General features: G+C 42.8%; 2 long non-coding RNA genes across 4 annotated transcripts; one reads left to right on the top strand and one right to left on the bottom strand.

Annotated features, from left to right (window-relative positions):
* The first annotated feature begins 18,768 nt into the window (after positions 1–18,768).
* Positions 18,769–23,516, top strand: LOC118946044. Its single transcript, XR_005041173.1, has 2 exons — positions 18,769–21,769; positions 22,337–23,516. It is a non-coding gene; the product is annotated as an uncharacterized LOC118946044 (long non-coding RNA).
* On the bottom strand, positions 22,065–56,716 carry LOC110504948. 3 transcript variants are annotated; one of them, XR_002470660.2, is made up of 5 exons: positions 56,420–56,716; positions 44,935–45,003; positions 33,315–33,408; positions 25,001–25,122; positions 22,065–22,637 (listed from the first exon to the last, which is right to left on the bottom strand). It is a non-coding gene; the product is annotated as an uncharacterized LOC110504948 (long non-coding RNA). The 3 variants fall into 3 exon arrangements; XR_002470662.2 differs by having other exon boundaries at positions 22,065–22,356; positions 56,420–56,707; XR_002470661.2 differs by having other exon boundaries at positions 22,065–22,351; positions 56,420–56,704.
* Between the last annotated feature and the right edge of the window lie 15,373 nt (positions 56,717–72,089).

Here is a 72,089-nt window from a genome sequence, read left to right on the forward strand (position 1 = left end):
TGGCTGACTGTATCCACACACACAGCTGCTCGATGTAGAGCAGAGGGATTTCAGAGAGGCATTTCGCAAACATCACACATGACAACGTGCGATGGCACCTATCCTGGGGTCTTCTGGGAAAGATCCCTGCTCTAACGTCAACATCCCATTGATCCTCAACACCATTTTAACAACCTCATCACACCCACGCACACCTAAATGGAGCTAAATGGAAAGAGTTATCAGTTAGCGATTAGCTTTGTCACAACGTCCTCTGACGTCTCATATATAGCTGTCATTTAGCCCTCGGAGCAGTCCAAGAGGAATCCTACACTGTACAGTGAGAGGAAGATCTAAATCATCAGGTACATAGCATAAAGCATCCCTCAGTGAAATAATTTATATGCAATGCTCACATTTTTGTTCTGATTAAAAGGCTATGGCACTTGATGAGCTAGAAATAAACTACTAGAATTAGAATTCTGCCTTTAATTGGATAGATGAAAGAAGCAATTAGTTGCACTTGAGTCAAGAATGTGTCCTTTTTTCAAGAAGGCTCTTCCTTCTTTAGTGGGAATGTGGGAATTGTATATTATAGCTATGCTTTGATTTCTTTGTGCATTAGGTTAAAACATGATTGCATTTATTTCTGAGTGTGTCACTGACTTTTGATCTTGGATTTTTCTATCGGAGTCTCTTGTATCTAGATAGTATATGTCTCTCTGTCTATAGCGCCATACAGAGGGTATGCTGGGCTCGTAGAAGACTGGTGCTGAAGAGAGGATCAGCTGTGTGGCCAGACTACAACTAAATGGAAAGAATCATAATAGGTCCTCTCTCTCTGAAACTGAAGAGGAGTCGTATTACACTGTAATACCCATGTCAAACAGAACATGTGGTATGTTACCTGTAAAAAATACAAGGCAATGTTTATATGACCCCCTTTAAAACAGTCCCTTATTCACCACTTACTCCTTTTATACATATCTGTGGGTAACTGGCAAATTGGGAGGGGTGGGGAGTGGGTGGTGTTGATTAGCCATGGGGGCTGTTTGTAGTTCAAATTAGGGAAGTGTTAATGAATTTACCTGCAAAAAGCAGGGAACCATTCACAGACCCGATGCCTGTATTTATGGTACAGGTCTGTGAAAATGCAGGAATCTTGACTTTTATTTCTCCATGTTTTTTACCCCCTACCCCTTTCAGATATACGAAAAAGCTGGTATAAAAATGCAGGCATGGTAAATTAGTGGGATCTTGGTCTGTGCATTAAAGGGATATCATACTGCAACCTATAGCCAATACGTTTTCGTACATTCAGAACGCAATAATATTTCATCTCGATGTCAAAAGGAACTATTTTACCGTCAGCTCTCAAAGGGAAATCAATGCATTTATCCTATAACTTAGGCCTATTCAATGCCACATCAGTTGAGTGTAAGAAGAGTCAGCCATTTTGTATTACCTCCCCCATCTTTTTACTAAAAAGCTGTTCATTTGCACATCAGACGTTATTTCACTTTGTCATTCCTTTGATTGTCCCACTTAAAACAAAACATATCTTTTTGCCCATTTGGCAAAGCACCTGATAAAATGACCTTTTATCTCACCCTTTATAATGACTTTTCCTACCTGTTTGAGGCATCTAAGTAGAGCTTATGCACACTTTATGAATGCTCTATGATGCCTTTATAAGTAGTTATAAATAATGTTTGCAAAAAAATAAATAATAGAAAATGGGAAAATCACATTTACATAAGTATTCAGACCCTTTACTGAGTACTTTGTTGAAGCACCTTTGGCAGCGATTACAGCGTAGAGTCTTCTTGTGTATGACGCTACAAGCTTGGCACACCTGTATTTGGGGAGCTTCTCCCATTCTTCTCTGCAGATCCTCTCAAGCTCACTCAGGTTGGATGGGGAGCATTACTGCACAGCTATTTTCAGGTCTCTCCAGAGATGTTTGATCAAGTTCAAGTCTGGGCTTTGGCTGGGCCACTCAAGGACATTCAGAGACTTGTCCCGAAGCCACTCCTGCGATGTCTTAGCTGTGTGCTTAGGGTCGTTGTCCTGTTGGAAGGCTGAGGTCCTGAGCGCTCTGGAACAGGTTTTCATCAAGGATCTCTCTGTACTTTGCTTTGTTGATCTTTCCCTCGATCCTGACTAGTCTCCCAGTCCCTGCCGCTGGAAAAACATCCCCACAGGATGATGCTGCCACCACCATACTTCACTGTAGGGGTGGTGCCAGGTTTTCTCCAGACGTGAAGCTTGGCATTCAGGCCAAAGAGTTTAATCTTTGTTTCATCAGACCAGAAAGTCTTGTTTCTCATGGTCAGAGTCCTCCTTTAGGTGCATTTTGGCAAACTCCAAGCAAGCTGTCATTTGCCTTTTACTGAGGAGTGGCTTTCGTCTGGCCTTCACTACCATAAAGGCCTGATTGGTGGAGTGCTGCAGAGATGGTTGTCCTTCTGGAAGGTTCTTCCATCTCCGCAGAGGAATTCTGGAGCTCTGTCAGAGTGACCATCGGGTTCATGGTCACCTCCCTGACCAAGGCCCTTCTCCCCCGATTGCTAAGTTTGGCTGGGTGGCCAGCTCTAGGAAGAGTCTTGGTGGTTCCACACTTCTTCCATTTAAGAATGATGGAGGCCACTGTGTTCTTGGGAATCTTCAATGCTGCAGAAATTTTTTGGTACCCTTCCCCAGATCTGTACCTCGACACAATCCTGACTCTGAGCTCTACGGACAATTCCTTCAACTTCATCTCTTGGTTTTTTGCTCTGACATGCACTGTCAACTGTGGAACCTTATATAGACAGATGTGTGCCTTTCCAAATCATGTCCAATCAATTTAATTTACCACAGGTGGGCTCCAATTAAGTTGTAGAAACATATCAAGGATGATCTATGGAAACAGGATGCACCTGGGCTCAATTTCGAGTCTCATAGAAAAGGGTCTGAACATTTATGTAAATATGTATTTGAATACATTTGCTATACTTTCTAAAAAACTAGTTTTCGCTTTGTCATGATGTGGCATTGTGTGTAGACTGATGAGGAAAACAAACAATTGAATCAATTTTAGAATAAGGCTGTAAGGTAACGAAATGTGGAAAAAGTCAAGGGTCTGAATACTTTCCGAATGCACTGTTTAGTGTATAATGTGCTGTTTTACACCACATACCTGTTTAAGAGAACAATGCGTATTCTTCGAGTGTTGTTGAGGAGAGGGGAGACAAACCTCTGCTCCCACATCTCCTGCTGGTGGTAACAGGCATAAACAATTCCCAATGGAATTCCTTGTTGGACTCTGCCCAAAATAATAGTGGATTACAACCTATACAGTCATTGATTACAACAACAATCTCTAAACCATGTTTTATAAGTACAATGTGATTCTTTAACCTTATGGGCAAACAGAACTATAGTGTACGAAAATAAACATTCATACTTAGGTTTCTGTGCATTTTCAAAACTTGTACATCACAAATTATAAAACTACAATAGTCTACGCTATCTCAATTCTAATTCCAAAATTAGATGGCAAGTATCATCTACAGTAGATACAAGAAACAACAAAGTAGTCATAATGTTGCTTAACACTAAATGCAATTAGAAAATAATGAATCCCTATGTGTGAGATGTATATATTGTTTTTAATGTATATGCCATCTGAAAAAAATAGTGAAGAAATCAAAAATATGAAATAACACATATGGAATCATATAGTAACCAAAAAAGTGTTAAAAAAATGTAATTATATTTTATATTTGAGATTCTTTAAAGTAGCCACCCTTTGCCTTGATGACAGCTTTGCACACTCTTGGCATTCTGTCAACCAGCTTCGTGAGGTAGTCACCTGGAATGCATTTCAATTAACAGGTGTGCCATATTAAAAGTACATTTGTGGAAATTCTTTCCTTTTTAATATGTTTGAGCCAATCAGTTGTGTTGTGACGTGCCAAGGTAGGATTGGTATACAGAAGATAGCCCTATTTGGTAAAAGACCAAGTCCATATTATGGCAAGAACAGCTCAAATAAGCAAAGAGAAATGACAGTCCATCAATACTTTAAGACATGAAGGTCAGTTAATCTGGAAAATGTAAAGAATTTTTAAAAGTTTCTTCAAGTGCAGTCGCAAAAACCATCAAGCGCTATGATGAAACTGGCTCTCATGAGGAACGCCACAGGAAAGGAAGACCCAGAGTTACCTCTGCTGGAGAGGATAAGTTCATTAGAGTTATCAGCCTCAGAAATTGCAGCCCAAATAAATGCTTCACACAGTTCAAGTAACAGACACATCTCAACATCAATTGTTCAGAGGAGACTGCATGAATCAGGTCTTCCTGTTCGAATTGCTGCAAAGAAACCACTACTTAATTAAGGACACCAATAATAAGAAGAGACTTGCTTGGGCCATCGAAACATGAGCAATGGAGATTAGACCATTAGAAATATGTCCTTTGGTCTGATGATTCCAAATTTGAGATTTTTGGTTCCCGCCTCTGTGTCTATGTATAACGCAGAGTAGGTGAACGGATGATCTTTGTATTTATGGTTCCCATGTGAAGCATGGAGGAGGAGATGTGAAGGTGCTTTGCTGGTGACATTGTCTCTGATTTAGAATTCCAGGCACACTTAGCCAGCATGTCTACCACAGCATTCTGCAGCGATACGCCATCGATCTGGTTTGCACTTATTGGGACTATCAGTTGTTTTTCAACAGGACAATGACCCAACACACCTCCAGGCTGTGTAAGGGCTATTTAACCAAGAAGGAGAGTGATGGAGTGCTGCATCAGATGACCTGACCTCCACAATCACCCGACCTCCACCCAATTGACATGGTTTGGGAGGAGTTAGACCGCAGAGTGAAGGAAAAGCAGTCAGCAAGTGCTCAGCATATGTGGCAACTCCTTCAAGACTGTTGGAAAATCCTTCCCGGTGAAGCTGGTTGAGAGAATGCCAAGAGTTTGCAAAGTTGTCATTAAGGCAAAGGGTGGCGACTTTGAAGAATCTAAAATATATTTAGATTAGTTTAACGCTTTTTGGTTACTACATGATTCCATGTGTTATTTCATAGTTTTTATATTTTCAATTTTATTCTAAAATGTAGAAAATAGTCAAAATAAAGAAAAAGCCTTGAATGAGTCGGTGTGTCCAAACTTTTGACTCGTACTGTATGTCATGTTCTTTGATATATAAGGCCATATATGGCCAAATATGACTTTTCCGTATGTGAGGACTTTCTGGGAGTGGTCTGAGTGGGGAGGGGAAAACTGAAAACTAGTTCTTATTGCCAGAGAGGTTTGTAACTCTCTTTCTTATTGGTCTTTTAACTTATTTACCTCCTGGTAAATTACCTCCTCCAGGCCAAAACTCCATCCCACCAAAACAAACTGAAATGTCAGGCATTCTTTTCAAACAGCTCTTACAATAAAAGGGAATTATCATAATTTTCACAGTATTATCCCAATCTCATTGCATGGAAACATATATACACTACACAGATAAATCACGTTTTTGACTGCACTGGGCCTTTAACAAAGAGGGACTATCTTTTTCAGCCCATATGTTGACTGTGGTCAGTTCATATTGTATTGTTGCCCTCCACTGTTCCATGAAACTATGACCTTTTTAGTTTAATCAATTTGTTTTTGTTTATATAGACATTTAACCATTGTATTTTACCATGCCAAACATTGAACAAGTTTGAAATTCAGATTTAAGAAATGGCATTCCGAGTGAATCTACGAGAAAATAATACAGAATTCTGTTTTTGAATCCCCCAAAAATGGGGTTTATGCTCGTCATACTGACGCTTCAAGACCTCACCAGTAACTAGCGCTGTTTTTTCAACTAGCGCCTCTCTTTCCAAATCTATCATCAAATCAGTGTTAAACCTACGGGATGAAAGGGGTTGAAACAAACGTTCTACTATATTTTCCACTTTTCGTGTTTCGCATGTCGGTGGAGTTGTGGATTATATCTTTAGAGCTTTTAAAATCGCCCTCAAAGGGCTTTGAGTGTGGTTATACAGCCATCCTACACCTTTTGTATTATTAAGGTCATGATTCTTTATTCTTTGGCGCAGACTATGATGATGTCTGAGCAAGCCACCTTTTTACCCGGGGGTTGGACATGTTTATAGACTTCTAGGGCTTTGTGATAAGTCTTCTATTTATTTAATACAATTGTAGTGCGAACAGAGGAAAAAATAAACAGACTGACTAAACATACGATTCTTCTTTTGGCTTGTGAAAATCCTATGTAAGGACACAAAAGGGGGGCGTTTTCACTGCGGAAAGTAAATTCTTTTGAAGTGGAACTAATCATCTGAGGGATGGTACTCGTTGTCCTAACAACGCAGCTGAATTGGAATGAGCCTCCCCTTTTGTTGAATATATGTTTTCTTTCTTTCATTCAAAACTGATGATGATAGTAGTTTCACGCCCTGTCCACCCACATTGTCTGTCCAAACTTTTTGCAGATAAGTCTTCACTTGGAGACGCCGAACACACGGCGGGTGACTGTGACGTCACCCTCGCTCTTCTGTCTCCACAAGTCTTGACGCTTTATAATACCGTTTACATGTTTTATTTTATTACGGAGTCATACTGAGACCAAGGTCTATTTTACAGATGAGCCCTGCATTACATAAATTACAGAAAATACACACATCAAAATCAAAGTTATAATGAAAAGGGAATCTCAAACCAAATCCTCCTTAATAACACTTTTTTTAGAAGTATGTGAAATGATCAACTCTCTTAGGCTACATTTTAAATATATACTTTTTTCTCCTTGATGATTATGCACTGGTCACTTTCACAGTTTTTATATAGATTTATAGGGCTCTGTACCATAATTATAGGCCTATTTCGTTTAGGCCTATCTCTGTTGATTGTAATTCAACTATTTTTTTGTTCACCAGTTCGCCAGAACAGTTAGACTAAGTAAGCCCTCACCAATTTTACTTCGGTCTATTCTCATTGACGAGATATTCGAGAGATTCTCGAGATGGTATCGATTCTCGAGAGACATTACTGTAATGAAAACTTAAAGCTGCAATATGTAACTTTTTCTGTTACCCACCAAATCCACGTAGAAATGTGTTATAAATCTGTAATTCTCATTGAAAACAAGTCTAAGAAGCGGTAGATCTGTTCTATGTGCGCTATTTCTATACTTCCCGTTCTCAAGTTTCGTTTTTGCATCTTTTACTTTCGGTTTTGTACACCAGCTTCAAACTGCTGAAAGTACAATATTTTTGGTTCTGGAAAATATATTTCACAGCAATTTAGAACGTAAAATGATTATATCCACTATACTTGCTTGTTTTGTCACATAAATTGAAATTAGGCGAACTATTAGAATTTTAGCAACCAGGTTCGGCAGGCGCCTAGGCTAGGCTAATCGAACGAGTCTGCTCACATACTCCCTTAATTAAAATACCCTTGCTTTAGCCAGTATTAGCTAGTTTCCTCAAAATAGTCAGAATAAACCTAAGATAACGAGGAGAGGAGATCTTTGTAGTGCAATTTTACATCTAACAGATGTTTAGTGTACCATGCCGTTCTGTACCATCACTCATTCATATCTTTATGTACATATTCTTTATCCCTTTACACTTGTGTGTATAAGGTAGTAGTTTTGGAATTGTTAGGTTAGATTACTTGTTGGTTATTACTGCATTGTCGGAACTAGAAGCACAAGCATTTCGCTACACTCGCATTAACATCTGCTAACCATGTGTATGTGACAAATACATTTGATTTGATTTGATTTTGATTTAGTGTAGAAAAAATGGTAATCTATCGTTGAATGACAACAAACACTTCATTGAAGAATCAAGGCTGTTGACCAATCACTGATGAAGGGGCGTGGACTTCAGCTACTGACTTCAGTCTTGCCTCAAGAAAAATACAATTGTGCAGAACAGCTGAAAAAGACATTGCCCAAGACAGAACAAAAACATCACAAAATGTCGGCATAATATATGCACAATCTGTTCCGAACTGTTTCGGGTGGGAAGCATGTGGATGCCTTAAAGAAGGGCAGTGTAAACAGAATTGTCTGGTTGAGCCCAACATTCATACAGTAAAAATACAAGCTGCTACAATCAGAAATTTGTTTGACATGTAATGTTACTAGCATAGCTAGCTAGCTGTGTCTTGCAAGCTATATTTAATGCCTGTAGGATCGAGAAAATAACCCCCTTAATTGTCTGCACATGCTTGCGAATTGCTGCATTATTCAGCAGCGTAATGTGGTTTGTTTACATTATTCAAGAGCGTAGCTAGCTAATATGTTTTAGAGGAAAAGTTTCTAGCATCGTTGAATAGTTTGCAAGCTTCTTGGCTAGTCATTGGCAACTATGATACTGATTTATATGGTACATTTGGAGCTGCAGAGAAAGAATGTCACGTTGCCAGCCACAAAAAAAAGGTAAGGCAAAGATGTAATGTAAATTGAAGTTTAATAATAAGTTCATGTAGGCCTACAGACATGTATTATGTCAACTGAAATAAGAATGATGAAAGGATGTAGGCCTATAGGGTGTGGATAGACAAACAGACATTTATTAAACACGGTTTGTTTAGCCTAAAGTTGGTGATCCCAATGAACTATTGTATAAAAGCAAATAATTGTCAAGTGGAATTGGTGATTGATAGGCCTATTGATTGACGACAAAGACACATCTTTGGTATGATAATGGTATTTAGGCCTGACTGTTATAGTTCTATGTCGATGGTCTCCACATACACCCTCAGGGGCTTGTAAAAGGTTACTTTGACCCTCTGACCTCACACTAAGAATTCCATTTTCTCACCGTTACTAAATCTTTTTCCTTACACAGGCTATACCTTTGCTTCACAACGCCTAACCAAGGCATTTTATTGTCACCACGGGGAACTAGGGTTCAGGCAACAGTCATCTAACAAGAGGTCAACTATTAGCCCCAAGGTCGAGAGGAAGGATAACTTTTACTGACTTGTTGAAACTTCAACAGTTTAGGCCTACTTTCCTGTTTAGCCTAATATTGTGACAAGCGAAAAAGACAGTCTGTTGCGGTGGGTTTTCAGAATAATTGTTGTCTCATGATCATTATTTAGTCTATTGAAAACAGTTATAGAACAATTTGTTTATCCCTTCACTTGGGATTCCAATTTAAACATTTCTAATTTACTGTTAATTTCCCCTGGTTTTTGTTGTTGATCTTTAATAATATAGACAAATAGTGCAAGTCTTCCAGAGCGTGATATTTCATATTTACAAAGAGCCACTGATAGTCCTTCCACCTGTGAACCTTTAGGCCTTTACATTGTTGGGTTTAAATGTCTCATATATAGTCTTGCACAATTAATAAACAAACAATAGCATGTTCATTTACCTATATTTAATCTTACTTAGCTATACCCATGTTGGATCGTCATTTTCGCATGATTATGCTTTTTCTCGTTTTAGTCTGGTGCTGTGACAACAGATTATGTTCATTCATGCAGTAAACTATTCTCTTATTCCCTTATTGTAACTGAGCAAGTGTGTATTTAAAACACAATATTACTCATTTTAGACTGGGACATTTTTGAGACAAACACAACAATGTTTGGTTAAATTTAATTCATATCCTGGTTTCAGACGTTATATTTTTTTACACCCAGCACACAAATATAACAACTGAAATTGTGCTGTCGTCATCAAGAAATTGAATGCACTCAATTGTCTGAGAGTGCACAATCCAAATCTCTTACGCAATGTACGGTACCATTTCGTTTTATCCTGCTGTTGTTCATGTATTTATGGCAGGACATTCCTAGTCCAAAGGCTAATACCTATTTTAAGGCAGGGGCTTTGCAGAAACCGGCTGTCGTGTGATTAGACTGCTGATGTACGATTTGAAAACAGCTCTGGTACAGTAGCCTACGCTCTCTGAGTGATGTCACACATGGATGGGTCCACAGAAATAGAACAATAATAGAAATAACATTATTTAATTTCTATGGGTGGGTCCCTGGGTGCAGCATCTGGAGAACCCAGTAACATCTCTCTCTCTCTCCATTGAGGGCTGGGACTAAAGTAAATGCTTTGAAGTTGATAGTCGGCATGCAAAGTAAACAACGTGAGGGTAGAATCTGATTTGCTGCGCTCTGTACTGTCGTCTGGTGAAACTTTAGCAGCTGCGCTATTATTGGATCACCAAATCGAGCGACAGTGTCTATAGAGCGGCATTTAGTCATTAAAGACGCACCGGATGGGAATGCACCTCTGAATACACCCCCGAATACACCCCCACCCCCATTAAACTACATTTACTCACAAAGCAAATAATTGGCGAAGTGTAGCCTTCCTGGGTATAGTTACGATGCTGCAGGTGTTTTAAAATGTGAATGGACATATGGGTCAGGGATGACCCTTCACCCTACAGAAGGTATTTTTCACGCTAATAGCTAGCCTACTTAACGACTTTCAGGACTGGTCGCGTGATGTTTGTCAGGAATTTCCAGCTATCCTTTGGCGTGCAACTATTTCTGTCATCTATGCCCGCCATGCGGTATCTCGTTGTCAGTCACCACCGCAGACTGGGAGCCGGGAGAGGACGCCAGTGCTGTGCCAGTTGGCTCAAGTTTGTGAAAACAACAGGCGGACGCAGCACGATTCTAATCTTAATCGTTCCAGACATGAAGGTCACTCTCGTGGCGATCGCAGTTTTATTTGTTCCATTAGGTATAATGTAGATTCCACAGGTTTTATATCAATTTAGCTCATTCGTCTTTAACCACAACTTAATTACACACTTACCAGATCGAAAAGGTTTCGTTCTTGGACCCGAGGCCACCGTAATTACATTGACCTTTTATTGTTTATTATGCTGGGTGAGTAGATACGCACGGCTCCTAATAGGCCTACTAAATTAAGACCTTTGAGTAGTGTTAGAAAGCCAAGAGGGGTCAAATCAGTTTAAATGGGACATGCCACTGCAACACTAGTCTTACCTTATTTGATTGCGCATTACGCACAAGTTACCCATTAGGCACAAGGTATACCTTTCCTAATTGGAAGAATTGAAAGGAAGGAGACTACTTGATCCTTCAGACATGGCTACAGGCAAAGTAAGATCATGCATGTTGGTTAAGTGGCTCCAAACGATGTTATGTAACTGAAGATGAGGAGAGGATTTAAGAGGCGTGGCTTACTTGGACTATTTATTCATCATTGATCTGGTCAACATACAGACTGAACACACTCTCTCATTAAACAAACAGGCACATTACTTACCTACCAAAACAATAAATAACCATCCATGGAAAGTCAACTGGAACATAGAAAATATGAGTACTCTCCTATACTTTCAAACCACTGCAAAGGCCATCACATCTATTGGTATGATTCAGGTACCTACACTCTTAGGAAAAAGGGTTCCAAATGTGTTCTTTGGCTGTCGCCATAAGATAACCCTTTTGGGTTCCAGGTAGTTTCTATATGGAACCCAAAGGGGATCTACCTGGAACCAAAAAGGGTTCTTCAAATTATTATCCTATAGGGACAGCCGAATAACCCTTTTAAGGTTCTAGATAGCACCTTTTCATTCTAAGAGTGTATGACACTATTGTAAATATCAAGGTGCCCCTTAATATTTCTGGCTCAGCAGATTTGGACATTAGTTGAGTGTCGGCCTAATAATAGCTAATGAGCACCCAGTGACATGTGTAGGTACCCAGACTATCATGGGGCCCATTAAACAATAACAATATTAGAATTAGCATTGTGGCTAAGGTTAACTTCAGCCCTATAAATATCAAACAGGATGTGGGCCTGATTGGTACACTGTTTGCGGGCGAGGAGATGTGTGTGTGTGTGTGTGAGAGAGAGAGAGAGAGAGCAAGCATTGGACTAACCAAACCAATATACAAAATGGTTGTGTATTTTTAAATCCATTATGTTACTGCTCCATAACATTATCAAAATATGTAACATAATGTGTGACGCTCACATGCCGTACTGTTTGTACTACAGAAAATAGCAGTGGTGTACCCTTCCACGTGTTAGAGACATGCAACCCGGTCACTATTAAACTACCTTGCTTTGCCAACAACAAAAATCTAGCAAATCCTCAATTTAGTCCATGACCAACACACAGACATCTTTATTTGTTGGTCTTTTTTTCATTGTCCTCTGTAGATTGCAAGCCTAGGCCTGGAATACACGGCAGTCTACAACATTTATATTGGAAATGTTTTTGATCTTGTGCCCCACTGCAAACACATTCAGCTGTCTGCAGGTCTCCTAGCAACAGCAAACAAAGGCAGGGCCCATTTCAAGTTTCCCGCGGAGAGGCCAGTCCAGCGGAGCCTTTGATTTTAACTGGGAAAATAGCTGAGTGGGCACTACTGGCATTTGTCTTTCATTTACTCCAACCCCCCACCCCCCCAACCCCTCCCCGCCAAAAAAAAGCTTTCTGGAACAGCCAAATCTTCATCTGTCTGTCCCCTGCATCCAACCAACCCCCCCACCCCCCTGATAATCGACCATGGCGAAGCAGCTCATTGAAACATTACAGTGTTTTGTTGAAGTTCTTTTTGTTTTGGTGCATAGTTACTGTTTCAGTAGCTAGAAAAGAGCTAGTGGAGGACTAGTCATTTGTGGTTTCTCTGTATTCGCTCCATTGTTTTCACCTCCTCTTTAAAGTCGACCCAATAGAGAATTTAGAGGCCGTATCTCAGGATTGTGACATCAAATTGTTTTTGAATCACATAATGTGTGTGTTTTCCTCCCCTACACAAGCACGTAAAGCTTTTTGTGTTTCAATGGAGCTGTTGCTGTTTTCTCTGCTATGAAATTCAGAATGCCTGCAGCTCACCAGATGAACAGTGGAGCTGCCGAGTGTTTTCAGGGTCGTGGGACAGCCCTCAGAGGCAGCCTATTTGGAATTCAACTACATCCATAAAGTGGGCCGGACATCGAAAACATTTTTTGAAGTTGGGGGGGGGGGGGGGGGGGGGGGGGGGTAGATGGATGGGGGTAATAACGTTGGGCTATGTAATGTTATCTTACTCCAATGTTGCTTGCTTTCATCCAAAACGGCTCAGGAGATGAATCAAATGAAAGTGTTCCTCATTGTTTTGGTTTAATTTACTGTAATTGATGTTTCCATCTAGTTGCAGAGGCCTGCTAGAGCAATTGGTTGTGTTTGTAGGAGGACACGCAGCCCAGTGGGGTGTATTGACTCAGGCTGTTGACTAATACTGCGTTATTGCCAATTTTTAGGCTAACACTGCCCCCATTGTTTGTTGGTGACCAAACAGTACCCAGGCTCTACACTGAGACTATGCACAGCTCACCATGTACTGTATTTACATAGCATTTGGCAACTCAACAGAATATTAAATACTGTATTTAGAGTAATTTCAGCGCCCATGTGGTACGTTTATGTGTAGACTAAAGCGTTTTCATGAAGTGTGCATGTCGTAAACATCATATAACACGTACATTACTAAACATTAGCATTTAAATGGAGTGCTCTGTAGTACCATTCTAAAGGCGTGTAGTGCCAGACCTCCATATTCACTGTACCTCATCATATGTTTAGACGGAAGCAGAGACACACGTTAGACCATCTCAATATGTGCCACTCCTCCGAGCATGGAATGTACAGTTACAGTACACTTGAAATGAGTCCATGTATGTTTGTGCCATATAGAATATATTCTATGTCACAATATATACATCACAGTATATGACATTTTTGGAATGAGCAAAAACACGGTGCAGAAGGAGTGTGGGTGTGGTTCCATTTGTCACTGCTCTCTTTAGGGGTTCAGAACTAGGTTTGAAAATGTCTGTCTTGATGTCACACGTTTTATTTTCGTATTGCAGAAATCTGTTCAGGGACCCCAACATTTTTCCAACCGTCAAGGGTGTCATTTTGTCTAAAAAAAAACAAAGTGCAACTGAATTGCCACCCCCAGTCCTTCTGTACGTTAAATTGGTTTGCTGATTCCAAGAGACAAGGTTGTATGTTGTATGTTGTGGTGCACCAGCCGCTCTGTCCCGTCTCAAAACATGACCAGTCGCCCTAAACACACCCCAAGGCTGGCCCATCCCGTCACACAAACAAACAGGCATACACACACACCTTTTGTTGTTCTGTCCTCATGGGGACCTAAAATTGATTTCCATTCAAAATCCTATTTTCCCTTTACCCTAAACTTAACCACTAACCCCTTACTCTAATTCTAACCCTAACCCTAACCTTAACCACTAACCCCCTACTCTAATTCTAACCCTAACCCTAAACTTAACCACTAACCCCTTACTCTAATTCTAACCCTAACCCTAAACTTAACCACTAACCCCTTACTCTAATTCTAACCCTAACCCTAAACTTAACCACTAACCCCTTACTCTAATTCTAACCCTAACCCTAAACTTAACCACTAACCCCTTACTCTAATTCTAACCCTAACCCTAAACTTAACCACTAACCCCTTACTCTAATTCTAACCCTAACCCTAAACTTAACCACTAACCCCTTACTCTAATTCTAACCCTAACCCTAAACTTAACCACTAACCCCTTACTCTAATTCTAACCCTAACCCTAACCTTAACCACTAACCCCTTACTCTAATTCTAACCCTAACCCTAAACTTAACCACTAACCCCTTACTCTAATTCTAACCCTAAACTTAACCACTAACCCCTTACTCTAATTCTAACCCTAACCCTAACCTTAACCACTAACCCCTTACTCTAATTCTAACCCTAACCCTAACCTTAACCACTAACCCCTTACTCTAATTCTAACCCTAACCCTAAACTTAACCACTAACCCCTTACTCTAATTCTAACCCTAACCCTAAACTTAACCACTAACCCCTTACTCTAATTCTAACCCTAACCCTAAACTTAACCACTAACCCCTTACTCTAATTCTAACCCTAACCCTAACCTTAACCACTAACCCCTTACTCTAATTCTAACCCTAGCCCTAAACTTAACCACTAACCCCTTACTCTAATTCTAACCCTAACCCTAAACTTAACTACGAACCCCTTACTCTAATTCTAACCCTAACCCTAAACTTAACCACTAACCCCTTACTCTAATTGTAACCCTAACCCTAAACTTAACCACTAACCCCTTACTCTAATTCTAACCCTAACCCTAAACTTAACCACTAACCCCTTACTCTAATTGTAACCCTAACCCTAAACTTAACCACTAACCCCTTACTCTAATTCTAACCCTAACCCTAAATTTAACCACTAACCCCTTACTCTAATTCTAACCCTAACCCTAAACTTAACCACTAACCCCTTACTCTAATTCTAACCCTAACCCTAAACTTAACCACTAACCCCTTACTCTAATTCTAACCCTAACCCTAACCTTAACCACTAACCCCTTACTCTAATTCTAACCCTAACCCTAAACTTAACCACTAACCCCTTACTCTAATTCTAACCTTAACCCTAAACTTAACCACTAACCCCTTACTCTAATTCTAACCCTAACCCTAAACTTAACCACTAACCCCTTACTCTAATTCTAACCTTAACCTTAAACTTAACCACTAACCCCTTACTCTAATTCTAACCCTAACCCTAACCTTAACCACTAACCCCTTACTCTAATTCTAACCCTAACCCTAAACTTAACCACTAACCCCTTACTCTAATTCTAACCCTAACCCTAACCTTAACCACTAACCCCTTACTCTAATTCTAACCCTAACCCTAACCTTAACCACTAACCCCTTACTCTAATTCTAACCCTAACCTTAACCACTAATCCCTTACTCTAATTCTAACCTTAACCTTAACCACTAACCCCTTACTCTAATTGTAACCTTAACCCTAACCTTAACCACTAACCCCTTACTCTAATTCTAGCCCTAACCTTAACCACTAACCCCTTACTCTAATTCTAACCCTAACCCTAACCTTAACCACTAACCCCTTACTCTAATTGTAACCCTAACCTTAACCACTAACCCCTTACTCTAATTGTAACCCTAAACCTAAACCTAACCCTTAAGCTAAAATAGCCGTTGTCCTCATAGGGACTTGGGAAATGTCCCCAAGAGGGAGAATTTTCCTTGTTTTACTATCCTTGTGAGGACTTTTGAGGATTTTAGGTCCCCACAGGAATCAAAGAACCCCCCCTCCCACACACACACACACCACACAATCTGTCTCCTCCTCTAAAGTGTCCTTCCCTCACCACCTCTTTGACATTGCAATGTGACAGACAACCTCGTCCCACCGCCATTCGTCTTCAGGGTGACTTCTGAAAAGCTAAAGCTAACAGACTCTGGCAGTATTGTCCCGAGTGATTGAGATGTTAACTTTTAGTGCTGTCTCCCTACAGTGCTGTTTCCCCCCCCACCTCCCCCTCCTGCTCCCCAGTCCCTCTGTCTCTCTTCCTCAGCAGCATTCTCTCTCTCCTCCATCTGACTGCGCCGTGAGAGAGCCAAGCCATTAGACACTCCCAAAGCTGATAATGAAGGCACAGAGGTGGTCCATAGCAGCGTGATGCGTTGGAGGAGAGGAGAGCAGGAGCAGAGGAGGAAGGTAGATTAGGATAATTGCCTGGCGTCGGGGGCAGAGAGAGAGAGAGAAAGATGTCTTACTACCATCCGTCTTCATTTTTTAAAGGAGTATTAGTGCAATATTGGCAAATGCAGGATTCAGGATTCATGGTTTATGAGGCGGAAAAAGAGAAATTGCAACATCAAATGAGAAATGTTTCTTTCCAGTGAATGTGCTCGGTAATCTGATAATAGGTGCAAAATGAATAAAATCTCTGCCAAATCTTGTTGTTGTTGTTGTTTATACTGAGTATTAATCATGTGGTATGCATGTACAATTGAAGTTGGATGTTTACATACACCTTAGCCAAATACCTTTAAACTCAGTTTTTAACAATTCCTGACATTTAATCCAAGTAAAAATTCCCTGTTTTAGGTAGTTAGGATCACCACTTTATTTTAAGAATGTGAAATGATAGTAGAGAGAATTATTTCTTTCAGCTTTTATTTCTTTCATCACATTCCCAATTGGTCAGAAGTGTACATACACTCAATTAGTATTTATTAGCATTGCCTTGAAATTGTTTAACTTGGGTCAAATGTTTCGGGTAGCCTTCCACAAGCTTCCCACAATAATTTGGCTGAATTTGGCCCATTCCTTCTGACAGAGCTGGTGTAACTGAGTCAGGTTTGTAGGCCTCCTTGCTCGCACACGCTTTTTCAGTTCTGCCCACAAATCTTCTATGGGATTGAGGTCAGTGCTTGTGATGGCCACTCCAATTCCTTGACTTTGTTGTCCTTAAAGCCATTTTGCCACAACTTTGGAAGTATGCTTGGGGTCATTGTCCATTTGGAAGACCCATTTGCGACCAAGCTTTAACTTCCTGACTGATGTCTTGAGATGTTGCTTCAATATATCCAAAAAATGTCCTTTCTCATGACACCATCTATTTTGTGAAGTGCACCAGTCCCTCCTGCAGCAAAGCACCCCCAAAACATGATGCTGCCACCCCCTTGCTTCACGATTGGGATGGTGTTCTTTGGCTTGCAAGCATCCCTATTTTTTCTCCAAACATAACGATGGTCATTATGGCCAAACAGTTGTATTTTTGTTTCATCGGACCAGAGGACTTTTCTCCACAAAGTACGATCTTTGTCCCCACGTGCAGTTGCAAACCGTATAGTCTGGCTTTTTTATGGCGGTTTTTGGAGCAGTGGCTTCTTCCTTTCTGAGCGACCTTTCAGGTTATGTCGATATAGGACTCGTTTTACTGTGGATATAGATACTTTTGTACCCGTTTCCTCCAGCATCTTCACAAGGTCCTTTGCTGTTGTTCTGGGATTTATTTGCACTTTTCGCACCAAAGTACATTCATCTCTAGGAGACAGAACGTGTCTCCTTCCTGAGCGGTATGACAGCTGCGTGGTCCCATGGTGTTTATACTTGCATACTATTGTTTGTACAGATGAACGTGGTACCTTCAGGCATTTGGAAATTGCTCCCAAGGATGAACCAGACTTGTGGAGGTCTACCATTTTTTTTCTGATGTCTTGGCTGATTTCTTTTGATTTTTCCATGATGTCAAGCAAAGAGGCACAGCGTTTGAAGGTAGGCCTTGAAATACATCCACAGGTACACCTCCAATTGACTCAAATTATGTCAATTAGCCTATCAGAAGCTTCTAAAGCCATGATATTATCTTGGAATTTTCCAAGCTCTTTAAAGGCACAGTCAACTTAGTGTATGTAAACTTCTGACCCACTGTAATCGTGATATTGTGAATTATAAGTGAAATATTCTGTCTGTAAACAATTGTTGGAAAAATGACTTGTGTCATGCACAAAGTAGATGTCCTAACCGACTTGCCAAAGCTATAGCTTGTTAACAAGAAATGTGTGGAGTGGTTGAAAAACTTTTTTAAAATCTTTTTTTGTTGAATTTTACCCCTTTTTCTCCCCAATTTTGTGGTATCCAATTGTTTTAGTAGCTACTATCTTGTCTCATCGCTACAACTCCCGTACGGGCTCGGGAGAGACGAAGGTTGAAAGTCATGCGTCCTCCGATACACAACGCAACCAAGCCGCACTGCTTCTTTACACAGCGCGCATCCAACCCGGAAGCCAGCCGCACCAATGTGTCGGAGGAAACACCGTGCACCTGGCAACCTTGGTTGGGCGCACTGCGCCCGGCCACAGGAGTCGCTGGTGCGCGATGAGACAAGGACATCCCTACCTGCCAAACCCTCGCTAACCCGGACGACGCTAGGCCAAAAAACACGTTTTAATGACTCCAACCTAAGTGTATGTAAACTTCCGACTTCAACTATAGGTCTATGCATCACCAGCTACACCAGCATATCTGTTGTTTATACAGCCGTGGCCCAGGTCTCCTGCACCAGTAAGAGCTAAATATCTGGGTCTCTCCTGCACCAGTAAGAGCTAAATATCTGGGTCTCTCCTGCACCAGTTAGCACTAAATATCTGGGTCTCTCCTGCACCAGTAAGTGCTACATTTCCGGGTCTCTCCTTCACTAGTAAGCTCTACAGATCCAGGTCTGTCTTACACCAGTAAGCACTAAATATCATATGTCTCTCTTACATGGGCAAGCGCTAAATATCTGGGTCTCTCCTACACCAGTAAGTGCTAAATATCCGGGTCTCTCCTGCAGCAGTAAGTGCTAAATATCTGGGTCTCTTTTACACCAGTGCACACTAAATATCCTCAATCACAAAGGCTTTGAAGAGCCTATGAGGTTGGTTTTAAATGATGGTCTGCACCTACGCCACCCTTTCGCTCTCCACTCGCACAAATCCATTTGCCGTGCACACAATACATTTCAAATCAAAGCAGCGTCACCATAACATGCCTTAGGAGACATTAAGCTATACTATGTTACTTTAATGTATGATAGCATGGCCCCCGTATGCTTTTGATGTGCTGACTGTTTTAATACTTTATTCATAATAATACACTGGCTGCTTCTACTGTTCCGTTCCTCCTTCCATCCCTCCACCCCTCCCTGGGTCTTGTCACTGGGTTGGACTGTCGGTGTGCTTGTGATTAAAGACAATGATATGGACCCGGAGATGAAGAGTGCCAGGATAACCTATCAGAGAGCACTGGGTGTAAAGGTACTACTCTCCTATTGGCTGCTGTTGGAATCAGACACATCTTCATTTTTCTTCCATCCAGCCTGCTTTCACATCCAAGCCCCAGGGAAGTGTCAGAATTGTAGTCCATGTCTTTTGTGTGTGTGTGTATGTGCACGTTCATTTCCCTGTGTGCGTGAGTGTGTGCACGTGTGTGTGTGTGTGCACGTGTGTGTGTGTGGGCACTTTAGTGTGTGTGTGTGAGTGGAGTGTGCAGGTGTGTATGTGTGCGGTAAACATCTTATAGACAGTGCTTAGATACTGAGAACACTAACCCTCCTCCAAGCCTGGCCCAGACACAGACACAGTGTTGGGAATGTTGGGCAGATTTCAAGGTAATGTCTTCTTCCAGCTACTTCAGCAGGACATCATCTCATTATGAATGAAAGAGACTAGCTACATCACAGTAAGCTTTATGCATGGATTTATAATGGTGCTCACATTTGTAACAATGATTTCTCACTGGCTTGCTCTAACTCTTATTTATTCCAGTCATGCATTTTATACAACACTCGAGTGAAATTCAGATTTAACACCACACCAAAATAATACACTCAATGATCACACTTTAAAAAACGTGTTTGTTTTTTCCTCTTATTCATGTAGCGGCTGATGTTGTTATTACACCCCTGACAATGGTGAGGAATTCTGCTCTGTCTGTGTCTCCTGTTTTAATCTGGTTGGGTACCTAACACGGCTGTCAGTCACCACCACTCAACATTCATTTTTCAGTGTGTTACCTTGCATTACTTTCTGTTATATTCAGCAATCACCCCATTTAAATTAGAAACGTTTCCAATCAAAGAATCCATGCATCGACACTAGTTAAAAATACATATTTTAGGGCCTCCCGAGTGGCGCAGTGGTCTAAGGCACTGCATCGCAGTGCTAGCTGTGCCACTAGAGATTCTGGGTTCGAGTTCAGGCAATGTTGTGACTGGGAGACCCATGGGGCACACAATTGGCCCCGCGTCGTCCAGGTTATCAGGAGGGTTTGGCCGGAGGGGATATCCTTGTCCCATCGTGCACTAGCAACTCCTATGCGCAGTGCACGTTGTCACAGTCACCAGGTGTATGGTGTTTCCTCCAACACATTGGTGAGGCTGGCTTCCGGGTTAAGTGGGCATTGTGTCAAAGAAGCAGTGCGGCTTGGTTGGGTTGTGTTTTGGAGGATGCATGGCTCTCGACCTTCACCTCTCCCGAGTCCGTACTGGAGTTGCAGCGATGAGACAAGACTGTAACTACCAATTAGATAACATGAAAAATTGTGGAGAAATGGGGTAAAAATATAAATATATATATATGTATATATTTACCCTATTGCTGCCAATGTAAGGTCTCGATTCAATCCGTTTCGCCGAAGTTCAGCGTTATATCGCACTTACAATGTGAAGGTAATTTCCAATTGAGCTGACATATGCAAAGTTTACTGTGAATGCAGTCTCCACAAGCGCGGGAACATTGCATTTAAACTTAAATCACGCTATAGCTCTCAACTTCGGCGATAAGGCTTGAATCAAGCCCTTAGTCCATCATCCGGTCAACAATGTCATAGTCAGTTAACACTGGGGCTCGGGCTAGCGGCGTGACTGGGACCAGTGTGGCCAGCTCATTCCAAGCTCCACAAGGGGCACCTGGCTCCCCTCCCTCCCTTGGCTGGATCAATGACTAGGGCCATCCCAGCCCAGAGACCAGGGGTCAGCATCAAAAGCCCCCTGCCCACATCCCTGCCACCTGGTGCTCTCTTTCGGACGAGGGGGTACACTTCCACCCCTCCACCCTCTCTGAACAGGCCAGTCTGTGTGGACATGGAGCCCGAACAGGGCCGTCGTGTGATCTCCCGTGCCCCCCTCCCCAGCCACCCCCCACAGGGAGAGGGTGAGGGGTCAACCCCATCAGACCACCACACGACTCACAGAGCCATTTGATGAGGGGATCTGTTTATGATTCCATTATGCCAGTTGAATCCTGATCCTGAGCGCTCCTCAACGTGGCAGTGATTGAGTGGTTGTTTGGAATGTGTTTGTGTCATCTGTGGTCAAAACCTTCATGTTGGAAAATGTTTGTTTTCAGGGATTGGTGGATGTGAAGTGGACCTGGTCATTGAAGGTTGGTAGCTGGCTGTTTTCCTCACTTCATTACTGGTTCAAATGAACACATCAACAACATACTGTTATTTATGATACCGTTTATTGGGTCGTCACTAAACGGAAGGGCAGATATGACACCATATTAACAGTTGTGATAATGAATCTGACATGTTTCTGCCATAACAAAATGCATGAGTTGGAATCACAACAGACTTTTGTTTTCACTAACTCATGCAGGATAATGTACGGTGTGCCACTACCACACAGTTCTACCCAGGTACACCACAAGAAAATATTCAGCCATTCTTGAAGGACAATGGAAGTTAAATACGTATGGGTCATTGTTATTAAAAGAAACACATTTTTGACATTGATGCCTTCATCACAGTGTTAGACTTTACTGACTGACTTTACTGACTCTTGGAAGTGTTTTATGGTCATTAAACTTTGATACAACACGAAGACTCAGTTTCTCTGTCACAGATACTGTATATCGTACAGGATGTCAGTACATCAACTCCATGAATACATATTCATTTGTTTATTGAGCTCTTCTTCCATTTCTTCCCTCCATTCTTTCCTCCAGTGCGTTAGCAGATCCCTAGTCTTGTGAACAAGGGATGAAAAGGAGAGAAAAAAAGGTCTGATGAGTTTGGCAAAGGGAGGACGGAGGGGGAGACAGATGGCATGAAGTCTGCATGGCTCTGGCCTGGCGCTGAAATCCTCCTCTCTCACATTCCAACAAATCCTAGCAGGAGGCTGGGGAGTCTGCCACGCCACTCTGTGGGTCCACAGGGTTCTCTCTGCATCTCTCTCCTCGCTCCCCTGCACCCCCCGTAAGTCCCTGACCAAGGGTGTCAGCCCCCCCCAACACCATATAACCACACCTATAAATATATTAAAAGGCTACTTCAGGATTTTGCCAGAGGCCCTTTATCTACTTGCCCAGAGTCAGAAGAATTAGTGGATACCATTTTTATGTCTCTGTGTCCAGTATGAAGGACTTTCAAGGTAGTTTCGTGAGCCAATGTTACCTAGCGTTAGCGCAATGACTGGAAGTCTATGGTTATCTGCTAGCATAAAGTATCCCTTTAAGATGTGTACAGTATGATGGGATTTGTGAGTTTACTGGCCTGCTAGATAAGAGACACAGGAGGGTGGGAGATGGAGACTGAGGCGCTGATTGTTAGTATGGAATTGGGCAGAATCGGGCCAGGTGTGTGGGATAGAATTGGGAGTGGACCTATCCCTCCACTTGTGTCAGATCTCATTGAGTAAACATAGGACCAAAGACTGTAATCCATTTATATGTGAGGAAGAAAACAAAGGAGCTTTTCAATTAGTCTTGTCATCCCCAGCTCCCGATAAGGAGGAAACGCTAGCAAGTTGAGCCTGTCATAGGCCAGACATGCCCCGCTCAGATTGCCTCGTATCCTCCTCAGTCGGTCCGTCAGCGGGCCTAAGTGTAACTGCATAGTAATCACACACAGACAGTATGCCCTACCGCTGGCCCCGCAGTGACCGCATGACATCTTTATGCATTTCCAATTTTAGGAATGTGCATTGAGGAGCACCATATAAAAGCACATCAGCAATATGATAATCATGTTTATAATGTCATTTTCGGACTGTACTCTGTGCACTTTCAAGCTTTCTCTCTCTCTCTCTCTCTCTCTCTCTCTCTCTCTCTCTGCACTTTTCCTTCTGCTTGTCCTAATGAGTGGCTCTTATGAGAATAGAGCATACTTTGAAAAGGTCACAGGAGGTTTGAGGATCACATTGCTGTTAATGATAATGAAAATAAAAAGAGCAAACCGTGCCAAATCTATCTCTGAGCTTTTGTCCCTCTCCATATGGAATGTGATTTACCTGCAGTTGGTCATATGAATTGCTTTGCATCATTGTAAGGAAGTGTGTATCTCATTACGATACAAAGGCTGTTATTCATTTGTTGTTCTATGCTAATGTGGGATGTGCCTCAGAGGCTACTATGATGAAAGGTACAGTAGTGAACCATCTGGCTCGTACAGAGGACCGTAAAGTGTTTTTTATTCGGCTGTACTCATAGGGGAATCCTTTCATGGACCCTTTTTGGTTCCAGATAGAACCGCTTTGGGGTTCCATGTACAATACCAGTCAAAAGTTTGGACACACCTACTCATTCAAGGGTTTTTCTTTATTTAATGCTTTTCCAACAGTCTTGAAGGAGTTCCCACATATGCTGAGCACTTGTTGGCTGCTATACCTTCACTCTGAGGTCCAACTCATCCCAAACCACAGAGGGTTCTACATGGAACCCAAAAGGGTTATACCTGGAACCAAAAAGGGTTATCCTATGAGGAAAACTGAAGAGAGTTTCAACGCAAAATTTCACTGCAGAATTGGCCATAAACTTGTCGTAAACATTTGGTTTTTCATAAGATTCTTAATTGCCGTATAGCCTACTGATAAAGCTGATTCACATTCAACCACAAAGCCATAATAGCCATTATTATAGATGAATCTGACATTCACAAGTGGATCTGCACTGACTTTCGCTCCCTACAGCATAGAGACAGAGACAGAGGGGTTGGCCGTCCTTCCTCAGTGGCAGGGCAGAGTGACATTACCATCCCCAGGCCCGCTGGCACAGATATCGCCCACAGGATGGGAGAGTGGCAGGGTCGATGGCCCCATGTTGGCTCCTGGCTCCGTCCAATTCTGTCGCCTTTGTCCCCCTTGCCCCCTCCACCCCCTCTCTCAGAAAGAAAAGGCAAGATGGTTTCCGCCAGTCTCTCAGTGCATTGATCAGAGGCCAGACCTCCATTAGCTAAAGGTCAGTTAAGGCCAGCGGATGGGGTCCTGGACGGGTCCTGTGTGCGTGTCCTTTGGGGGGACCCAGACCCACTCTCAGGCCCAGCCAGGGAACATGTCCTTGTCACCGGGTTCACAGTGCTCTGTGCCGTCCCTGCAGCTCCCCATGGCCATGGTAGTGGGAGGATGTCCCCCCTCCGCTCCCTGGGCTTGGTCGATGCATCCAGCAGGCTGCCCCTTTCTACATCTACCTCCATTCTGTTTGATCTCAGCCACATTATACTACACCATTGTCCCTCTCCAAAAATCAAAGACTCATTCGTTCTAATTTTCTCCCTCCAATAGAATGCCACAGTAAATGAGGTGCCTAGCTCCTACTACAGAGGATCACAGCGGCACAATTACATCAAATTGCCAGTCCAGACCCGTGGTTTCACATCACTGAATGGCAGTTTACCTTATAAGCCTGTGAATGAATGGGGGATAATTGTGGTGATAAACAGTGTGGAGGCTGAATCTGCCGTCGGGTGGGATCCATTTCCTGTGTTGTCAGGGGCACCAGTGATGGAGAGGGCTGAGCTACACACACAGAGAAAGGCAGATGAGATTATTTGCATACACACACACACACACACGCACACACACACACACACACACACACACACACACACACACACACACACACACACACACACACACACACACACACACACACACACACACACACACACACACACACACACACACACGCACACACACACACACACACACACAGATGATGATTGTCTATAGCTTCTGTCAGGTTGTGGGTTTTTTTCTCCAGCCATGGAGACCTCATCCTGGGAAATCGAGCAATTTCTGATTGAAAACAGTGGCGGTAATTAGAGCACTCACTATTTGTAACCACTTGGCATTACATTAGTATGCAAAGCTGGCAGTCAGCTAATCTGGGGGAAAACGTTTGTTTCCTTAATTGCCCTCTTAGGACAAAAGGAAAGGGAGGGGGGAGAGAATATAGTAGAATGTTAACTTGCTCCTGCTAGAAGGGAGCCTGGTGTGTTCAAGGGACGTGGCTCCCTCAACACAGGGGTCACACACACATAAACACATGGACACACATGCTTATAGATTGATAACCAGTGGTTTGGAATATGAACTATACAATGTGACAATGGGGTCATCTTCCTATCTTGCTCTTTGTATGAAGGCATATGAATCCACCTGGTCTGTGTCAGGCCAGTTGTTCCTGTCTATCCTATCTGCCTCCTCACCTTGGCTTCACTGACATTAGGACGACACTACCTCACATTGCCGAAAGGTTACCCCGTCTTCTCACGCTCATCATCTTCACCGGTCTTTCTCATTCTACCTATTCAGTGTTAGCTCTTTGTAAACAGGCTAAGAATATTACCCCTCTCTATTCTACTAATATTACCCCTCTCTACTCTACTAATATTACCCCTCTCTACTCTACTAATATTACCCCTCTCTACTCTACTAATATTACCCCTCTATACTTTACTAATATTACCCCTCTCTACTCTACTAAAATTACCCCTCTCTACTCTACTAATATTACCCCTCTCTACTCTACTAATATTACCCCTCTATACTTTACTAATATTACCCCTCTCTACTCTACTAATATTACCCCTCTCTACTCTACTAATATTACCCCTCTCTACTCTACCATTATTACCCCTTTCCACTCTACTAATATTACCCCTCTCTACTCTACTAATATTACCCCTCGCTACTCTACTAATAGTACCCCTCTCTACTTTACTAATATTACCCCTCTCTACTCTACTAATATTACCCCTCTCTACTCTACTAATATTACCCCTCTCTACTCTACTAATATTACCCCTCTCTACTCTACTAATATTACCCCTCGCTACTCTACTAATATTACCCCTCGCTACTCTACTAATATTACCCCTCTCTACTCTACTAATATTACCCCTCTCTACTCTACTAATATTACCCCTCTCTACTCTACTAATATTACCCCTCTCTACTCTACTAATATTACCCCTCTCTACTCTACTAATATTACCCCTCTCTACTCTACTAATATTACCCCTCTCTACTCTACTAATATTACCCCTCTCTACTCTACTAATAGTACCCCTCTCTACTTTACTAATATTACCCCTCTCTACTCTACTAATATTACCCCTCTCTACTCTACTAATATTACCCCTCTCTACTCAACTAATATTACCCCTCTCTACTCTACTAATATTACCCCTCTCTACTCTACTAATATTACCCCTCTCTACTCTACTAATATTACCCCTCTCTACTCTACTAATATTACCCCTCTCTACTCTACTAATATTACCCCTCTCTACTCTACTAATATTACCCCTCTCTACTCTACTAATATTACCCCTCTCTACTCTACTAATATTACCCCTCTCTATTCTACTAATATTACCCCTCTCTACTCTACTAATATTACCCCTCTCTACTCTACTAATATTACCCCTCTCTACTCTACTAATATTACCCCTCTCTACTCTACTAATATTACCCCTCTATACTTTACTAATATTACCCCTCTCTACTTTACTCATATTACCCCTCTCTACTCTACTAATATTACCCCTCTCTACTCTACAAATATTACCCCTCTCTACTAATATTACCCCTCTCTACTCTACTAATATTACCCCTCTCTACTCTACTAATATTACCCCTCTATACTTTACTAATATTACCCCTCTATACTTTACTAATATTACCCCTCTCTACTCTACTAATATTAGCCCTCTATACTTTACTAATATTACCCCTCTCTACTCTACTAATATTACCCCTCTCTACTTTACTCATATTACCCCTCTCTAATCTACTAATATTACCCCTCTCTACTCTACTAATATTACCCCTCTCTACTTTACTAATATTACCCCTCTATACTTTACTAATATTACCACTCTCTACTCTACTAATATTAACCCTCTCTACTCTACTCATATTACCCCTCTCTACCTTACTAATATTACCCCTCTCTACTCTACTAATATTACCCCTCTCTACTCTACTAATATTACCCCTCTCTACTCTACTAATATTACCCCTCTCTACTTTACTCATATTACCCCTATCTACTCTAATAATATTACCCCTCTCTACTCTACTAATATTACCCCTCTTTACTCTACTAATATTACCCTTCTCTACTCTACTAATATTACCCCTCTATACTTTACTAATATTACCCCTCTCTACTCTACTAATATTACCCCTCTCTACTCTACTAATATTACCCCTCTATACTTTACTAATATTACCCCTCTCTACTCTACTAATATTACCCCTCTCTACTCTACTAATATTACCCCTCTCTACTCTACTAATATTGCCCCTCTGTTCTCTACTAATATTACCCCTCTTTACTCTACTAATATTACCCTTCTCTACTCTACTAATATTACCCCTCTATACTTTACTAATATTACCCCTCTCTACTCTACTAATATTACCCCTCTTTACTCTACTAATATTACCCTTCTCTACTCTACTAATATTACCCCTCTATACTTTACTAATATTACCCCTCTCTACTCTACTAATATTACCCCTCTCTACTCTACTAATATTACCCCTCTATACTTTACTAATATTACCCCTCTCTACTCTACTAATATTACCCCTCTCTACTCTACTAATATTACCCCTCTCTACTCTACTAATATTGCCCCTCTGTTCTCTACTAATATTACCCCTCTCTACTTTACTAATATTACCCCTCTCTACTCTACTAATATTACCCCTCTCTACTCTACCAATATTACCCCTCTCTACTCTACTAATATTACCCCTCTCTACTCTACCATTATTACCCCTCTCTACTCTACTAATATTACCCCTCTCTACTCTACTAATATTACCCCTCTCTACTCTACTAATATTGCCCCTCTCTTCTCTACTAATATTACCCCTCTCTACTTTACTAATATTGCCCCTCTCAATGTCTTTAATAGGTTATTATAGTCCCACTTTAATGACTTCCTCCCTGCAGGCACCTTTGGCTTTAAATTGGTCCTGTGTTAATGGATCTAAATATGTATAGAATTACTGTGTAAGAAGTTTGTAAGTTCAAGCAGTTATGAACTACTTGACACTTTAAATATAACATTTTTGCACGTAGGGATTTTGCAATGGTAAGTACTATGCTGAAGCCTACAATCCCCTGTCTGATACAATGTCATTTTATTTTATTCCTCCCCTGTAGGATGACGCAAGTGTTGCTGTCAGAGGAGTCCTGCTCTACAATCCCTACTTTATATAAGATGTGTCTCTACTCTCATCCCAATCATAATGCTATCGTCGCGGCCTCCCGGGTGGCACAGTGGTCTAAGCTGTGCCACCAGAGATTCTGGGTTTGAGTCCAGGCTCTGTCGCTGCCGGGAGGCCCATGGGGAGGCCCATGGGGCACAATTGGCCTAGCGTCGTCCCTGTTAGGGAGGGTTTGGCCGGCAGGGATGTCCTTGTCCCATTGTGCACTAGCGACTCATGTGGCAGGCCTGGGCGCAGTGAACGCTGATCAGGTCGCCAGGTGTATGGTGTTTCCTCCGACACATTGGTGCGGCTGGCTTCCGGGTTGGATGGGCAGTGCGGCTTGGTTGGGTTGTGTTTTGGAGGACGCGTGGCTCTCGACCTTCGCCTCTCCCTAGTCCGTACGGGAGTTGCAGCGATGAGACAAGACTGTAACTACTACCAATTGTGGAGAAAAGGGGGTATTTAAAAAAAAAATGCTATGGTCTGCTCACTTTCCCTTCTGCTCCAACCTTTCTCTACTACAACCAGGGTCCTCCTTCTGCCCAGATTACCTTTAGAGTCTCTCTCTCTCACCTTTATAAGGTACATCCACCTGTACACTGTATTCTTGTTACATTCCACAGACTATAAAACCAAAAATGTCACTCAAACAGAAGGAGGAACTAACAAAGAGTCACTGACAACAACCAAAACGAAACAGGTGGGGTTTTAGGAGTGGTTCTGAAAGACACTCATGCGGGTGTCCACTGAAAGTTGACTGGCAACAAGAACTGGGACCTAAAAAACACCCACCATGAGCACCCACTAAGAGGCAAACAAAAGAGAAACCCACACCAAACTTAAAGACAGGAAGCAAACTAAAAAGTGGAGCAAAACAAAAACAGGGAAGAACAGATAAAATATTGTCTTTCTAGAAATCAAACAGGGAGAGCCAACTAAAGGTGTTGACCCTCCACAACTCTCAAGACAACTGGAGGATTGGGCCAGCCGCTCTTAAATATCACCTGTGCCAGCACAGATGGAAACCCCATTCCAACTAACGAGATGGACCAACCAGCACAGGTGGAACACATACTGACTAACGAGGTGCCACCAATTGGTGAACCCTATGTGCTAAAGTACTATTCGAGCTACAGTCCAATCTCAAAACATCAATGGAGGAAAAAAAACTGTAACAATTATCAACAGGGAAGTACACTGTATGCTCTACCATCTCCTCTGTAACAATCTCTCTCACCCATTGGTTGACCTGACATTGGTATTGGTATTCTAAACGATATCATAGCCACCATCGATAAAAGACAATACTGTGCAGCCATATTCATCGACCTGGCCAAGGCTTTCGACTCTGTCAATCATCACATTCTTATCGGCAGAGTCAACAGCCTTGGTTTCTCAAATAACTGCCTCGCCTGGTTCGCCAACTAATTCTCAGATAGAGTTCAGCAGTCTCTATGGAGGGTGCCACAGGGTTCAATTCTCGGGCATACTCTTTTCTCTGTATACATCAATGAAGTTGCTCTTGCTGCTGGTGATTCTCGGATACACCTCTACGCAGACGACACCATTCTGTATACTTCTGGCCCTTCTTTGGACACTGTGTTAACAAACCTCCAGACGAGATTCAATGCCATACAACAGTCCTTCCGTGGCCTACAACTGCTCTTCAATGCAAGCAAAACTAAGTGCATGCTCTTCAACCGATCGCTGCCCATACCCACCCTTCTAGCATCACTACTCTGGACGGTTCTGACTTAGAATATGTGGACAACTACAAATACCTAGGTGTCTGGTTAGACTGTAAACTCTCCTTCCAGACTCACACTAAGCATCTCCGATCCAAAATTAAATCTAGAATCAGCTTCCTATTTCACAACAAAGCATCCTTCACTAATGCTGCCAAACATACCCTCGTAAAACTGACTATCCTGCAGATCCTTGACTTTGGTGATGTCATTTACAAAATAGCCTCCAACACTCTACTCAGCAAATTGGATGTAGTCTATCACAGTGTCATCCGTTTTGTCACCAAAGCCCCATATACTACCCACCACTATGTTCTCGTTGGCTGGCACTCGCTTCATATTCGTCGCCAAACCCACTGGCTCCAGGTCATCTATAAGTCTCTGCTAGGTAAAGCCCCGCCTTATCTCAGCTCACTGGTCACCATAGCAGCACCCACCCATAGCACGTGTTCCAACAGGTATACAGTGCCTTGCGAAAGTATTCGGCCCCCTTGAACTTTGCGACCTTTTGCCACATTTCAGGCTTCAAACATAAGGATATAAAACTGTATTTTTTTGTGAAGAATCAACAACAAGTGGGACACAATCATGAAGTGGAACGACATTTATTGGATATTTCAAACTTTTTTAACAAATCAAAAACTGAAAAATTGGGCGTGCAAAAATATTCAGCCCCCTTAAGTTAATACTTTGTAGCGCCACCTTTTGCTGCGATTACAGCTGTAAGTCGCTTGGGGTATGTCTATCAGTTTTGCACATCGAGAGACTGAAATGTTTTCCCATTCCTCCTTGCAAAACAGCTTGAGCTCAGTGAGGTTGGATGGAGAGCATTTGTGAACAGCAGTTTTCAGTTCTTTCCACAGATTCTCGATTGGATTCAGGTCTGGACTTTGACTTGGCCATTCTAACACCTGGATATGTTTATTTTTGAACCATTCCATTGTGGATTTTGCTTTATGTTTTGGATCATTGTCTTGTTGGAAGACAAATCTCCGTCCCTGTCTCAGGTCTTTTGCAGACTCCATCAGGTTTTCTTCCAGAATGGTCCTGTATTTGGCTCCATCCATCTTCCCATCAATTTTAACCATCTTCCCTGTCCCTGCTGAAGAAAAGCAGGCCCAAACCATGATGCTGCCACCACCATGTTTGACAGTGGGGATGGTGTGTTCAGGGTGATGAGCTGTGTTGATTTTACGCCAAACATAACGTTTTGCATTGTTGCCAAAAAGTTCAATTTTGGTTTCATCTGACCAGAGCACCTTCTTCCACATGTTTGGTGTGTCTCCCAGGTGGCTTGTGGCAAACTTTAAACGACACTTTTTATGGATATCTTTAAGAAATTGCTTTCTTGCCACTCTTCCATAAAGGCCAAATTTGTGCAATATACGACTGATTGTTGTCCTATGGACAGAGTCTCCCACCTCAGCTGTAGATCTCTGCAGTTCATCCAGAGTGATCATGGGCCTCTTGGCTGCATCTCTGATCAGTCTTCTCCTTGTATGAGCTGAAAGTTTAGAGGGACGGCCAGGTCTTGGTAGATTTGCAGTGGTCTGATACTCCTTCCATTTCAATATTATCGCCTGCACAGTGCTCCTTGGGATGTTTAAAGCTTGGGAAATCTTTTTGTATCCAAATCCGGCTTTAAACTTCTTCACAACAGTATCTCGGACCTGCCTGGTGTGTTCCTTGTTCTTTATGATGCTCTCTGCGCTTTTAACGGACCTCTGAGACTATCACAGTGCAGGTGCATTTATACGGAGACTTGATTACACACAGGTGGATTGTATTTATCATCATTAGTCATTTAGGTCAACATTGGATCATTCAGAGATCCTCACTGAACTTCTGGAGAGAGTTTGCTGCACTGAAAGTAAAGGGGCTGAATAATTTTGCACGCCCAATTTTTCAGTTTTTGATTTGTTAAAAAAGTTTGAAATATCCAATAAATGTCGTTCCACTTCATGATTGTGTCCCACTTGTTGTTGATTCTTCACAAAAAAATACAGTTTTATATCTTTATGTTTGAAGCCTGAAATGTGGCAAAAGGTCGCAAAGTTCAAGGGGGCCGAATACTTTCGCAAGGCACTGTATTTCACTGGTCATCACCAAAGCCATTCCTCCTTTGGCCGACTTTCCTTCCAGGTCTCTGCTGCCAATGACCGGAACAAATTGCAAAAATCACTGAAGCTGGAGACTCATATCTCCCTCACTAACTTTACGCATCAGCTGTCAGAGCAGCTTACCGATCATTGCACCTGCACATAGCCCATCTGTAAATAGCCCATCCAACTACCTCATCCCCATTATTTATTTTTTTGCTCCTTTACACCCCAGTATCTCTACTTGCACATTCATCTTCTGCACATCCATCACTCCAGTGTTTAATTGCTAAGTTGTAATTATTTCGCCACTATGGCCTATTTATTGCCTTATCTCCCTTATCTTACTACGTTTGCACATACTGTATATAGACTTTTCTATTGTGTTATTGACTGTACGTTTCTTTATCCCATCTGTGTTGTTGTATGTGTTGCACTGCTTTTCTCTATCTTGGCCAGGTCGCAGTTGTAAATGAGAACTTGTTCTCAACTAGCCTACCTGGTTAAATAAAAAATAAAAAATACAAATGGATTGATTTTCTCTTCTATTTTATTATGCACTTTTCTTTTGCCCAGTACCACCATGACATATGATGTGAATTTGACAAGAAAAATGTTGACAATCTTTATATACCTTTAATATGGATGGAGAATGACTTTCTGTGGTTGCAGGGCTGGAGAATCCACAGCCTGGCAAACTTCATGGTCAGATGTTCCGTTGGCTCGTCCTGCACACAAAGTCAAATACAGCCCAATTAACACCGTCTGCAGCCTGGACTAGACAAAACAAAGACAGGATCATACAAGTACATCAGGTCACACTTTCAAAAGGAAAAAGTATTGATAGATGTTGCTCTTGGTGCATCTTTTCTGGGTTTTGTGGTGTATTTACATTTTCAAATATGGTAAATTGATCTTGGCAGTGAGTTGTATGAGTGAACCCCCAATGATGAACATGAGTCCATCCAGGATCCATTTTAGACGATTCATTACGATTCACTGCACCATACATCACGGCAAAACACGTGTCTTGTTATTCAAATAGCAGCTAAAATATACCATTGTCCTTAATTTGAGCAGTTTTGATGGTTTTATGACTGCAGCTGATTTAAATACATTGTTTTCAAGTTCAAGCTATGCCTGCATGGGGTCTGCTGACTGGAAGACTAACAGACACAGAGACTAAATAAAGGAATTACTCATAATAGGCTACTTTGTAAAATATGACGATATGCATCAACATAATTTAATTAATTGAAAATATTTCATGAATATCAACACTGTGTTATGTTGGTCACCATATCAATGCATTCTGGTTTACGATTATACTATAGATCAATTTATAGATCAATATATTTTTACAAATCAGACCATAACAAAACACACATTTAATCATAAAGGAGGGGTACCACATTATTACAGTTGGATTGACAGGTAAGAGAGAGGTTTACAAAGAAGTACCTTTTTTTAGCAACAGGCCTACATTTTAACATTATATGGCCTTCAAATTGCGACAGTCATGATCGGATTCGTTTTGCGCATTGGATTCCTGCATCGAACAACATGGCTGATAAATGACTTGGAAAATGAGCACAAAAAATGATTATTTTTGTAAAATCAATTCAAATTCGTTAAATATAAAGAACCATGGGCTGTCTTCTTTGCGCAGATCAACTTTTGCACACCTGAAGTCAAGTTCTCAATACATCACAGGTGCGCAGGAGAGGGAAAAAACTGATTTAATGTGTAATTCGTTCCCATAGCCCGCAAAACAAACACCACATGCAATGTTTCTGTCAACTTTCGTCAAGGCAAGACTTTCTTCTGTAAAACTATTCCATTAACTTACAGCAAATTGTTTTCTACCTTTTCTATATTTTAATTTACCTATTCACGCTTCGATAACAATTTCAACCCACTATCCAAATTCAGACGATTTCACAATGAGACCTTTAGGATATTGCCTTTTGGCTTTCAAATAGCCTTATTTCGATAAAAGTTACATTTTTTTACAGGGTCGTTTGTATTTTGACTTGACAAAAGGGGTGAACCACGAGTTTGACAAAAGATTGAATGACAGACAATCGTTTACCCCTTTACTTTTTACATCAATGAGGAGGGAAGTTGGATGCGACAGGTGACGAGCTGTTGAGTTTATCCCTGTTTAAATCACTTGGTCTGCTATTTGTTTACATTGGTAATAACTATACAATGCCGAACAACCTATTTAGAATAGAATATTCAACACATTAGAATACATATCTCATTCAAGTAAACATTCTAGCTTATTTTGCCATCATATCATCTTGCTAGCCTATCCACACAAAATCGTGTCACGGTATTCTAAGTTGGTTTCAAATCATCCACATAAAAGGATAAGAAATGAACTAATGAGTCATTTATTAGACATACTTTCACTAATTGTGATATCCTATCACAAATTAATTTATCAGAGCCTTGCTGCGTTTCAATCATTTTCTGTCACAATCTTTTCAGACCACTATAGAAGCAACTAGGCAACCGAAACACATGTTTCGGGAAAGTATAAAAAATTGTGATGATAAGAATGTGAAGTTAAATAAGACTTCAGAAACATTCGGATTTGAGGATAAAAAGTGGTTAATTTCCCTCCAGATTTGGTCATTTAATACAAGGCGTGTGACAACCTGTGTACATTCATAGCAAACAAAAATGATGTTTTAGGTAAGGTTAGTGTCAGGTGCGAGAAAATGTACAACTAAAAAGGAAACTTTACTCTGTACAAGATCCCAATTTGAGAACACACTTCTGACACATTTACATCATTTATCCAGTCCCTAGTTTAATATTTGACTTGTTTTATTTATGAGGGGTAATTTCATGTCGTCTTTTCAAAAATAATAAATATTACGCTTTTAACTCAATTTAGGCGCACATATTTTAGAAATGGTCTATAACGAAATAGAATAATCGGGACTCTGAAATTTGTATCGTTCACTTTTAGTGAGCCATCAATCAAACAAATACATGTTCGTCTTTAGGTTTAGGCTATGGCATAAACAAAATAAATAAGTTATTAGGTTTTAAAATCTTTTAAAACGTTTAATATCTGACTGTAGACTATTATTCAATAAAATGTCAACTAAAATAGGAAAACCCACATTTACAGTTGAGTCATTTAGCTGAAGCTCTTAACCAGAGTGACTTACAGGAGCAATTAGGGTTAAGTGCTTTGCTCAAGGGCACATCGATAGACTTTTCACCTAGTCGGCGCGCGCACACACACACACACACACACACACACACACACACACACACACACACACACACACACACACACAATCAGAGTCACCTGAGAAAACATTCACACTCATAACCCTCGAACCAATTTCGGGAAACAATTTGCCATCTCTTATGCATTAGATCCTACTAGCCTATGTATTATTCGACCCCCCTTCTATTCAGTATTGACATTGTTATTGCATTGGACACTAATAATAATTGTTCAACTGTTGTTTCCCTGCTCAATATAATTATACACACGGCTCCTATGCTGTAATACCCTAAATAATATTATTGTGAACAATTCAACTAATTGAAATTGAAATGATAGAAAATAAGGTAAAGTCCTTTCCGGGGTCAAACCAGGAAATTACCTTGACATAAGGTCATTTCAATTTCTCGGTACAAAACAAAATGTATGCAGTGTTTCATACCGTTCTACTTTGACGAAGTTTCAAAGGTGAAATCAGAAGTCACGTTTGTATCCACATCACAATCATATTTTTCCAAACACCGAAAACAACTGATATTCAACAATGACAGGTAGGCCTACTTTCCGACGACCTATTTCCGGTTGAAATGTTAGTTATTTAAATAGTGAATGGATGTAACACTTCCTTAACTTTGTCAGTGAGAGTTAAGGCCAAATGTCTTTGGAGGAGGATTGAATCAGTCAGTCCCTGTGTGTACACTGAGGTCCAGTGTTCTGGCAACAAAGGGGGGGGCTAATCCACGTAATTTACACAATGCATAGGGCCGTGTTTACACGGGATAGAGGAGGGCCTCATCTTTTTTTTTCACCGGACATAAATGCCGAAGAGTTGAAAAGGGACCTTTTCTGGGCGATATGTGGAGAACATTTCAGGAGCTTTGAATCAATCCCATTGTCACTTTATTTAGGTATATTCTAAAGTGTCCTAAACAGTTTCACCCCCGAGGGACGAGCCATGTCCACCAAAGCACACCTGTGAATGCAGTCAGCAAGCTAGGCTAGGCTATGGCCTATTTTACGGTGTCAATTAATAATTTAAGAGAATAACACAATTTTCCAACTTCGAGATAAATAGACACACTATTTCGTAACATGCTACTATGAATAAGAGATGTTTTGCATATTTTAATTGTGAATAAAATAGGCTATAAATTGTGTGCAGTGCAATCATCAAAACATCAATCTCTGATTTCTGAAGTGTGTGACAAATGTTGGCTACTGTAAATTAGCAGCATATTCCAATTTGTCACAGAAAACTTTTGTGGGATAAATTGTCGTATCTAATTAAAATCACACAAACGTAACAATCTGAAATATTTTAGGTTTCGTTTAGTCTACAAGTTGCGTTCAGTAGGGGTTTAGCCTAGGCCAAGGCCAACATTATTTCCGCAGCCCTTACTGGCCTTTGTAGTGGGTCAGCAATTATTTCAATCTGGAATTTGGTATGATAAACCATAACCGCAAAGCTTTTTTGTTTTGTTTTCATAGTTCAGCTTTTAATATTCTTGAATTAAGAAAAGGCTGTCCGTCTTAGAAATCATTACACTATATGAAATTAGCCATCGGACTATTGGCTAGTAAACATTATGGGTCTGCAAAATTGCCAATATAGGAAATCCAATAACAAAATAAAATAATAAATGGGAGTTAGTCCTTAAATAGCGAATTATAACAAATGTTGAATTGGATGGAAAACAATGGGTCATACGAGGTACATTTGTTCATGTTCTAACAAAACAATATTTAGCTATCTCAAAATATGGCGTTATTTTATTAGGCCTATAATGTCTCAACAGGTTGAAAAAGCACAATGTCTGCTCCAATCAAATGCAGAACTTTATGACACCTGCAAGACGTCACTGTATGATTATCTAAATGTAAACACAATTCACCTCAAATGTCTTTCTTCCATAGCCCACTGATGGCAGACATTACAGTATACTCTTAAAAAGGTTCTGGATAGAACCAAAAAGCTTCTATTGGTTGCTTCATGTGGCACCCCTATAGGTTCTATATAGAACCGTTTTGTAGGGTTATTCCATCAGAACCCCGGGGGTTCTTCTTCAATGAACCAACAATGGCTGAGGTTCTATATGGGATCCCTTGGGGTTCTATATGGAAAAAAATGTATGTTCTATTTAGAACCTTAAGGGGTGCCACAGATGAAGCAAGCTTTTTGCTTCTATCCAGAATCTTTTTTTATAAGAGGATATAACATGGCCAATCGAAACTGTGACCTTTAACTGAATTTGTTCCTTGAACAGTGTAAATATTGATAGTTGCATATAACCCGCCATGTGAGGGTAGACCCCAATTGGAGCACTTCTGGTATATGGCTCTGTCTTTCTCTAAGTTTCGCCTATAACGTATATAGGCTACACATGTGATATCATATCCGTTTTTGTATGACTCACAATTTGGGTTACAAAGGTACAACCGCTTGCTGTTACATGATATTAAAGAATGTCGTTTCTACAAACGGATTCATTGCTTAATTATTTAACATAAATATCTCCCTCCCCCTAAAAGGCAACAACAATTGAACTGTTATTTAGCCTAAATGAAAACGTGACAATGTTACATAGCCTGAACTGGCGAAGGACTGACATTGGAAGGAATGTGAAATAATAGCAAACTATTTAACCAAAGCAAAAACCCGGCCCTTTCCAGTTTGAAATAATAGCACACCAAACAAATATTTCACCTTCAATCACGTATGGACAAAACTGTCCGCAATCCTTTATTTAGCCTACAATCAATCATTCGTTTAATTATTTTTTATAAATAAGAGAAATTCCCTAGTTTGACTCACAGCCATTTTTAAATACACTTCACTCCATTTCAGATGTCTGTCTTTGGGGTTCCCTTAATTACGTATTTCACGAAGGGTGGATGATTATTTTGGCACTGTCAGGTAAATTCATACGGTACATTGGAGAATTCTTCTTTAATCGCCGCTAATCCCGAGTGTCACGTGGCGCTCAGGTTGCATCTCAGGTGAACCGGCGCGAGGGACGTGTTCCCGCCTTTACAGGCATAAAACACGATTACCAGATCATTATTAATCAAGCCTTTTCTCAATGAAATTGTACATTCCAGTTAAGATGCACGTTGTCTAATGAGTGGAGGAGTAAATGGCAAATTGTGACGTTCGTGTAAATGAAATAGTTCAACTACTAGCCCATATTTCTTTCAATTTCAATGAATAAATCAACAGTATTATGGATTTTTTTTCTCTCTTCATGGATTCTCTAATTATATCCTTGTGATATGGGAACAGATGAGCTTGATTCACTTTCAGAGTTTGGAATAGCATGACCTCTGTTATTTTGAGTTTGACATCTTTGTTTTTATTAGAATATGGCACGTTTGGTGCATAACAGTTAGTGATTACATCATTAACTATTCATTTATGACACATTTGAGATTTGCTTGGAAAAATAATTATGTTCGTGTTAATGTTGCTCTCTGAGTTTGGATGTGGTGGATGTTACCACAGAGCATTGATTAAACAGAATGTTAAGCTTAGACTGTAGCCTAATGATAAACAACCGTTTCTTCAGTAGTTGCAACAGAATATTGCAATGTGCTTGGCACCCCCTGAATTTACTTTCTAAGCATCCTTCATTTGTAGTTGGTAGGAAATGAAAGAGTCAATCCCTGCTCTGGCAGTTCCTGTGTCACTCTCTGCATGAGAGGCCGGGAGAGAACTGTTGAAGCAGATAGCATGCTCAAACCGGATCTCTGGAGACCCTGACATCAAAGAGGACTAAACCTCACATGGAGAGCACTTTAAGCCAGGCACGACTGTGACAACAGAACAACCCAATATGTGAATGTCACTTTTGTCAAAACCGAACACTGACACAAAAGACTAGAACTATTTCATAGCAGAAGGTTGAGGAACAAAAACACAGAGATCTATACTCACAGTCCTACTTCCTTGGGACCTCGGAGATTGATTAAGTTGCTAGAGGAGATGGGTAACTGACAAGTATTTGTCAAAATCATGTTGGTGAGAGTGGCTAGTGTTGAGTTTGTTTCTACTCCAGAAGCATCCACATTGACAAGGCATAGACATAGTTTGAAAGTGTAACGTCTTCTACAGACCCATCAACTGACAAGGACACAGCTTGATCTTGAAACTGATAAATTCTCAAGCCAACGGCAAGATTTTGCTCTGATAGCAACACTTTATTTTTTAAAAACTCTAAATTGTCAAGTTGTTCTTTGCATAGCAAGTCCCCTTTCCCATCTGAATCCTGATGGGTTGAGAGGGGCAACTAAACCTACGATAAAACATAGTGTTCTATCTAATCCTGGGTTTAAACTCTGAAGTTAGTCTTGACCTTTCCCAATCTTCAGTTGGGAGCAGTCAAGGAAGTGGCTCTAAACTCAACCCGGGTTTCTCTAGTCCTAATATGCCGTTTCAACAGGTCTAATACTTGAGCTTGTATTCTGACACTATTTCCAAGATGAAATCTGATACCCAAAGCCCTTTCCTCTTCAAAGTAGTCTCCTGTTGTGCTTTGTGACCACAATAGTATCAGTCTCGTATGTTCAAAGCCCCATCCCTGTGTTAGCTTTCAGTTGCTGTCTACACATCTCTCTTGAAAATACATTTGAGACTTTGAAGGCTGGCCTGAAAACACTAGTGAAAATTACAAGAAATGTACAAACTTTCAATGAATATCACAGTTGATTAACATTCCAGCTGTGTAGGCTACACATCAAAACCAACGTTTAGATTCAAAGTTAGAGTAAAACAGTCCAAAAAAAAAACTCATGTCAATTGATTTGGGGGGTGATCTTTGCAAGTTCCCTCAGTATAGTAGTATTGATTAAATACTTTTGAACTATTAATAATTTAAAGCTATAAACCAGAGCGCTTTAAGGCCACAGTAACCAGCATGCACTATAATCTCTGCGTGAGAAGAATTATCCATTGAAACGCAGATGTTTTATTGAGCAAAGTGATGGATATACCATCAGATGTTAGGCTTTTACATTTTTAAAAAATTTGCATCAACATAATCACGTGATTCATCTTATTACATAACGACACAACGGATTAATATGAAGTATAAGGCTATTTGGTGTCTGGATAAATGAAAAGCCCACCAAATTCCTGGCAGAGAGATCTGACCTAGACAAAAGCAAGTGGAAAAGCTGCAGATCAACGGATACCAAGTGATTGGGAACGTTCGACTGACAATGATCAGAAGAAAAGAGCGGCGATCTCAATAAACTTGTCATTCAGCCTTTCAAGGTTCAATCATATCTGAGGTGTTTTGCATAACTATGAGGTCCACATTTCTAATCCTCAAAGGGTCTCGGTGCTACTTGGCTTTGCACTGTAGTCATTCAAGGTCACAACCCGGCAGGAAATATGGGCTGCCATAGCAACACAAAGATGGCTTCTGAAGGCTTAGCATAATTCTTCCCTAATAGAAAAATAACAGCGCCAAATCCCGTCCTTAGTGAACTGGCTTATTTGATGGAGGCAGACTCCCACCTGTGAAGCACATAGTCACCACACTAATGTGCTAGACCACTAGGAGATGAAAAAAGGTCCATCTTTGAAAAGGGGGTGGGGAATGTGGGTTCTCGGACCAAGCCAAATTCTTTCTCTTCTCTTCTGATGAAAACAACCCACAGTATGTCTCAAACTAGCTTGAGCTCTTTGAGAGCAGAAAATATGAGCTGCCAAATGAATTGTAGTCTCTAAATAATACTCATCTTTGAAGAGCTTATGAGTCTCTCTTTCTGTGAAAACCAGTGGAGAGAAAAAAACTCTGCTCACATTGGCAGCAAACCTCAAGAGATGTTTTATTTTCATTTGTAGAACGATTGAACACAGCCCACATCACATGAAACTACATTAAAAGATGAGCAATGTTTGAAAACTTTTCTCACAAATATATTTATGATATTCTGAGAGTTTTAGTTGTATTCTCTAGAAGGAGGATGCACGTGGTCATGGACTACCATGGGTCCCTATAGATTCTTATGTCTTCACTCAGAATCCCGGCGAGCTCATTAAACACACTGAAACAAACAGAATAGACTATAACCTTAAGAAAGCAGGAGACCGACCGACCAGAGCAAGTAATGCGCCTTTGCACTCTAGTTACGATGAAAGAGAGCTGTGGTGTGCTTAAGGGATGTTTTTGTATGCATGCTTGTGCACCTGTGTCACAGTGTGTGTGTGTGGTAGGGAGGAGAGGAAGAGTGTACTGTGGAATAGACCGTCAGGTCATGTAGTTGTGTGATCTCTATCTGCCTTGTAATCCCCCCCCCCCCCCAACACCCCTCTTTGTTGCCCAATACCCAGGAGTTGGACTCTTGTCACTGTGTGAATCACATCAAGATGATGGGAGCTTGGGAGAGGATAAATTACCGCCACACTTTAGAGTGCGAGGCGTGTATCAGCCACCACAGCAGTGCAGACTGCTTTTAGGATCACCCATGAGTAACAGAGCTCCAGCAATGTTGCAGCCATAGTGATCGAGCCAAAAAATAGAAGGCTTTATGAAATCGTTACTGTCAAGAATGGGGTATGATCATCAAATCCTAGCAGCTGAACATGATTTCCTACAAGGGTCCTATAGTATGGTGCTGTTTTCTGTCTGTGTAATACAGATGCTTACAGATAGGGGATGTCGTAGTTGGATACGTGACTCATTCTGCTAGTGCTTGGCTTCCTGAGTCAGCCATTTTTAGCCTCAAAGGATTTCTGTTTGTTCACTGTAATCTCCAGATGGAGCCCTTCTTTTCACTGTCTCTGGCGTAGTCACTCTACTATCTCACTGTCTGTCTGTCTGTGGCGTATGCCTGCTGCTTGTCTTATTACGGGGTGTTTTAAGGATATTTCAGCCTGCCAGGACAAAGAAACCCGCCACCTCATTCCCCGGCTATGGATAATCTTCTTTCATTGTGAGGGATGCTTTTCTATTTGACGGTGCTCAATAGTATCTCAGGTCGACATAGTGACACCACAGAATCAGAGGGAGATAATCATTATATTGTAATGTGCTTTCAGCCTCCTCGCGAGAAATAGCCGGAATGCTTCTGGGCTTGCTGTTGCCTAATGCTTCTATCAATAACAGAATCACTGAATGCTCAAGCACTTTCAAATTGTGATATCTTCATTGCAGACGAAGAGAGTTATCAAATGTTTCTATCCTTTTCTTAATCTAACATCAGCATTTCTGGTTGCAATGAGCCTATGGGTGGCTTGTTAGTAGTCTTTGTTAAGCAAAGGAGCATGCAGCCTTCATTGCTTTTCTATCGATACATCTTTGAGCTGTTGGGCACATATGCAAAATGTACACGTTCATAATCATTTTTTCTAAATCTATCTTTTATAATTTGTGTTATGGATTCTTTATGCATCATGGGCACACAGTGCATTACCATTAAAAACTATGTAGATGCTCTTTTCTCTGCTACCAGGGTTTCCACCATTGTTGCCCATAGATCCCTCTTTATGAACCCCTGTCTGCATTCTTGACGCTCACCCCTTATTGTGGGTTGATTTGGCTTGGTGTCTTCACGTTGAATGGGCGATGACAGTCACAACGGCCATATATACGGAGTCCCCCTGGTCTGTACAGTAGGTGTTCAATGACCGTCCGACAGCAGTGTAATTAAATCAGCACTGTATGCACGATTGACCAACGAGAGGCCAGACTCCCCCGCTGTTCCCTGAAGGGAATCCCAACGAATCTCTCCCAAAACCTCCTTTTTCAGAGTCTTACACCGGGCACCTTTCCACTTCAAAGCACTGCACCTCTTAAGGACTCACGTCTCCTGGAAAGAATGGCCTCGGCTGAGATACAGACACCGCTGGTCCAATTTGCCTTGCCTGCACATCCCTCCCCCTGGGACCGGGTCATATCCGAGACTGAAGCGGCTATCTGATGAGATCACACGGAGAGGGTGCAGGAACGTAAAGGCGAGGAGTTACTGCATATCCTACCAGGAGCCTCCAATGGGTTCTATTAAAACGCGTTCAATATGCAGGTCAGGGCTTTGAAAGTACTGGGCACCCTCTAACCCCGGCAAACTCAAAGGGTATTGGTGCATGCTCAATGATGGGAATCTGGACCCCATTAATATAATGAGTCCAGGGTATTAGTATTCCAAAGCCAACTGTGAAGTCTCTCTCTTTTAAAAAAAAATCTCTGGTAGAGTTTTTAAGGAGTGATCTGCCAACTTGGGAGTGACAAAGGAGAGCAGGGAGAGAGAGGTGCTTGCTTCTAATCTGAGATCAATTTCCAGCTGTCAGTTCTCAAAGGGCAATTTCCAACAGTTAGGAACTCTGTCAGAGCGTAAAACACAGACAAGCAACGCAGAGTGGAACATTTACTGTCATCAGAAGAAAGCTCTCCCTGCTTTTTACCTTTTCTTCAGACCTGTTAATGTTTCTAAAGAGTGATAAAAAGAGCAACTAGAAGAATATAGTGAGTGATGGGAGACATATTTGCATAATTTTACCCTGGCTCTGGTTACTGAGCTAGAGTTGTGAGCGTCCACTATTTTGTTTCTCGCTAAACAAAACAAAGCGGGATTATGTTAGGGAGCAACTCGTCTCAGCAACATCGTGTAGCTAAGCAGTCCGCCTTTTGACAGAGTAAAATCTAAGTGAGAGCGGGTTGGACAGCTAAGTCCAGCATGGCTGGTAGGCTGACGTGTGTCTGACAGTCACCTGTAAGACATTAGGGAGACAGTGGAGTGGTGGAGTGTGCCGGGGTCCTTCAACCAGGAAGCAGCAGCTGCTGGAGCTAATTAAAGGCATAGTAACATAGCCCTGCTCAGACCCACTTCAAACACTCCTCTGCATGCAAGCCTGGAGAACCATCTCTGGGGTGTCGGGGCCTGTCAGGGCACCTCTGTGACCTGCTGCAGCTGCATGCTGAGCCCCGGGTCTGACCTGAGGACCGGGGGGTGAGCCCGTGAGGGACAGGGGCACTGTGGGGTGCACCTGGGCCAGACTTACCTGTGCCTGGGTGTCTGCACGGCGGAGCGTGGTATGTGGCTGTGTGGGCGTCGGTAAGGGGACTCCAACCTGCACAACAAAGAGAGAGAGGGGGCTTAGGTGAAAGGTCAGGAGGAGAAGGGAGGCTTAGGAAGAACAGACATCAGGCACATTAACTAAACATGATCAGACGGACACATGCGCTGGAACAGAGGCAGAAACAGATGCCCTTTAGATGTTCTGAAGAAACGTAAACCTAAACATGTCGTCTTTGTAAGGATTTCGCTTAATGTAAGCCTTGCCTTAATTAATAAGATGGACTTCAATCTACAATGACAACGTTCAGCCTTTATCGGCTGACGCAAGATCATTTTATAAGGATGCCGGTTGCCCAAATCAAAGATGGCAGTACAGTATTCCTATCCTTCCAGTCAGAACTACTGACAAATGTTGCCTTGAAAAGTAAGTTGGGATTGAACACAGAAATCTGAAGCTCTGACCGACCCATTGAGGTAAAGTAACCTATAATATTTTTGGAGGCATGTGCTCAATCTGAATCTGTCTATCCATCACTCAATACTGTAGGTTATTATCGAGGGAAACGCATGGAATCGAAGCCGTCGTGCATCACTCACACGTTATGTTGCAGTGAAGATACGGACCAAAGGCAGAATCATTTGGACACCTCACGCAACCTCTTGACTTCAACTCCCAGAGATGTCAAATCAAGTTGTTATTTTAATCCCCGATTCAGTGTTTCCTTGCAGCACATGTCCTTTCTTTTTTGTTGTCTCTTGCTACGTATGTGCATAATGAGCTTTAAGAGTCATACTGTTACACCTATTACACTCCTATTACACTAGAACCATATTTTGGAATAGCAGTGGCTTGATTGTGTTTGCATCAGATTATTATCAGTTATTTATCAGTTATTTAACTGATTATCAGTTATTTAACATTTTCCAGTTGAGAACCGTTATAACAAACCGATACTTTAGTCAAAACGAAATCTTTATGAGAAGCTATAACAATGAATACACTTTCTCTGTCCTTGCTTTTTTATTATACGTGAACATTTCCATATGGCCTAAACTTTGTGGTGTAAGAAGATGTGACTGCCGGATGGAGGTGAAGGTTGACATTGGTTTGTAATAGAAAACTAGGCTAGGCGTAGCGTGGCAGAATGGCGTGGGCGGCATCTCTCAGCTTTCTCTCTAGCCTCTGTGAAGTGGACGCCTCTGGGTCCTGTACAAGGCCAGGGTGACCCCCCTGCGTGTCCTACGGGCAGGTGTCTGCATCATGGAGACACGATGTCTCTCCCCGGGGTTTCCCACAAGCCACTGCACAGCCACACGTGGGCCACCGGAAACAGGCCTCCGCCTTCACCAGCCGCACGGCAACCAAATCAAACCCCCACAGGCAGAGACACGCAGGCAGGACTGTCCATCTATCCACATGTCATTCAGATGCAAGACTGACATTCACCAAGATGACTCTATCTTGGGAGGGGATCACACAACATGGCTCCTACTGTAGGTACACACACAGACCGTTCCTTTTCACCAGAGTAGAAAAGAAAATGACAACTAGGATAATTCAATCCAACCTATGTGGTGTGGTGGATGTTCTTGTGTGCCTGCCACATGCTAGAAGGCCTAAACCAAGGTAGAAAACACTGGGTTTCAGGCCCTAATAGTTTTCTGCCACCCTGGGCAGCCAGGTTTCTCTTGGGTAAAATAGAGTGAAGGAAACTTTCCGCTTCACGTCTTCATGGCTTCATGCTCTGAGCGCCTGGCTGTGTGGGATCGTGTGCTGTACTCTTTCAGCTGGCTGTCGTGTGGTCTCAATCTCTTTACACAATTCACTGCCAGCCTCCTCTCCTTTCTACCAGGCCTCCGCACACCGTGTAATCAGCAGATGTCTTTCTAGAGGAGCCCACTGCCATGTGCTGCACACCTGCCTTGCCAATTTCATTTAGGTGACCCCCCCCACCCTTTCTCACCCATTTCAGGCCCAGCAGCGATGTTGATTTGGTTCTTAATGTGCCCTGAAGTCACAAAATACTTCTTCCCTCAGCACTGTCGAGCCACAGTATCAAAGGATATAGCTAGTCCTGAGTGAGCCTAGGTGACCACGATGCTATCATCCACTACTGCTTCGATGAACAATACCTCATTCAAGAGTGTCCTTTAACCTTGAAAAGACAAACCAATAAGAATGGAGTTCTTTTTTTCATTACTCATGCTTGTGGTGCTGTGATCTATCTCAGTTCACAATCGATGCCGCAACACAGCTAAATGAAAAGAGAGGTTATCTGACGTTAACAGGACAACACAGATAATTTCTGCTTAGGTAATTGACACACTTTTACCAAAACAAGGACACTGAGTTATATAAAACACATCAAATGCAGTTCTGATATTTTAAAGGTAAAAAAATCTACCCCGGTATTTTTCGAAATGATAAATTAATAAACGCAGACCAATTAAAATATATATAATTATGTCCGATGTGTCTTCATTATCCTCTGCCAAAATAATTTGATGACACCAATTTCAAATGAACTCATTTAGTTGCCTCGTCAAACAAGGCGAAGTCACAACCGGAGACTGCGGAAAGACGTACATTGACAGTTTATTACACAGTAAACTCACGTTGTTATTTTCCTTTTAAATTATATGTACACACTATGCGAATCATATACTCTGCTCATGTAATGAAGGATGGTTCTGAAGGATGGTTCTGCTCATGTTTTGCTTGTCTCTGTGAGGTCTGGCTTTGACCACCTGGGCACCACCTGGGCACCATCAGGGCATCAACAGGGCATGTGTTCTGTCTGCCACCGTCATCTGTATAACTGGGTGAAAGTGGGAAAGTGACAGGCCTGCTGGTGTTGGGTAGTATGAAATGAGCTGTCAAATGATCAATATTCAAAGTCTGTTTGCTAAACTGGGCCATACAATTTAAGGAAAAGGGATGCCTCGAAGGACACAGTAATCGGGAAAATATTGAAAGTGAAGTTATCATTATGAATCGGAATGCTGTTATTCACATGGTTATTCAGTGTCTAATTATACTGAACAAAAATATAAACACAACATGTAAAGTGTTGGTCTCATGTTTCATGAGCTGAAATAAAATATCTCTCAAAATGTTCTATGAGCACAAAAAGCTTATTTCTCTCCAATTTTGTGCATAAATGTATTTACATCCCTGTTAGTGAGCATTTCTCCACATCCCTGTTAGTGAGCATTTCTCTTTTGCCAAGATAATCCATCCACCCGACAGGTGTGGCATATCGAGAAGCTGATTAAACAGCATGATCATTACACAGGTACACCTTGTGCTGGGGACAATAAAAGGCCACTCTAAAATGTGCAGTTTTGTCACACAAAACAATGCCACAGATGTCTCAAGTTTTGAGGCATTGTGCAATTTGCATGCTGACTGCAGGAATGTCCACCATAGCTGTCGCCAGAGAATTATATTCTCATTTCTCTATCATAAGCCGCCTCCAACACTGTTTTAGAGAATTTGGCAGTATGTCCAACCGTCCTCACACCTTCAGACCACGTGTGACCATGCCAGCTCAGGATCTCCACACCCGGCTTCTTCACATGCGGGATCGTCTGAGACCAGCCACTCGGACAGCTGACAAAACTGAGGAGTGATTCTGTCTGTAATAAAGCCCTTTTGTCAGGAATAACTCATTCTGATTGGCTGACTTCCAAGTGGGTGTGATTCTTTTACATTTACGTAGACAGTCTCATCCAGAGTGACTCACAGTAGTGAGTGCATGCATTTTGATTTGTTTGTTTGTACTATTTGTTTGTACTGGTCCCCCGTGGGAATCGAACCCACAACCTCGGCGTTACAAGAGGCCATGCTCCAACTGAACCACATGGGACCTGTAACTCAGTAAAATCCTTGAAATGTATATTTTTTGACACCAATTATAATATTTCTGCAGCACCTAACCTTTTTGACAATCTTGTTAACTTGAAAAGATATATTTTTTCAATTCATAGTAATGATCAAAAGCGAGGTGAGTGTGTCTGTGGTTGTGTGAACATGTTCAGGAAGTAAACGTCTCTGGCCCTGTCGACAGATTGAGTTTTAATAACGTTATGTGTGTTCACAATTGTGACTCACGCTCTCGCTCCACATGCGGATTAAGGAAAAATTGGTCACTCCACTTTGCCTCAAGTTATTATATCCCCCTAAGCCTAACCTCAGCTTCACTTAGCCAAACAAGCTTCAAAACCTCGTGTGTTTCTACCGTCAAACCCTCGGGCACTGAATACCCAGAGTTCTTAGTACAAATATAGAGGGAAAAAAAAAACGTTACAATTGAAATGACCTGAAACAGCATACCAGATTCTGCTCAGGAGACTCTGCACAGATAGTTCCTCGTGGAAATATCAAAACAAACATAAAATACATAAACGCAATCCAAGGATTACAATGACGTTAGGGAAGCAGCCTAAACATTTGCATTGCAAACTGGATATCTGGTTGGTTGCAGCAATCTAAATTCATTCTACTGAAAAGAGATGTAACTAGTCATGCCTGGTGTGTTTTAACTAGCACAACAACACCTTGGTTATCACATGTTGCTTCGTCTTGTGTTGCACAACCTGAATAGCTGAGTGCTTCCTGTCTAGGCTTACATAGCTTCCAAACACACGCCCAGACTTTCATCCAACATTCTGGCTATGACTGGGATGGTGGGTGAAGGTCGAAGCGGATGTTGCGCCAGCTTGTGGGTAAGAGGGGTGCATGGGGTATCTCTTTAATATAGATGCTCCAGGCTCTCAAAAGCTCATCCAATAGTACTGCTGCATTAACTTGCACAACCATATCTAACCATCCCCCCACACATCCACACCCATCAGCCATGTTTGTTTTTGCTCGTGTTGCGTTATCAAAAGGCTAACTGCTTTACAGCGCCTCCTGCTGCTCCTCGGGAGGAGACTTTCCCGCCTGGAAATAGGAATCCAGCCATCAGATTAAAAGGTAATCACAATAGTCTGTCCCGGCATGTTTCACATTTGAATTATTTGAGGTTTTCTTACTGAGCAAAATAGGCTGTGGTATGGTGTTCCCATTATGTCGCCAAGGCCGTCTTTTGAAAGTACAGTTGACATGGTTGGTCAGTGTCAGCCAAAATAGCATTTTTTAAAATTTCCTACCCCTTTTATTTCCTACTCAGCAGTGAAATGAGTGCAAGGTACGAGTTAGAATGCACACACTTCCATTATCCAAGACTGATCAGGGCTGACATTTTAGTAAGTGAGCATGATTTTACATGATTTCAGGGCAGAATAGAGCACTCTGCAATCATTAATTAGTTATGAGAGGAGTATAGTTGTGATAGTGGGCCGACTGAATGCCTGACCAGAATAGGGTCCTTCAGAGCGCTGAGTTTGTGTTCCTCGTTCTCCGGGTCAGGCTGTGTCTGCCCCGAGCTGTCTGTCAACGTGAACCCCAGAGCTGGGTCTGAGAAGGGGCACAGGGGAGGGGGTAGGGGGACTACTGGGGCAACCGCTGCCGGGCGGTGCCCATGCCAGCCGTGCGTAAAGACTAATAAAGACGGCACACTGGCAGGACCCCGTCACCCCGGCAACGAGATGTCACCATAAACAAGCTGCAGGCCGTTGGCAGGCCACTTCCTGGTTATATAATGACAACCTGTTTTTTTTCGAATGGAAGATTACAGGCCCCTGCTCGGGGACATGGGCAAATTAAAATGGCAGTCGAAAATCGTGACGTTATATAACCCTTCTTTTGTCATCCTATAACGAAGATTGGCAATACCATGCACTCCCTGTGTCTTCCCTCTACACTTGGTCTGACGTCACCTGCCGTCATCACTACTCCCCGCTTCACACAATCGATGGCGCTATTAACCCTGTAGCACAGGTGTTAAGACGGTTTACATTGATCCAAACAGTTCCATGTTCGTTGAAACAAAACCCTTACAGTACTCCAAGGTTATTGAATAGCCTGGCTTTGTCAGCTGTACCTGTACCTGCCTCGTCCCATTCTCCGCTGAGGTGTGGAAGTGGAACCATGTAAACAGGTCACCAGTCACGTGTGGCCCTGACAAATATACAGAATGACATGAAACAGACACTAAGACAAATCCTAAAGTATAGTGACGGCTACTGTCGGGCCACATGCTAATGGTGTTAAAATGGCCGAACAAGGAACACACAGGCGCCTTTTTCAACTATACGTTTACTGTGGTAGAAAAACACACAAACAACAGAATGGGAAGACGCCAGTGCGTGCTGTGCGTTATCAAAATGATAACTACTAATACGTCAAGCCACTCCCACAACGCCTATGCTCAGTTAATTAGCAGAATGTAAAATATTTGTGTTTGAATCAGGCCATATTAACTGTATTGTACAAGACAGTCCGACAGAGGTGTCCTTCTGTTCCCGCCACCATTTTAGCTTCATGTGTCTCCTTCTGTGTTACATTGAGGCGCACTATGACACAGAGAAAATGACCTCAGTAAGTATGCACTTAATACAGTTATTAATATGTCGATTGGTTAAAACAGGCAAAAGACTGTCGATCATCTTTTTTCGCTGGGTATATCAAATGTTAAACCCATTTTGCACTAGCGCACATTTAAAACCAAATTGAACACGTAGTAACTGCAGAATACCTCATTGAAACATGTTTTCATTTCATTTTCTTGCCGCTCCTGCTAATTCATCAGAGATGTTGGGTTTTGAAGCACACCTTGAATTATTTTTGACTGGCAATCACGTTGTATAGCATAAGAAATATTCTGAAAACGATTGCTTTGAGTTTGATTTGTGAAACATACCATATTTGATTACTATCTGCGACCACATTGTTGCGTTTTGTGTTTATACATGACTTGGATTTTTACAGAGCACCAAAAATAAACATTTGTAAATATGTTGTTTCTGGTTTGTATCACGACATGATTTCCATTGATTGTTGTATTGATGTTTTATCATTGATATACTAATTGTCTAAATAGGTATATTTTATTTTTGATGATTAAATGCATTTAGTCTCTATTTGATTCACCCCATTGTGGAATGTTATCAGATCACTGTACAATCAAGAGGTATTTATTTTCACTAATTGAATCCCACACAAATAACAAACATTCTCACGCAAATAATTACCAAGGGGCTTTAAATATATATGCACTGAACTTAATATATCTTACTAAAGAAAAATCTCTAGCTAAGAAAAATAATTTCCTTGTCTCAACTCAAATTATTATAAAATAAAAAAGCATATCGTCTTCATGTGGGTCGAAGTCTCTGCTGAAAACGATGAACTGTATACAGAGCACGTACATATGATACCACCTCTTCACAGTTAGTTCAGTAAGAATACACTCAGGACAATTCAGAACTAATTGAGATCATTAGTTTATAATTATCAAGTTCACCAAAACGCATCAAACTAATATTGAAGCCGCATAACAGAATTAAACGGATCACTGCGTCCCCCACAAATATTTTTTACATTCATTTATAGTTCATTGTACTTTAAACTTTTTTTTCTATTAAGATGAATTTAATCACTTACATGAATACTAACACAATGGGTATGTATGATACACATGCATACACCAGTTTGGAGTAAATGTATATATATATTGATTTATGTGAAATCCATTTAATAATACTATCCTTGAAATTAACAATGTTACGTAAGTTTAGATAACTTCTGAAGAATGTGTATAAACATGGTGTACACCTGGACACTTCCCCAGCAGACACAATAGCTTCAATCGTCACTATCGTGGCTGCTGCTTAGGGTTGAAAAGAGAAAAACACGCAGTCGTTGCTCGCCACTCTAACAATCTGTAAAAGGTCCCCAGTATGAATTGAATTAGTGTGAGCAATGAGCCTGCGTTTAAACTAATTATTGCACAAAATGCTAGAAGCTGAAGAAACAGAACAGAAAGATCCCTAACCAACACACAGATAAACTCCTGTGACCTTGCTGTCAAAGAGAGCCCTAATGAGTTTTCATGAGACAACCAACACACAGACAGACACACTTTGCAACTTCTTTGCTTCTAGGCAACTCATTAGCCTTTGGTTAAGGTACACGCAAATATGTTTTTTAAAGGATTGAATGAAACAAAATGGTCCCTAATGAACATGTTTTGGGATAGTAAAGCTGGCTCCACTGTAGAATAGGACCTTTAATACCTATGTATTTGCATGGCAGTTAGGCAGGTGCAGTGAAACACTTGCCTATTGTACATGGTTGAAAAGTAAGCCTACAGTAAAGATATCCTATGAAATAGGCCTATTACTACGAGCATTGGCCGCTATTAGAAAACGTTTGTTATTCTGAACATGCATAGATTCTGGTTGTTGAGCGCTTTCCCCATGTCGCACAACACATGCAGATGCAAAGGCCAACGCTGCCTGGCATTGTTTGAAAGTTTTATAGCCCATGTCAGACAATTTGTTTCTGAAAGACTGAAACTACCATAGAAGCAATTATTGCAGACTTTGCGTTTGTTTGTCAGCGTTTTGTATGGGCATCTGTGAGTTTTCTTTGAATTCTTTCCATTGTTTTCAGTTTGTAAATGTTGAAGCGAGGTATCAAAAGAATGAGAAATTCATTAGCAGTTTCAAGTTGGGATCTAATTGGGAGAAGTTTCTTTTATTTCCAGTGAGGCGCGTTATTTCTTCAAGGGAATGGTTACGAATGGATGACTCTTGAGTCATCATCGAATAATATTTCATGATATGTGAGAATCAACTAAGACAGAGACTTGATCAAAACTGTCAGCCAAGTCAGATGTTTCTCTCTGTGAGATTGGACATGTGAAACATCCCAGAGTTTTGTGAAATGAAAGCACACCATCTGTCTTTCATATGTTCATCTGTAGAGGGGACATAAACCTCTGTCATCAGGGTCCCCCCCCCCTATCACAACCCCTCCAAATAACAATGACACATCTTCATTTCTTTTTCAATCTTTTGTCATTCTCTGTTTCAACTTTTAATAGTGCTCACCCTTAAGTTCAACCAGACACTTAACGTACTAAACAATACAAAAGGGTTTTTGTGCTATTCCAATGATACCGGAACAATATTGTATATTGCATATTGGAATATAATATTATATAATACAATATAATATTGTCAGGAAAATTAGGTGTTGTATGTGTTTAGTCTTATACTCAAACATGGTGATACACACAACATTAATATCCTATGTCTTAAGGTAAAACCTAGCGCTTAGCATCCAGTTTTTGGCGGCTAGGAGGATGAATGTTGCCTTCTCTTTCAGTATTATTTAATACACTTCATAGCCTACTGTACCGTGTGCACACCATAGAGGAAACCACAAATCCTCACTATTGTGAGTTTCCCTCTCCTTAGTAGCTATAGCCTCTCGGAATCTAAAAGGAGTTGGTTTGAAGCTGGTGGGAGAGAAAGTTTGCTAACTTATTCTTTTCATTCTCAATTGCGAAAGAAAAACGTCTCTCACATGATTTCCCAAAGTTAACCCATCTCGCGGGGAGAAAAAAAGGGTAAAGCATTTGGAAAGCTTTTCTTGTTTCATACTATGAAAGCTTTCAAGTGCAAAGGCTCAAATAGACTTTCATATGAAGCTGTCATATTTTACAAATAAATAGGATTTAATAAAAGGAGAGACTTTTTTGGCAGAGTGGTATGGAACCTCCATATTCCTGTTGCCCAAGTAAAGATGCTACGCTACATATTCTTGCTAGCATACATTGGCAACTGACTTAGAGACATCAGTATTCATATTAGTATTTGCTGAAGATGTATTCCAGTCAACCTCTATAGCAGGCTTTTTCGCCTTCCACATTTATCGTGAAATGTTGAAATTATGATTCATTTTAAGACGTAAGTGTGACTATAAGAATATTGTTTGAGATCGCAATCAACTGAAATGGGATGCCGGAAATGTTCAGTCTGCCCTTAACAACATAAGTATCACTGTCGCAAAGAGATACTCTAATGGAGATTGTTGCTTGTGAAGAAGGTTGTTTACGTCAGCAAATCGTTTTAGTGAGGACTAACTGAGCAAGTTACCTAAACTGTGGGTGGGGAATATGTGAAAAAAACAAACACACTTTACGGGCTCAGCTTTTGGTAAAACAATTGTGGAAAACATAAGATCCAAATATCTACAATTGAATACCTTCTCAGACTTGCAGTCCCTAACAGTCTACTATTACACAGAGAATGGGAAAACACCATTCAGTACATTTCCGCTACATCTTCTTCCTGCTCTTTTAGCTGCTTACCACCATGGCAGCCATTTTGTAGAAAATGAAACTGTATACGTTCGGCTGTATATGGTCCGCCCTCTCTCCCTTTAAATAATGATCATGTATGTATTTGCTATTACAAATATAGTTGAAGTATTTCTAGCATAGCATTTTTTTTAGGCTTTCCTCCCAATGTAAGGTATGAGGAGTGGGTAGCGTATGTGCACAATGGCGTACGTGCCTCCCTGCAACATTTCCATTTCCTGCTTAGAATGTTCCAGACGGTATTGAGTAATAGTCTGCCTCATGTCACACACGGGATGATCTCGTCCGGAGTCTGACTCTACCACCCACTTCCCCCACCGCCCCACCCCGACAACATACACACCAAACCACGGGATGTATAGACCAAGTTGTCCAGAAGTGACCTTGGGTTTGTTTACTTCAATGGAGATCAACTGAGCTGTGAAAGACTGGACCGAAGCTCTTCCCTAGCAGCTCATTTTCCAGTAGTGACTACGGTAGTTCCTCTGTCAGGGTTTCTAGGTAAGTAGGACAGTTGGTGGTGAAGTACCCAAATAGTTTTTCCTCAGTCAGCTACTCCAAACAGAGATACTGTAGCTATGGACAGATGTGTTTGAATTAACATAATTTTTTGGTAAATTAAAAGCTCTCAGCCCTTTGAAAATGCGTAATTTACATATACATTATCAATTAGTTATAGGTCTTCCAATTAGCTCCTCTTTTTCAACATACCCAGAATATTTAGTTGGAAATCAATACATTTTTAATACACTTTTTTCCCCCATGGTAACAGTTGGACCGAGGTATCATAAGATCATATCTGTTATCTATTTCGTGTCTATTTTGTAAAGTCAACTCTGAAATAGAATTCTGCCTCTGGATAAAGTAGGTAAATAAACAGAATACATTCATGATTAAATATGTCTGCCTTGATAATGAACATGCTAGCTGTCAATGTATTGCGCAATCAGGACACGCCACCAATGCTACAAGCAGGACAGCCAACCGGTAGCTGACGTCTTCACACCCATCTAGCCATCTGAACCATCCAATGAAGCCGGGTTGTCACTAAGTAATATGGATGTTGCGGCCCTACCTCTGTCCATAGCAGCCTAGCCCAGTCCAGTCCTATGGCCCTAGTCAGAATACAACAAGTCCTCATAGGTCCACTGTCCCCCGACCTGCATAAACACACACCCAGAAATAGTCCCTCACCTTGGTGCTGCTGCCATCCACACTGCGGCTATCGGCGCCAGACCGGGCCGTTGTCGGTAATGTCCAGAGTGTCCGAGGTGTGTGAGACCAGGATAAGGTGGGTGTGCCAGACTAGAGGCCCAGTACTGGGTATTAGGTGCTTAGAGAGAGTCCACCATTGCTCCCCTGACCACCTCCCTAACCACTAAGAAAGCCCAAATCCCTTTCAGGTCGAGAGTCTGACGCCCGACTGCCCCATAAATCTGAGCAGGCACCGGCAGGGAACGCCATGGGAGTGACGGCCGGGGCGGCTCTCTGGTGAGGTTTTTGGGGAAGGATTATGGATTGAGACGTACAGCTGGGAGGCTGAGGTTACACTTTTCATTCCCACTTCGAGGGGGTCTCGGCTGCCTGGAATCCAGTCAGATTTGTGGAGACTTCTTTTTTCTCCCCGAAAAATGCTCTAAATTCCACATTGGACAAGTCTAAGTTTATCTGATGATAATTGTTTCTGATATAGAACACTTTGGAATATAATTTGGCCAAATGTGATTGGAAGTACCAGCAACTTTTTCCCCACATTTTTTTTTTTTACTGAAGTATGAGAAGAAAGAATGGGTACTGTGAAAGTCCTTATTCACCAAAAGACCAGAGTCAAGAGAGAGCAGTATGCCCCCTTCTGGCTCTTTTCTTCTCTCTTTTCTTCTCTCTTTTCTTCTCTTTTCCCCGGCGTCTGGAGATGTGAGGAAATGTCTTTTGATCAGCTCTGACAGAGCCTGGGCCGCGTGAAGAGAAGCTAGCAGGACTATGCCAATCCATGCAAGGGGGAAAAAAATGTCCCTAATAAGAGAGTAATAAGCTAACGAGTGCTGGGTATCCGTCTGATAAACACTCTGGGCTACTGTTTGTGCCAGCACACTTTGTGCCCTTTGACATGTTTCCCCACTCTGACAGACTTTGGATTCTCTGCCAGGACAGTGGGTTTCACCTGGCCCCGTCCAATATGCTCTGCTGCTCACCGTAATGCTGCAGTAGGACCGAATCCAAGGACTTCAGTGACACTGTGCAAATCCTCACTCTTAGAGGACGAGCTAGACATGTCTTTTGTCCGACTTTTCTCATACTACACATGGATGAGCAGAGGAAGTGGAAGGGTTTTCTGTACAACGTGATTGTGTCCCACCTATAGTCCACACCGACTGACCATTCCCACTACGACTGACTGGTCCCATTGTGAGAGTAGTCTTTAGGCTGGTCAGATATTTCAAAGGACTCCACATGGTGGCTTTAACTGCAGCTCTATAGGTACATGGATGTACCTCTGAGAGCTCCTCAGTGTTGAATCCCATTTCACCCCAAATATACACATCAGCCCAGGATGTGGGGCGGGAGGACAGCAGCAGAGCAGCAGCAACGTTTTGGCTGGCTGGTGTCACCCTCTCTCTTACTCCATGGCTTTCCCCAGGAGCTCTCCCCAAACACAGCCAAGCCCACAGGCCTGAACAGGTGCTCTCCTGGAGGAAGGCGGCTGGGGCTCGGGCCAGGGCTGGGGCTCGGGCCAGGGCTAGGACTGGCAGTGCTGGTGAGGCCTGGGTTACCGGGCAAGGCAGGCTTGGGCTATGATGCGGTGCGATGATGAGTCCCAGGCTCATGATTGTAATTACGGCGGGTAGAAGCCGATTAGGTAGCGCTGAGCGGCCCAGCAAGGGGGATGGGCCCACGCCCAGCAGGGAGGGGAGTCCTGCCACGGGAGGGACCAATCAAGTGTGAAGCAGAGTGCAGACCCTGGGCCCCGATTCAGTGGGAAAAGGCTTGGCCACTGGTTCAGAGCGCCGCAACTTTCACGGATTAGTAGAGACACTATTCTGGAGTCTGAAAGGGGAACACAGCACGGAGTAGGCATCAATGCACACACACGCACACGCACACGCACATACGGCAGGGAGGAGGGCTGCAGCCGTCGCCATTTCACTATGGCAACGGCATATCTCACATTCGGGCCCAAATGAAGATACCTTGGGCTGGAATTGGGATATTTATGCCCCCAGTTTAATAGAACTGTTTTAGTAGCTCCTCTCCCTCTCTGGGAGGAAGTGTTTCCCCTTCATTGAGTAAATTAGTTCCATTTGGAGATGTGAGGAGGATCCGACAAGCATCATTGGTGAATTACTGGATACCTACGCTCTGAATTACTAATTTAATTGCGCAGTGCTGGTTATTTCATCAGAATTGAACATTTTGGAAAAGCTTCAGTACTTCCTTTGGTGTGTTGTAATGTTCAATTGAGCCGAATGACTCACATCATTTTCATGGGGAAAAATGTTAGGTAGGAAAATAATTTTAGGTGTAGTTTACTAAATTAGGCACTGTTCCTAACTGTTCAATGATGCCGACAGTTAGGATCTGTAGACATGCTGTGTCCCAATGAGACAGATACTCTCTTCCTTACTGTTAAATAATTATATTTAGGAGGGCATTTTCCTTTCTCTGTGTGTAACAATTGATGATGGTGAGAGGGAGCGTTCAGACAAATAGCTTTTCACCGAAATACTATAATCATGGACCCGCATCTATCGTTCTAAATCTGAATCGTTTTTATCTCTTTTTGTTTGACAGACAATTCAACATTTTGTTGTTTCATTTAAAGAGCAAGTTAAATGGATATTGGTTTGAAATAGTCCACTTTTAGGGCCTGACATTTTTGTGCTCCATGAAATAGACAAAAATAGTATGAAACTACACAAATCATGGGTTACCAAGTAAATTGTAAATACTGCTTCATAGAGCATGCTACCATGCTCTAAATTCACATTTATCCTTACCTAGTTTCCCGTAGCGTGCTACTGCGAACATATTTAAATACGATATCATTTCCATATGATCACGTGCAGATACTTCCTAACCAGACTGTTGTTGATGCTGCTTTTCTTTGTTCAGAGACGCCATCCTCGAAGCTACATATGTTTTGTTTTGTATGAATGTTTAACACTGAGTATAACTCATTTTGGAAAGAAAATAAAGAAGTAAACGATGACGTTAGTGTCGTTTCGGGGGGGGGGGGGGGGGGGGGGGGGGGGTGGAGGCTCAGGTTCTATTCAGTTTAATGGCGTCTCCTCCCTTGACAGCCTGGGTGTGTGATTTAGCGTTCTTTGAGATGAGGAGAGTATGTCTGCATCCAGGGGCCTCCCCTCTCTATGGGTCCTATCATCCAGTGGGTCTCTCTCTCTTTCTTTCTCTCGTTCTCTCTCTCTCTCTCTCTCTCTCTCTCTCTCTCTCTCTCTCTCTCTCTCTCTCTCTCTCTCTCTCTCTCTCTCTCTCTCTGCGCATCACTCATCACGTTTGTATTTTGAAGTCACAGTTTTCTCTTTACTTGTCTCTGTGGTTCTTTGATGCACTTACGTACTGTGAATAGTTCCTTTAATGCCGGGATCCTGCCTCACTATCCCCTCTCTGGCAGCGTAGGAACAGTGTCTCTCTTGCCTTTGAAACGACGTCCATAAATTACAAGTTGTCTAGTGTCATTTCCCTTGTTTATTGCCATTTTGGGCTCCTTCTCCCCTATGTTCCTCTCTTGTGTTTCACGTTTAATTGCACCAATAATGTTGGCAGGCCTCGCCAGCACGGCACATGCAGTTGCTGGGAAGGGGGTACGGAAACTATTAACATATTTTCCAGGCTTTGCGAGTTTTATGTGTGTAATTTGTGTGGATATATCCCACTGTGTTACCACCACCAACCAGAAGAACAGAATGAGATTGTGCTGTGGCCTGTGACACAGTAGTGATAGAGAGACAGAAAGAGAGAGAGAGAGAGAGAGAGAGAGAGAGAACGCGTGAGGGAGAGTGAAGTCTGTACAGGAGATCAGCCCTAAGTGTTCCTAAAGAGCCTGTGTTTTCCCCCCTCCTACACAAACAGCTTCATTTATTGCTTGTCTGCTGAAGTCAACAGCCTATTATAAACCCACAGTCATTTCCTACATGCTTCATATATGACCACAGATGGAGAGAGGAGGGGAGAGACGGGAAAAACGGATCTTCTAGGCTGGTAAAGGGAATGTGCATTAGACCCTTAACACATAAGCATACTAAGTGAGCACATTTTAATACTATCTTTATATCGAACTGCCTCTTTTTCCACTTGAATAGATGTATGCATGGGTACAGATGTAGGATCTTCATCTGACCCAGTTTGCTACAGCAGGGAAATAACACTGCAGCAACAGGATGTGTGAATTATTATGTGGGTTATAATTAATGGACATATTTTGTAGGAGAAAATCAAGTCGGACATTTTTAAATGGAAATTGCAAACTTCAGAAGCCTTTTTAAACATCAAATGCATTACACGTTTTACATTTCCTACATTGCACAAATGTTCTCCTGCAACAGGGTGATCCAATTAAGATCCTTCATCTGTAAGAAAACTAGGTAAGCAAATTGTAATATCTTTATTCCGAAGTACACAACCCTGGACAGGACACTAGTCTATCACAGGGCCTTACCCCCAATCTGTCTCTTTAATGCTGAGGGACAAGCAGAGATGTACCAGGTCCCATTTTTAAAGTCTCAACCTTCCAATCTTAGGACGGACACCCTAACCACATGGCTGAGTGTTTTATGTTTCTACTCTCATCAGGATCGGCTCTGTTAGAAGTCCTTGATAGTACATAGAAAACGTCTCTCACCCTGCACTACCTGTAAAGGCTGGGCACGACCTCCAACTCCCTCCACCTCACCTGCAGGACCGGTTTATTCTCATCAGAAGCAATGTGCAGTGATGAGCCCGGCCGTGCGCGCTGAGGAGAATCGTGGGAGGTAAGAAATGAGTGGGATTTGAGTCTGAGACTGTCCTCTGCTGAGTCTACTCCCTCTGGGCCACAGAGGTCCAGCTAGAGGGGGAACAGAGAGGGTGTTGACCTCTACCTGTGACCTCATATCTATTAGGGGTTGTGGGTGTGTATGTATGCCCACCTGTGTTTATGTGTGACATCTTCGGTGGGTCTGATTCGTCGGGCCTTGAGCTTCAGTAGCACCAGGAGGATGTAAAATAGGGAGCCCCCCCGCGGCATTGATTCTGATGTGGAGTGTGTGTGTGGGGGTGGGGGCAGGAGGGGCGCATGGGAAGTGAGGGTCCCAGAGAGCCGATCGATCCCACAGCTGCAGGTGGCCAGGCTGGAGAACAGCCCCTCGGCACTTCTGAACCTGGTCTGACTACCAAACACACAGTAGCATCCACACAGAGAAGCACACAAATAAGCAAACACACACACACACACATATACACACACGGCTCATCACACTGCACACACCACACCACATAGGGAGGGACAACACAGTCCAGCAGTCATCAGATGAGACAGATCTAGTGTGTTGAGCAAATAGTTTGGGATAAGAGGAGTTATTTGACTCAATAGTTCATCATATTTACTACATTTGATTCCAATGGATCTGTCACACACAGTCTATTGAAAATACCCATTCACAAAACAAATGATAGTCTTCCTTCCCAGGGCCCTATCTGAAGCGTCTTTATTCTGTCACCAGTTAGGAGCCCATCCCGATTATCTTAAAAATGAATGTTATCTGTGGCATACCATGACCATACGAAGACGAGGGATTTTTGTTGAGAACCGCCCATCATGTCATTTGGTTGCATCAGGAAACCGAGTTCCTGCAACTCTTTATTACCTCTCTGGAGACGTTTACTCGCAGATCATCTCGTCAGTCCCAGCAACATACAGTACAGTACAGCACAGAACATGCATGGCAAACGGCAGTTTGATCAGATGTGTCACATAAATAATACACGGAACGACATCATTACCACAGCTTCCACCCACCCCCACGTATTTATCACGGATGAGCTGATGACTTAATGAGTCATCAAGGTGTGCACAGAGAGAGCCACTCAGTCCCTGAGACTCCTTATTCGTAAAGAAATAGGTTAAGCCTCGCTGTTTAAAATTGTCCTAAAATCCTTTCATGCTTGTTAGACAAAAGGATCTTTCTCCCGGAACATGGTTTTTAGTTTGTTGTGGCAGAAACAACATTTAAATGTTTTGGGGTACAATTGTTTTTCTTCTCGTTTTCCAAATGTTTGATTTCGGCTGTGCTAGCAGAGGTTTGGCAGGTACACAGACCTATCAGGTTACCGGAAAATGATAGAATGATTGTTTAGAAGGTCTCGTGGGATTAGAACTGTCTGGACACGCTGCTGTTCAGTCAATAGTGGATCAATACTACTTCCATATCAACTACACCCAGCCTAGCTCCCCCCACTACCTCGAGCACCAAACAACAGGACATTTTTAGGACAAATGATTGAAGTGTGCCTCGGGCTTAGAAGAGGATCTGGTGCTGGTAGCATGGGGGAAATGAAATAGGTCACCAGTTGCTTAACGACTTATGATCATGTACTGTACATGTGGTATAATATCATTCAAAAAATGTGTTGCTGGAACTGTGGGGAAAGAAGTGTTTATGGCTGGTGATACTGGTCTTAATTCAGACGTATTGCCATAGGGTCTCTTTGCTATATACAGTATTACTGGCTTAATTCAAGGGCTCTATTTCTGGGCCCATGGACTTAAGACCAGGAGTGGAGCTGAGGTCTGGACAGCAGCAGGGGGACATTTTTACTGCTGCTCCAAAATGAAACAAGCAGGCTTTATTTGCCCTTTCCTACTGAGACGCTGGGAAATTATTATCCACAAAGTGCAGAAATAAAGAATAGATTTTCCAGCCGTGATGAATCCAGCATGTTACAGCTGAGGCCACCACTCTGACTAGGGACCTGAGCTGGGAGAGTAGAGGAAGGGGAAATTGGATTCTGCCAGAAACCCTGACCACTCACTGGATACTTGATGAAAGCCATATCTTCCAAAATTGATATTAAGGGCTCCCGAAGTGGGTAGGAAGATTGCGGAGCGATATGATAAACTAGCTTGAAATGACTTGGTGCTGCGACTGCATATGGTCCGATAAGCAGCTTCATGCTACCTTTCCCCTGCTTTAGATGCATTTAAAGCAGCAAACCGAGGAACAACCCAGAGAGTGGGATATCAGGATGTTGATAATGGAGACTCTGTTAAATCTCAAAGACTTGCTGTGTCTTCCACGCTCTGTAAACACGTCCCCTCCGCAAAGCTTTGTCTCAATGAGCTCATGTCAAGAGGCTGTTGCGCTTACCCCACTGCCACGCTATCCAAACAAGTTTGTTTCTGATTACCACATTGTTTCAAAAGGACCTCAGTCAGGACACAACTAGAAAAAGCAGGAGGCAGTGTCTTGGACACGCATGGCCCCTTAGACCAAGTTCTTTCACTCTCAAGCTAAACGTTTAGCCACCCCGGCTAATTAACAGCAGTTAAAGAGGTCACATCAAAGGGAGGCTGAGTTTGGACACTCTCTCTCCGCCCCTTCAGGTCCTAGAGGTCACCCCTCTTGCAGGGAGAAGTTAGGAGGTCCCGGCCCCAGACCTCTGGGCCCTAACCTCTACCAGAGCAGTTCAAAGCCCACCAGCAGAGGGATACGCTGCCGCCCCCCCCCCCCCCCAAAAAAAAACAGGAAGACATCAAAGAGACAGTTGGAAAAAGACAGAAGGAGAAGTAAAAAATAAAGGCCTCTCAATTCAAAAGCAATGCACATTCTAGAAGACAAATAAAATGAATCTGTGTGAGTTGTCATACGTCTAAAGGGCCTTTGATGTGCCGTAGTCTCCTCCGGGCACTTGAGGAGAATTATGTGATTAAACAGACCTGAGCATTCTAGACACAAGCAGGCAAGCGGAGTGGGGAGAAGAAAGCCCCCTAATGAAGTGGCTGGTGGGTCCTTCAGCCCTGGCTGGGGCCGCCATGCAGCCTGTTCACAATCTGTCTAATGACGAAGCCCTAGGAGCGGGGGCTGGGTGTTCCGGGGCCTGCTATGGGCTGCCGAGCTCAGAGCACCAGCGCTTCCCAATGAAACCACAAAGGGAGATCACAGGAGCTTAGCACTCATCAAGCCCAATAAACCTGTCTGGAGTCAGGATGGGACACTCCGCCAAGGGGCCCCCGCACACTTCCTCACTATGGCATCAGGCTGACATGCCCTTATCACACTCTCAACAACATCTCCTCACCTCTTTCTGTGGTTCTAGCAACATTGTAGGCTAATATCGCAGGCTTTTTTCCTCTCTTGGTGGCTGGTGTTGTGTATTGTGTAGTATAGACAGTATATGTGTTGATGTGCATACACTGGGTTGTTTACATGCCTCCATTTTAAACGGGGGCTACACCCCCTGTCCTGTGCCGCCGCCCGGAGTCCTCTGACAAACTTATGCAAATTAGGCCGGCCACAATTGTGCCCACAGCTGCACACAGCCGGCCAAAGACGGAGGGGCGCGGCGACCGGCCCTTTTATCTGTAACCCCTGATCCCCTCTCAGCGACACGTCATGTTCGCCCCCAACACTGGCCCTGAAAGAGAAATGCCCCCCCCCCCACCCCCCCAACTGCTCTGCTCTATACACACACAGACAGATGAGACTGTGGCCTTGGCTGTAGCTTTGGACAGAAGGGGCATAATCTGCTGCTGCTCTGCTTTCTCCAAACAGACTCACTCACGTACCTCCACCCATTCCACGGCCCTTCTGTAGAGGCAAAGAGGAAGAGGAAAGGTGCATGTGATCCTTTAGGGTAATATGAGGGAGAGAGAAATAGAGGGAGGAAGGGAGGGAGAGAGAGAGAGAGAAAGAGAGAGAGAGAGAGAGAGAGAGAGAGAGAGAGAGAGAGAGAGAGAGAGAGAGAGAGAGAAAGAGAGAGAGAGAAAGAGAGAGTGAGAGAGAAAGAGAGAGAGAGAGTGAGAGAGAAAGAGAGAGAGAGAGTGAATGAGAGAGAGAGAGAGAGAGAGAGAGAGAGAGAGAGAGAGAGAGAGAGAGAGAGAGAGAGAGAGAGAGAGAGAGAGAAAGAGAGAGAGAAAGAGAGAGAGAGAGTGAATGAGAGAGAGGGAGAGAGAGAGAGACAGAGAGAGAGAGAGAGTGAGAGAGAGACTGCGAGGGAGAGACAGAGTCAGAGAGACAGAGAGAGAGAGAGAGCTGAAGAACCTGATTGCTTTAATCAGCTCCCTCTTTCAATAAAGCGGCACTCCGGCCGTGTGATTCAGACTCGCGACCCGGCTCTCCTCGCCCTCTGCATTGTTCTCACATGAAAATCAATTCCCTTGAAGACCCTCCTTAATCCTGTATTTCGCGTCAACAATGGTCACTTGTGCACGGCTCTGATGGACTAAGAGCCGGGATGATGCGGCTGTCTGCTCTCATTCCAGCCCCATTCAGGTAATGGCGGCTCAGATCACTTTGTAGTGGCAAGTGCAGGAGTCGACAGGAAGACATTTGCGATCATAATTTCCTGTGCAGCGTTGGCCGGGCCAGTCACCCCAACCCAGAATTAGGCCCGACAACCACAGAGGTTACAGATCAAGCTGTAACAATACACTGTCCCTTTGAACGGGTCTCAGCCTCTGTCCCCATTGAGCCCAGATAGACCGAATATACAGGACCATGATCACACTAATAACTATCACCTCACCAACCAACAGTCTCATGGACCCCTGGACCAGGGCTTTCTCTACTGTTATGTATCATACAGTACGTCCCTGCAGGCACACAGGGCTTTCTCTACTGTTATGTCTCATATGTCCCTGCAGGGACACAGGGCATTCTCGACGGTTACGTCTCATACGTCCCTGCAGGGATACAGGGCTTTCTCTACTGTTATATCTCATACAGTACGTCCCTGCAGGCACACAGGGCTTTCTCTACTATTATGTCTCATACGTCCCTGCAGGGATACAGGGCTTTCTCTACTGTTATATCTCATACAGTATCTCATACAGCAGGCACACAGGGCTTTCTCTACTGTTATGTCTCATACGTGCCTGCAGGGACACAGGGCTTTCTCTACTATTATGTCTCATACGTCCCTGCAGGGATACAGGGCTTTCTCTACTGTTATATCTCATACAGTATCTCATACAGCAGGCACACAGGGATTTCTCTACTGTTATGTCTCATACGTGCCTGCAGGGACACAGGGCTTTCTCTACTGTTATGTCTCATACGTGCCTGCAGGGACACAGGGCTTTCTCTACTGTTATGTCTCATATGTGCCTGCAGGCACACAGGGCTTTCTCTACTGTTATGTCTCATATGTGCCTGCAGGCACACAGGGCTTTCTCTACTGTTATGTATCATATGTGCCAGCAGGCACACAGGGCTTCCTCTACTGTTATGTCTCATATGTGCCTGCAGGGACTTAGGGCTTCCTCTACTGTTATGTTTCATATGTGCCTGCAGGGACTTAGGGCTTCCTCTACTGTTATGTCTCATATGTGCCTGCAGGGACACAGGGCTTCCTCTACTGTTATGTCTCACACAGTACGTCCCTGCAGGGACACAGGGCTTCCTCTACTGTTATGCCTCATATGTGCCTGCAGGGACTTAGGGCTCTCTCTACTGTTATGTCTCATACAGTACGTCCCTGCAGGTATACAGGGCTTTCTCTACTGTTATGTCTCATACGTGCCTGCAGGGACACAGGGCTTTCTCTACTGTTATGTCTCATATGTGCCTGCAGGGACAAAGGTCTTTCTCTACTGTTATGTCTCATACAGTACGTCCCTGCAGGTACACAGGGCTTTCTCTACTGTCATGTGTCATACGTTCCTGCAGGGACACAGTGCTTTCTCTACAGTTATGTCACATACAGTACGTCCCTGCAGGTACACAGGGCTTTCTCTACTGTTATGTCTCATACAGTACGTCCCTGTAGGCACACAGGGCTTTCTCTGCAGTTATGTCTCATACGTGCCTGCAGGGACTTAGGGCTCTCTCTACTGTTATGTCTCATACGTGCCTGCAGGGACACAGGGCTTTCTCTACTGTTATGTCTCATACGTGCCTGCAGGGACACAGGCCTCACTCTACTGTTATGTCTCATACGTGCCTGCAGGGACACAGGCCTTTCTCTACTGTTATGTCTCATACGTGCCTGCAGGGACACAGGGCTTTCTCTACTGTTATGTCTCATACGTGCCTGCAGGGACACAGGCCTCACTCTACTGTTATGTCTCATACGTGCCTGCAGGGACACAGGCCTTTCTCTACTGTTATGTCTCATACGTGCCTGCAGGGACACAGGGCTTTCTCTACTGTTATGTCTCATACGTGCCTGCAGGGACACAGGACTTTCTCTACAGTTATGTCTCATACGTGCCTGCAGGGACTTAGGGCTCTCTCTACTGTTATGTCTCATACGTGCCTGCAGGGACACAGGCCTTTCTCTACTGTTATGTCTCATACGTGCCTGCAGGGACACAGGGCTTTCTCTACTGTTATGTCTCATACGTGCCTGCAGGGACACAGGCCTCACTCTACTGTTATGTCTCATACGTGCCTGCAGGGACACAGGCCTTTCTCTACTGTTATGTCTCATACGTGCCTGCAGGGACACAGGGCTTTCTCTACTGTTATGTCTCATACGTGCCTGCAGGGACACAGGGCTTTCTCTACAGTTATGTCTCATACGTGCCTGCAGGGACACAGGCCTCACTCTACTGTTATGTCTCATACGTGCCTGCAGGGACACAGGCCTCACTCTACTGTTATGTCTCATACGTGCCTGCAGGGACACAGGCCTCACTCTACTGTTATGTCTCATACGTGCCTGCAGGGACACAGGGCTTTCTCTACTGTTATGTCTCATACGTGCGTGCAGGGACACAGGGCTTTCTCTACTGTTATATCTCATAGAGTAGGTCCCTGCAGGCACACAGGGCTTTCTCTACTGTTATGTCTCATACGTGCCTGCAGGGACACAGGGCTTTCTCTACTGTTATGTCTCATATGTGCCTGCAGGCACACAGGGCTTTCTCTACTGTTATGACTCATATGTGCCTGCAGGCACACAGGGCTTTCTCTACTGTTATGTCTCATACGTCCCTGCAGGGATACAGGGCTTTCTCTACTGTTATGTCTCATAACGTACGGCCCTGCAGGTACACAGGGCTTTCTCTACTGTTATGTCTCATACGTGCCTGCAGGGACACAGGCCTCACTCTACTGTTATGTCTCATACGTGCCTGCAGGGACACAGGCCTTTCTCTACTGTTATGTCTCATACGTGCCTGCAGGGACACAGGGCTTTCTCTACTGTTATGTCTCATACGTGCCTGCAGGGACACAGGGCTTTCTCTACAGTTATGTCTCATACGTGCCTGCAGGGACACAGGCCTCACTCTACTGTTATGTCTCATACGTGCCTGCAGGGACACAGGCCTCACTCTACTGTTATGTCTCATACGTGCCTGCAGGGACACAGGGCTTTCTCTACTGTTATGTCTCATACGTGCGTGCAGGGACACAGGGCTTTCTCTACTGTTTTATCTCATAGAGTAGGTCCCTGCAGGCACACAGGGCTTTCTCTACTGTTATGTCTCATACGTGCCTGCAGGGACACAGGGCTTTCTCTACTGTTATGTCTCATATGTGCCTGCAGGCACACAGGGCTTTCTCTACTGTTATGACTCATATGTGCCTGCAGGCACACAGGGCTTTCTCTACTGTTATGTCTCATACGTCCCTGCAGGGATACAGGGCTTTCTCTACTGTTGTGTCTCATACAGTACGGCCCTGCAGGTACACAGGGCTTTCTCTACTGTTATGTCTCATACGTGCCTGCAGGGACACAGGGCTTTCTCTACAGTTATGTCACAAACAGTACGTCCCTGCAGGGACACAGGGCTTTCTCTACAGTTATGTCTCATACGTGCCTGCAGGGACACAGGACTTTCTCTACAGTTATGTCTCATACGTGCCTGCAGGGACCTAGGGCTTGCTCTACTGTTATGTCTCATACGTGCCTGCAGGGACACAGGCCTCACTTTACAGTTATGTCTCATATGTGCCTGCAGGGACACAGGGCTTTCTCTACTGTTATGTCTCATACGTGCCTGCAGGGACACAGAGCTTTCTCTACTGTTATGTCTCATACGTGCCTGCAGGGACACAGGCCTCACTCTACTGTTATGTCTCATACGTGCCTGCAGGGACACAGGGCTTTCTCTACTGTTATGTCTCATACGTGCCTGCAGCTACACAGGGCTTTCTCTACTGTTATGTCTCATACGTGCCTGCAGGGACACAGGGCTTTCTCTACTGTTATGTCTCATACGTGCCTGCAGGGACTTAGAGCTCTCTCTCTTCTGTTAATTCTCATACGCGCCAGCAGGGACACAGGGCTTTCTCTACTGTTATGTCTCATACGTGCCTGCAGGGACTGAGGGCTTTCTCTACTATTATGTCTCATACTTGCCTGCAGGGACTTAGGGCTTTCTCTACTGTTATGTCTCATACGTGCCTGCGGGGACTTAGGGCTCTCTCTACTGTTATGTCTCATACTTGCCTGCAGGGACTTAGGGCTTTCTCTACTGTTATGTCTCATACGTGCCTGCAGGGACTTAGGGCTCTCTCTACTGTTATGTCTCATACGTGCCTGCAGGGACACAGGGCTTTCTCTACTGTTATGTCTCATACTTGCCTGCAGGGACGTAGGGCTTTCTCTACTGTTATGTCTCATACGCGCCAGCAGGGACTTAGGGCTTTCTCTATTGTTATGTCTCATACTTGCCTGCAGGGACTTAGGGCTTTCTCTACTGTTATGCCTCATACGCGCCAGCAGGGACTTAGGGCTTCCTCTACTGTTATGCCTCATACGCGCCAGCAGGGACTTAGGGCTTTCTCTATTGTTATGTCTCATACTTGCCTGCAGGGACTTAGGGCTTCCTCTACTGTTATGCCTCATACGCGCCAGCAGGGACTTAGGGCTCTCTCTACTGTTATGCCTCATACGCGCCAGCAGGGACTTAGGGCTTTCTCTACTGTTATGCCTCATACGCGCCAGCAGGGACTTAGGGCTTTCTCTACTGTTATGCCTCATACGCGCCAGCAGGGACTTAGGGCTTTCTCTATTGTTATGTCTCATACTTGCCTGCAGGGACTTAGGGCTTTCTCTACTGTTATGCCTCATACGCGCCAGCAGGGACTTAGGGCTTTCTCTATTGTTATGCCTCATACGCGCCAGCAGGGACTTAGGGCTTTCTCTACTGTTATGCCTCATACGCGCCAGCAGGGACTTAGGGCTATGTCAACAGGTGGTGGCCACTCCTTTTCTGTACATTGTTTCTGTACAAAAAAATGCAATGTTTTGTAGATTGCCCAAAGTGTCAAGAGCATGTTGATCATGTTTGTCAGTAAGATCACCAACGACTATGTCAAGCGATCAAAGCCACAATTTTGTGTGGTGTTTTAAAAAAGAGCCCAAATCTCCCTATAGTCGTCTTTTCATAATCCTGTTTGTGTTTCAGGTAGCGGTTTTGATGTACAGCTTCCTGCCATGCCTTCAGTGGGCTGCGGACTGTGGGGTATTGGTTTCAACAGGGCACGAATGTCTAGTCTGCTGGTCTTTATAATGGATTCATACATCAAACCATGTTTCAGGTTGGTTCTGCGACCTCTGGACACCAGAAAAGATGCTTTGATGCCAGCGTTCACCCCCCTCTAACTCTCAAAAGCCCAACAGGGGAAGGCAACAGAGAGCAACATCACCTCAACAATCCCCCTTAATTACAGTCAGTCCATATATATATATAAAAAAGCTGATCAAGAATACAAAGGCTTGAGTCTACAGAGGAGTTTTCATTACCTGTCCCTCTCTCCTTACCTTTTCTGTGTTTGTCAAAGAAAAGGAACAAAGGCGGAACCCTACTGATTGAAAACTAGCAGAACAGTGAAACAACAGGACACAACTGATCGCTCGTGCATGGCTGGGATTAGGGATAATAGTAGAAAGAGCACGGAGAAGAAAGAGCACAACAAAAGAAACAGGGGACTGACAAAACTTTTTTTCATTTTCCTTTTGAGGTGAACGGGACAGAGAAAGAAGAGAGGCTCTGGTCATACACAAAGATCTAGAAAGATACAGAGATGCCAGTCGCTTTTAGCCACTCCCCTTTCCTGTTAACCAACCACATGAAAGATGAAGACCAAGGTCTCTTGAGCAACATGAGACGAACACCCCGGATAAATATGAATTGTTTATTACCGTATTATTATTCATTTATTCATTGTTTGCTTTAAGGGGAAAGCGTTGCCATGCGAACCATCTTCTATGTGCATTTTTTTTACGGCACAAGAATGGAACACTGCGATTCCGGTCGACCAACTGACTTGTGAAGGTCTTCAATACCACACCAGCTAACAAGACTGTGGCCCTTTCCTTTCACAGCTCTAAGTGGAAATCATACAACAATACTTTGCTTTGGCCTTGGTCCAAATTGCACTCTATTATTTTTAATCTCCCTTATAAGAAAAGAAAGGGGAACAGAGGGATTAGAATCTGCATGTCTTTTCCTCATTGGAGTGTGTGGATGTGAATGTAGGGAGGTGATGGGTACGCCTCTACTGGTCCAGGCTCACTGAAGTGGTAACCCTCTCTGCCCCTTTGGTTTGGGATAGGCTTGACTACTGCTAGATAATGCTGAGAGAGGAGATGGTGGTAGTGGCAGAAATAGAGCACCAGGCTAATTGGTGGGGCTCGTTTGTTTTCAGGAAGTGAGGGATAATCCAGACAGTGCAGACTAAAACGTGGGGAATTGTGT

Source organism: Oncorhynchus mykiss, chromosome 31 (genome assembly GCF_013265735.2).
Source record: "Oncorhynchus mykiss isolate Arlee chromosome 31, USDA_OmykA_1.1, whole genome shotgun sequence".
Classification (NCBI taxonomy): domain Eukaryota; kingdom Metazoa; phylum Chordata; class Actinopteri; order Salmoniformes; family Salmonidae; genus Oncorhynchus; species Oncorhynchus mykiss.